General features: G+C 40.8%; 1 protein-coding gene across 1 annotated transcript; it reads left to right on the plus strand.

Moving 5' to 3' along the window:
* Positions 1-22,587: 22,587 nt before the first annotated feature.
* opn5 (opsin 5) lies at positions 22,588-50,216 on the plus strand. Its single transcript, XM_029733541.1, has 7 exons — positions 22,588-23,112; positions 34,025-34,177; positions 39,556-39,675; positions 47,674-47,844; positions 48,021-48,355; positions 48,535-48,779; positions 48,986-50,216. Exons 2-7 carry the CDS (start codon positions 34,045-34,047, stop codon positions 49,050-49,052), a joined length of 1,071 nt encoding a protein of 356 aa, XP_029589401.1. The 5' UTR covers positions 22,588-23,112; positions 34,025-34,044; the 3' UTR covers positions 49,053-50,216.
* Positions 50,217-66,777: the final 16,561 nt, after the last annotated feature.

The raw sequence follows: 66,777 nt of genomic DNA on the forward strand, positions 1-66,777 counted from the left end.
TTTAGATGAACTGTTGTTTTTTGAAGCAGGACATGTCCGATGGTACTGAGAGAGGAGAGTATATCCCTGTGGCATGAATACTTTTCTGCACCATCAGGTGTTGTTTTCTGAAGGAAATTGGTCCTCACAAGTCTATTCATTATTTTGGTTGTACCCTTATTTCATGGTACACCTCTGACAGTGTGTTGCTTGAGCAGTTTGACTTGTTATTATCTAATACACTGTTATTAGATAATACATTATTGTTGTTATTATTATTATTACACTGGGTGCATCTAGTAAAATACAGATGAATCTTCAATTGTGATTTAATTTAACTCTCCATCTGCCTCTCGTGTGTGTGTGTGTGTGTGTGTGTGTGTGTGTGTGCGCGTACGTACGTGTACGCGTTTATGTATGCGCTTGTGCTGTTTTTGAAGGCCAACACTTTGGATATGCTGTTAACACACAGTCAATAAAAATGCAAATGCGGCTGGCACCACATATGTTCGCTTTGTCTCTTTCCTTAGTGTAATTATCATTTCAGAATAGTTTGTATGTTATCTGGCCAAATGCTTTCAACTGTAGCGCTGCCAGGGCTGGACTTAAGGGGATTGTGTTTAGCTACCATGAACATATCAGTCAGCCAGTATTCATACGCCTGAATAAATTGCATGTAACTGAATTCCTCCATGGGTATGCACTGCAGTCAGATCCCCTTGAACACTTTATAATCCTGTCCAGTGTTTTGGCATATAATGTATTTTACAAGGGCCTCCAGGCAGCTCACCTCTAGCTTTGATGTTGAGGAAATGTTGGTCATATGTGAATACCCTTCGCCAATTACAGGGTAGATATGGACAGTTCGGAAGACATTTTGATGGAAACTATGCATCAGCGTGACAGAAAGCTACTCTAGCATTCTAGCATGATGAGAGCAATTGACATTTGAATGTTTCATGTCTGTTTTCATCCCGAATCATTGGTATTCATATTGTTCATGGATGATGATATGTTGAGACGTTGGTGTTCTTTCCTCTCTTTCTCTTTAGCCTTAAATGTTCTCTTTTAATCAAACCCGACATCGCTGGTGAGAGCAAACGGAAATCCAAACTGATGAAATAATACTTTACCTGATAACTACAATTATTCATTGCGTGCACCAGAAGACGAATACTATCATTGCCATATCGACCTTTCATATCCATGCTGAGGAACCTGCTAATGTTCCTCCTGATGGAAGAGAAACCTGCAAAGCACCACCATATGCATGTGATGAATGCATGTCAACCACACACCATACCCTTATCTCTGACACTTTAGCTTTCTCTCTCTCTCTTCCACTGCACACACACACACACACCCACACACACACACACACACCCGCACACGTATGCACCCACACACCTTCAGATTTGATGTCTTTGTTTCTTTTCACCTTAAAGTGACTCTTATGTGGATGATGTTAACAATATTTGTTGGTCTGATGTGATTAATAAGGAGCATCCCGATGCTGTACTTGATGAATTTATGAAATTGCTTCTTCCAATTATTGATAAACATGCACCTGTTAAGAAACTGACTGTTAGAACTGTTAAGGCTCCATGAATTGATGAGGAATTGAAAAACTGTATGGTTGAAAGAGATGGGGCAAAAGGAGTGGGTAAAACGTGTGGCTGTACATCTGACTTGCTGCAAATTGAGAAATTATGTGACTAAAGTCAACAACAAAAAATAAGAAACTGTATTATGAAGCCAAGATCAATGATATAAAGTTGCAGTACTTTAAATGAAATTATGGGCAGAAAGACATTCAACTCCATCTTTCATTGAATCAGATGGCTTACTCATCACAAAACCATTTCATATTGCCAATTATTTGAATGATTACTTCTTTGGCAAATTGGGCAAACTTAGGCAAGAAATGCCAACAACGAAAAGTGAGCCATTGTATTCATGCATATACAAACAAATAATGAAAGGAAAGCATTGCAAGTTTGAATGTTGTAAAGTTAGTGTGGGAGAGGTGGAAAAAGTATTGTTACCGATCAATAATGACAAACCTCCTGGCATTGACAACTTAGATGAAAAGCTACTGAGGATGGTAGCTGACTAGCCACTCCTATCTGTCATATCTTTAATCTGACTCTAGAGGAAAGTCTTTGTCCTCAGGCCTGGAGGGAAGCCAAAGTAATTCTGCTACCCAAGAATGGTAAAGTGGAATTTACTGGTTCTAACTGCGGACCCCTAAGCTTGCCGCCAGCTCTTAGCAAACTGTTTGAAAGAATTGTGTTTGACCAAATGCAATGCTTCTGCACCTGCATTGCTTGCTGTTTGGGGTTTTAGGCTGGGTTTTTGTACAGCACTTTGAGATATCAGCTGATGTAAGAAGGGCTATATGAATACATTTGATTTGATTTGATATTTCTCTGTAAACAAATGAACAACAGACTTTCAGCATGCTTATAGAGAAGGGCACTCAACATGTACTGCACTGACACAAATGACTGATGATTGGTTGAAAGAAATTGATAAGAAGATTGTGGGAGCTGTACTGTTAGATTTCAGTACAGCCTTTGATATTATTGACCAAAACCAGTTGTTGAAAAAACATACACTACCAGTCAAAAGTTTTAGAACACCTACTCATTCAAGGGTTTTTCTTTATTTTTACTATTTTCTACATTGTAGAATAATAGTGAAGACATAAACTATGAAATAACACATATGTAATCATGTAGTCACCAAAACTTGTTTAACATAGACACTCTAATGTACTTGTCCTCTTGCTCAGTTGTGCACCCTCCTCACACTCCTCTTTCTTTTCTGGTTAGAGCCAGTTTGCACTATTTCTGTGAAGGGAGTAGTACACAGCGTTCTATGAGATCTTCAGTTTCTTAGCAATTTCTCGCATGGTATAGCCTTCATCAGAACAAGAGTAGACTGACAAGTTTTAGAAGAAAGGTCTTTGTTTCTGGCCATGTTGAGCCTGTAATCGAACCCACAAATGCTGGTGCTCCAGATACTCAACTAGTCTAAAGAAGGCCAGTTTTAGTGCTTCTTTAATCAGGACAACAGTTTTCAGTTGTGCTAACATAATTGCAAAAGCCTTTTCTAATGAAAAGCCTCAATTAGCCTTTTAAAATGATAAACTTGGATTGGCTAACACAATGTGCCATTGGAACACAGGAGTGATGGTTGCTGATAATGTGCCTCTGTACGCCTATGTAGATATTCCATAAAAAAAATCTGCCATTTCCAGCTACAATAGTCATTTACAACATTAACAATGTCTACACTGAATTTCTGATCAATTTGATGTTCTTTTAATGGACACAAAATGTGCTTTTCTTTCAAAAACAAGGACATTTCTAAGTGACGCTGAACTTTTGAACGGTGATGTATACTTGCATTGCCTAGTGAAAGTCAACATACACATTGCACAGTCTTCACATTTTGCTGCTTTAAAATGAAATATAAAAAGCTTGTCAACTATATTTTTCTCCCGACAGATCTACACAACATACTCCACATTCTTTAAGTGAAAGAAAATTATAGAAAATGTTCTCAATTTATATATATATATATATATATAAAGATGTCTTGATTATGCATTTCTTCACACCCCAGAGTTAATACTTGTTGGAAGCACCTTTGGCAGCAATTACAGCTGTGGATAATTTTGAGTAAGATTATACTATTTTAGTACAAGTCATAAAGCAACATGATTTTATCAAAATTACTCAAGCTCAGTAAATTTGGATGTCTCTGATTTTCAAGCAAATGTAATTCAGTACTGAGACTGGACCACTCAGGAAAACTCAACAACTCTTTTCTTCCCATTTGGAAAAGATATAGAATAATTTAACAAATGTCTTACATGTTTTAACTTGAACTTGTAATACATATGGCAGCAAATACACATGAAAGATTGGTGATTAACATTTAGACATAATATAAATGTTGCCTGTATTGTATAAAAAAGCATACAAGAGACATGTAATGTAAGCTTTCTAAGGTCTCATACATGGGACATACACATTTTAAAGCACTTGGATCTGTCACATTCGTGTGTAGAGAAGGACGCAGCGTGCTCTGAGTTCCACATATTTTATTAAAGTGAAACTTTGCAAAACAACAAAAGAAATCAACAACAAACCGTGACGACAGAGGTGCAACAGGCACTAACTCAAAATAAGATCCCACAAACAACAGGTGGGAAAAGGCTGCCTAAATATGATCCCCAATCAGAGACAATGAGATACAGCTGCCTCTGATTGGGAACCATATCAGGCCAACATAGACATACAACAACTAGAGTACCCACCCTAGTCACACCCTGACCTAACCAAAATAGAGAATAAAAAAGATCTCTAAGGTCAGGGCGTGACAGGATCATAGTAATAACAAGCTGTTGCATGTATCGTACAAAAAACATACTGTACGAGAGACATGTAAGCTAAGCTTTCTAAGGTCTCACATACATGTACATGGGACATGCACATTTCTAAGCCCTTGCATATCACTGTCTGATGTCATTGACGGATGCAATGTGACACTTATTGAAAAAATAAGAAAAGTCTGCCATGAGGAGGAGTAGGAGCAGGAGGAGGTAGGGGGAAAGCAGGAAGAGGAGGAGCGAGAGGAGGAGGAGCATGGGGAGGAGGAGGTGGAAGACTGAAGAAGAGGGGGAGGAGGAGGTAAGGAGAGAAGAGGAGGTAGAGGAGAGGACAGGAGGTGGAGGAGGAGAAGGGTATGAGGAGAGGAGGGGAAATGGAGGAAGAAGAGAAAAGGAGGAGGACAGGAGGAGGAGGAGGAGGCACATTTTCAAGTATTGTGGTGGCAGCATCATGTTACTGTTATGCTTGTCATCAGCAGGGACTGGGGAGTTTGTCATGATCAAAAGAAATATGAAAGTAGCAAAGCCCAGGTAAAAAGTTAGAGGAAAACCCGCCGTAGTCTTCTGAAATCCTAACCCAGAATAGAGTTGTATTTTTCAACGGGATAGTTACACAAATTGAATGGCAAAGACACACCACACCAGAATGGTTTTCCAAGAGGTTGTTAGTGTCCCTGAATGGTCCAGTCTCAGTCCTAACTTAAATCTGTTTGAAAATAATGCTTTCATCAATGATTCCCAACCAAATTTACTGAAGTTGAGCATTTTTTACCAAAACAATTGATAGGCAATTGATGTTGCCATAAGAGTTGTGCAAGGTTGGTATAATCTTTTTCAAAATGATTCACAGCTGTAATGGCTGCCAAATGTGCTTCCACCAATCAAGACATCTTCATATTTTACTTTTTGTTAATTTGAAAAATGTTCTATAATTTTTGTTTCACTTTGAAAATGTGGAGAAGGTTGTGTAGATTGATAGGGAAAAAAAATCTAATAAAATGTTTTGATTTAAATTTAAAGCAGCAAAATGTGAACACTGTGAAAGGGATGTGTAGACTTTCACTAGCTACTGTATACTGGTAAGATACGTAATTCTCTGTCCGTTTTTTTATCGAATTACAGTTGTCTGAATAAACAAATGTCATTATGATAATTCCCCATCTCAACACGGTACAGTTCTGCCTGAATCATTCTGTTTGTTGTGCTGCTAAACCGCCTCAGGAATCTACTGTCACAAGCTACATTTCCATGAACTTGTCCAGTGATTTTTTTGTTGACATTTAGAAAATTTGCATAGAAAATAGATGCAACATTTGCCTGCTATGGTGCGTTTCCATTGAACTGTCTTGTGTCTATTACCATAGCTGGATGAAGGGAAAGAAATGGGGGGCAAAAATCTAGTGTAGAATGAAAATGAAGTGGTTAAAGTGTTTCCATGATCTATTTAGGCAAATTGAGCATTCATAAATTGGCGACAGCCTGTATGCCCTCCCACTAATCTGTTTCATGTCTCAGATACTCTGCAAAGCCAGCATGGATAGAAGAATGCAAGTATTGACTAACATTTGCAATATTTTTATAATTCTCATGTGCCAACATATTGCCACGGTCCGTGCCATGGTTAAACATGCACTCCTGTTGCTCTGTCAATTCATGCATTTTTGAAAGTCCTTGTCCTGCAAAGAAACATTTTTTATAGTTGAAAAATATATTTAGCAAGCAGTGGACATTTAGAGTTAAATGTGGGGTGGAGTTTTATAGTTACGTGATGATATCACCCTGCATACCTTCAAAGTTCTTTGGCAATCATTTATTCGAACAACACAGTTTCCATCGTTATTTGTCTCAATAAAGAAAGTTTTACAAAATAAAAATCCACCCCTACAGCTGTCGTTTCCATTACATATGTCGCCTTTTTTTGTTGTTGCAACATTGCTTTTGTTGAATATACCTTGGTCAATGGAAACCTGCTTGGTGTCAGTCACGGTTAGACGGTTTACTTATCCCTTGGCTGTTATCTGTGAAAAGTATACAGTGAGGCGCTATAGCAACGGCATGTGCTCTTACAGTGCATTATGTGGGCTGTTTTTGTAAGTGTCTCAACCCTCCGATATGACCAAGAATGGAAATAGTCTCTTCAAGCATCTTTTTAAATAGCCTTCCACTAAGGCGAATGCATCATAGGACTTTTCATCCACATAATCCCTCAAGGCTGTCATCAAATCAGACCCCCTTCCCAGCACACTATAATTTCCTGCCATACGCCCCTCATATAGTTGAGCAGAGGCGATTTTAGGATTTCCACACAGGGTTTGAATAAAAAAAACATCCTTTTAAAAATGAATTTCATGCAATTCTATGTAATTTACATGACAGAAGACATTAGCTGAATCTTTTTTAATACCACACAAATGATCGAAATTAGTGGCTACACTGACAAACTGAGAGCAATCTGGTCTTGAATTCAAACAATAGCCCAGGCCAAAGAAGCGACACACAGATTGTACAATATTTGGAGAACAAAAATATATGCAACAATTTCAATGATTTTACTGTTACAGTTCATATAAGGAAACCTGTCAATTGAAATATATTCATTAGGCCCTAGTCTATGGATTTTACATGACTGGGCAGAGGCGCAGCCATGGGTGGACCTGGGAGGGCATAGGCCCACCCACTTGGGAGCCAGGCCCAGCCAATCAGAATTCGTTTTTCCCCATAAAAGGGCTTTATTACAGACAGAAATACTCCTCCGTTTCATCAGCTGTCCGGGTGGCTGGTCTCAGATGATCCCGCAGGGGAAGAAGCCAGATGTGGAGGTCCTGGGCTGGCGTGGTTACACGTGGTCTGCCGTTGTGAGGCTGGTTGGACGTACAGCCAAATGAACATTCAATTTTCTGGCAACAGCGCTGGTGGACATTCCTGCTGTCAGCGTGCCAATTGTGTGACAAAACTGCACATTTTAAAGTTGCCTTTTATTGTCCCCAGCACAAGGTGCACCTGTCATCAAGGCAAAGGGTGAAGAATCTAAAACATCAAATATATTTAGATTTGTTTAACACTTTTTTGGTTATTACATGATTCCATATGTGTTATTTCATAGTTTTGATGTCTTCACTATTATTCTACAATGTAGAAAATGTTTTTGGTTTGTCATTATTGGGTATTGTGTGTAGATTGATTACGGAATAAAACAATTTAATACATTTTCGAATTAGGCTGTAACCTATCAAAACGTGGAAAAAGTCAAGGGATCTGAATACTTTCCGATTCCATTCTATTATATAATATACATAAGCCTGTGACATGACAGACAATCAGGACTCCTCTCTCTGCTTTCTCCTTGGCTCAACTAGGCTGATAATTAAGGGTTCACAGCAAAGCTGTTAAACCTATTGATATTCTTAGATTTATTTCCCTTGACAGCGGCAAGAATGGATTGGTACCTTTTTTCAAATTTGGCACTGGTGATGCTGGTGAGTTATGGTCGCTCTGATATCCAAAAGTTCTTCCTTGCTGTGTGTAATAAGACAAAAAAGTGCCTTCACTGCAAGTATATTGTATGTTTTAAATATTAAATAAAAAAAATAAAAAATAATTATATATTTGATTATTATTATTATTATTTATTTTTTTAACAAAATACTGCAAAGTTGCCTAGGGGCTAGAAGCACGGTGGCCCTATCTTTGGCGCCATTTTCTTCATGGAGACAAAACAAAGATATCTTCATATGCATTTGGAGTCACGTCTTTCCCGGGTATTTTATAATTTGTTTCTAGCATAAAGTATCACAGAACAAAGCACTGTTATGCTTTTTCTATAATTGCATCGGTTTTATTTTCTTCAAAATCTTAAGCAAGCAAAAGGTAGTAAGCCTGTGCTTTTTTTCAATTTAATTTAACAGAAGGTAGACCTATGCCATATGCATAACCTCTCATAACCCTTCAATTTGAGTCCTGGTCTTAAATAATCTACCTCTGTGTCAGTGAAGTTAAAGAGTGGATGGTGGGTGCAGAAATTGACCAACAAATCTATGGAGAGCATCCTAGCCTAATTTCGTCCGCCAAAGAGGTAGTCCTACCTCTTATTTCTAATTTGGGAAGAAATAGGCTTTAACACAAAGCCCTCTTGTTGTTACTAAAGTTGAATTAAAATGAAGACGGTTGAAAATAATTAGGCCTACTCAAATGTGCCTATTTTCAGCACCATGAGGTGTCCATTTATGATTGATTGCTGCCGCTTCAAGTTTCAGCACCACAATGTAAGTTTCTCAAACCACATTTGTGTGATGCGATGACCCACTTGATTATAATAACTAGGTTAGCGGTACCGATTTCAGCATGTAATTCTTGGTGGGATTTTTTTTTTTTTAGATGCATGCCAGCAAAGCCACTACACAAAACAACACTAAATCGGACTATAACGGTGACAAACGGTGCCCACAAACTGTTAGGGCCTACATAAAGCTGTCCCAACAGCAGAGTACCAACAGCGGTCCCAACACCGTATCACTGTTACACCTGACTGTCAGCAGAACATGGGCTGTTCTTACAGTATTCTTCCTTAACACCAAGTCAGAACCGAAGGATAAATAAAAGGGGCATATAAGCAGATAACGAAAGCTCTTACAATATTCGATGAGGGCATTTCTCTAAAACAGGCTATTGGCTACATGTGCAACACCAAGTCAGAACAGTAGATTAAGTTATGAGGGGAAAAGTGACCAAATTATTAGGGTGAGGCACATTGGCTAATAACAGCTTACTACATAACATACACTTAGTATTACTTTCTTAGCTACTGTATACTGTGGCAAACCTCTTCAAAGTTAGGAGCGTTTGTCACAAATTAAGTGGGAAACTGTCACCAAAGTCAGCCCAGAATGAAAGTTCTTTCGAACATGACAGTACCTGTGTGTTTGTTTCGCTGTCCTGGTCCACCCAGGCCGCAGGTAAGGTCAAGGATAGCAGGGTTCGGTACACAAATCTGGTTCTCGGTAGGTCTAAGGTCTAAACGCCAACAGGTAAGTCCAAAACAGTCCAGCTCATACACGGTAAATCCAGCCAATGTAGATTGTCTCTTTCTCTATGGTTCATAGATCCTTCCCGCCCTCTCTCTCGCTTTCTGGTTTTTCTTGACCTTTTATCTGTGGGTTGGCTCCACCTTCTGAGGGTTCCCCTTGCTTCTGGGAATTGTAGTTTTGGCAGTCAGCCATGTTGTGATCTGTAGTTCTGATCGGGGTGGCCATTTTAGTGATCGGGCAGAGCCCGTTTATTAGTTCTGCCCTCACATATCTGCCATTTATCACTCGACCCCCTTCTTTGCCACAATACATACAGTTGCAGTCGGAAGTTTACACACACTTTTTAATTTTATTTTTTATTTATTTATTTCACCTTTATTTAACCAGGTAGGCAAATTGAGAACAAGTTCTCATTTACAATTGCGACCTGGCCAAGATAAAGCAAAGCAGTTCGACAACATACAACAACAGAGTTACACATGGAGTAAAACAAATATACAGTCAATAATACAGTAGAAAAATAAGTCTATGTACAATGTGAGCAAATGAGGTGAGATAAGGGAGGTAAAGGCAAAAAAGTCCATGGTGGCAAAGTAAATACAATATAGCAAGTAAAACACTGGAATGGTAGATTTGTAGTAGAAGAAAGTGCAAAGTAGAAATAGAGATAATGGGGTGCAATGGAGCAAAATAAAATAAATAAAATAAATAAATACAGTAGGGGAAGAGGTAGTTGTTTGGGCTAAATTATAGATGGGCTATGTACAGGTGCAGTGATCTGTGAGCTGCTCTGACAGCTGGTGCTTAAAGCTAGTGAGGGAGATAAGTGTTTCCAGTTTCAGAGATTTTTGTAGTTCGTTCCAGTCATTGGCAGCAGAGAACTGGAAAGAGAGACGGCCAAAGGAGGAATTGGCTTTGGGGGTGACCAGAGAGATATACCTGCTGGAGCGCATGCTACAGGTGGGTGCTGCTATGGTGACCAGTGAGCGGAAATAAGGGGGGACTTTACCTAGCAGGGTCTTGTAGATGACCTGGAGCCAGTGGGTTTGGCGACGATTATGAAGCGAAGGCCAGCCAACGAGAGCATACAGGTCGCAGTGGTGGGTAGTATATGGGGCTTTGGTGACAAAACGGATGGCACTGTGATAGACTGCATCCAGTTTGTTGAGTAGGGTATTGGAGGCTATTTTGTAAATGACATCTTATGTTGAGTCATTAAAACTCGTTTTTCAAACACTCTACAAATGTATTGTTAACAAACTATAGTTTTGGCAAGTCGGTTAGGACATCTACTTTGTGCATGACAAGTAATTTTTCCAACAATTGTTTACAGACAGATTATTTAACTTATAATTCACTGTATCACAATTCCAGTGGGTGAGAAGTTTACATACACTAAGTTGACTGTGCTTAAACAGCTTGGAAAATTCCAGAAAATGATGTCATGGCTTTAGAAGCTTCTGATAGGCTGATTGACATAATTTGTCACAGCTGTCGTAGGAATGAGCGGACCAAAGTGCAGTGTGTGTGTCGATCCACATTTTATTTATACTGTGAAACTATGCAATACATAAATAAACTTGAATGACAAAAAAACAACAAACAGTGACGCAAAGGTGAAACAGACACTACTCAAAACGAATCTCCCACAAACCCAGGTGGCTCTAATTGGAGATCATCCCAAACAAAACCAACATAGAAATACAAAACTAGAACATGAACATAGAAATACAAAACATAGAAAAACACCCCCTGTCACGCCCTGACCTACTCTACCATAGAAAAGAACATCTTACTATGGTCAGGACGTGACAGTACCCCCCCCCAAAGGTGCGGACTCCGACCGCACCTAAACAAAAACACAACAACCCCCCCCCCCAAAAAAACAAAAAAAACAAAAGGGAGGGTAGGGTGGGTAACTACTGTCTATGGCGGCTCTGGTGCAGTACACAACCTTCTTATCCCGTGGATCCTCCAACAGAGGAGGCGGCTCTGGTTCGGGGCGTAATCCCCGCTCCGCCCGCTGATCCCTCTGTTTCTGTGTCACCGGACCGTGGATCATCGCCGGAGGTTCCGGGATGCAGGCCGTCGCCGAAGACTCCGGGCTGCAGGCCGTCTCAGGAGGTTCCGGCCTGCAGGCCATCTCAGGAGGTTCCGGCCTGTAAAACGTCGCCGGAAGCTCCGGACTGGGAACTGTCGCCGGAAGCTCCGGACTGGGAACTGTCGCCGGAAGCTCCGGACTGGGAACTGTCGCCGGAAGATCCGGACTGGGAACTGTCGCCGGAAGCTCTGGACTGGGAATGCGCACTGGAGGCCTGATGCGTGCGGCTGGCACAGGTGGCGTCAGACTGGTAACACGCACCTCAGGGCGAGTGAGGAGAGGAGGCACAGGACGTACTGGACTGAGGAGGCGCACTGGAGGCCTGATGCTTGGGACCGGTACAGGTGGCACCGGGCTGATGACACGCACCTCAGGGCGAGTGCAGAGAGGAGGCACAGGACGTACTGTACTGAGGAGGCGCACTGGAGGCCTGATGCGTGGGACCGGTACAGGTGGAACTGGGTTGATGATGCGCACCTCAGGGCGAGTGCGGGGAGGTAGCACAGGACGCACCGGACTGATGTCACGCTCCTCAGCACACCCGCTCCTCAGCCTCTCCACGCCAGCACCTCTCTCCGGAATCTTGCGTCGAGCTCCTCACTCGACTCCCTGACTGGCTCTGGTTCACCCCTCGGCTCTCCACGGTAAGCACGGGAAGTTGGCTCAGGTCTCCACCCTGACTCTGCCAATCTCCCCATGTGCCCCCCCCCATTTTTTGGGGGGGGCTGCCTCTCGCACTTGCCTCGTGGTTGGTATAGTGCCTCATAATATTGCCGCTCCGCCTTCGCTGCCTCAATCTCCTCCTTAGGACGGCGATAACCCCTAGCCTGACTCCAGGGTCCTTTCCCGTCCAGTATCTCCTCCCAGGTCCATTCCTGTCTCTCCTAGGCACGCTGCTTGGTCCATTGGTGGTGGGAGATTCTGTCACAGCTGTTGTAGGAATGAGCGGACCAAAGTGCAGTGTGTGTGTCGTTCCACATTTTATTTATACTGTGAAACTATGCAATAAATAAATAAACTTGAATGACAAAAAAACAACAAACTGTGACGCAGAGGTGAAACAGACACTACTCAAAACTAATCTCCCACAAACCCAGGTGAAAAAAAACCCTACTTAAGTATGACCTCCAATTAGATACAATGAGGACCAGCTGCCTCTAATTGGAGACCATCCCAAACAAAACCAACATAGAAATACAAAACTAGAACATGAACATAGAAATACAAAACATAGAAAACACCCCCTGTCACGCCCTGACCTACTCTACCATAGAAAATATCATCTTACTATGGTCAGGACGTGACATAATTTTAGTCAATTGGAGGTGTACCTGTGGATGTATTTCAAGGCCTACCTTCAAACTCAGTGCCTCTTTGCTTGACATCATTGGAAAATCAAAAGAAATCAGACAAGACCCCAGAAAAAAATTGGAGACCTCCACAAGTCTGGTTCATTCTTTGGAGAAATTTCCAAATGCCTGAAGGTACCATGTTCATCTGTACAAACAATAGTACGCAAGTATTAACATCATGGGACCACGCAGCCATCATATTGCTCAGGAAGGAGACGCATTCTGTCTTCTAGAGATGAACGTACTTTGGTGCGAAAAGTGCATATCAATCCCAGAACAACAGCAAAGGACCTTGTGAAGATGCTGGAGGAAACAGGTACAAAAGTGTCTATATCCACAGCAAAACGAGTCCTATATCGTCATAACCTGAAAGGCCGCTCAGCAAGGAAGAAGCCACTGTTCCAAAACCGCCATAAAAAAGCCAGACTACAGTTTGCAACTGCACATGGGGACAAAGATCGTACTTTTTGGAGAAATGTCCTCTGGTCTGATGAAACAAAAATAGAACCGTTTGGCCATAATGACATCGTTATGTTTGGAGGAAAAGGGGGAGGCTTGCAAGCCGAAGAACACCTTCCCAACCGTGAATCACGGGGGTGGCAGCATCATGTTGTGGGGGTGCTTTGCTGCAGGAGGGACAGGTGCACTTCACAAAATAGATGGCATCATGAGGGAGGAAAATTATGTGGATATATTGAAGCAACATCTCAAGCTAACAGTCAGGAAGTTAAAGCTTGGTTGCAAATGGGTCTTCCAAATGGACAATGACCCCAAGCATACTTCCAAAGTTGTGGCAAAATGGCTTAAGGACAACAAAGTCAAGGTATTGTAGTGGCCTTCACAAAGCCCTGACCTCAATCCTATAGAAAATTTGTGGGCAGAACTTAAAAAGCTTGTGTGAGCAAGGAGGCCTACAAACCTGACTCAGTTACACCAGCTCTGTCAGGAGGAATGGCCCAAAATTCACCCAACATATTGTGGGAAGCTTGTGGAAGGCTACCCAAAACGTTTGACCCAAGTTAAACAATTTAAAGGCAATGCTACCAAATACTAATTGAGTGTATGTAAACTTCTGACCCACTGGGTATGTGATGAAAGAAATAAAAGCTGAAATAAATCATTCTCTCTACTATTTTTCTGACATGTCACATTCTTAAAATAAAGTGGGGATCCTAACTGACCTAAGACAGGGAATTTTTTACTAGGATTACATGTCAGGAATTGTGAAAAACTGAGTTTAAATGTATTTGGCTAAGGTGTATGTAAACTTCCGACTTCAACTGTATCTCCCTGGCATATTACGTCATTTATGCAGCTGCATACAATATCTTTTTGGACACACCTTGTTGTGCTGTGCTCACATGAACAGGAAGGTGGCACGGCGATCCTTCGTGGGAAAATATTTTCATCAAACTTTTTCATCAAAGTGTGGCATTCTCTGGATTAATGGTGTTTCAAGACAACTGGGATCTCGAGAAAAAACAAGGTCAAATCATGACGTCAGTGTATTTGGTCCCATGTATTCCTAGCATGCTATGACTACATCAAGCTTGTGACTCTACACACTATGATCCTTGTCCCTCTGTAATTTCTCACTTTTTATCATTCACAATTCCTTCATGATTATCCATGGTGCATTCCACTTTAATGTAGACGGGTTCAGAAACATCTTCCATTCTTACTTACTTCCTTTCCTAACTATGTGATCGAACAAGGCCTACTGCTGTTGAAAGATCAACAAGGTCTCCAGAGCCTGGAAACCAAACTTCAGGGGTCTGACTTCAAACTGAAACTAGTGAATTTCATTCCACTTTGTATGCAAAGCTCTATTTGAGAGATTCAGTTTCACAGCATTCCATTCACCCTGTTGCTACTGCATTTTCACATATTTGCTACCATTACTGCTCTTGTTCATTAGCTGCTATCCGGAAGAATCCGAATAAACATCTAAAGTGCACAAGAGCGAAGTGGAGAAGGTCATGAAAAGGTGGTTGCAGCTGGCAGCAGACCGGGAAGGAGAGAGAAGGAGATGAGCCAGGGGTGTGGAGGCACTTGTGCCATGATAGACATGGGGAGAGGGGTTTATTTTGAGGGTGGATAATGGTATGGAGTGATGGATGGTATGTGCTAGCTGTTGGAGGGAGAGATGGGGAGGATGTGTCCATCCATTGCCGAGGAGAGACACATATTTCCTGTCTCCCCTTCTCTTGCGGGGCATCAATATACACTTACAGTAAGTATTTCACTCATGTAGGGAGATGGAGAGGATGTGTTCACCCAACACTGAGGATAGAAACATCTTCCCTGTCTCTCCTTCGCCTGCGGGGCAACAATACCTCACTCACTCAAATCAAATCAAATGTATTTGTCACATACATATGGTTAGCGGGTGTTAATGCAAGTATAGCAAAATTCTTGTGCTTCTAGTTCCGACCATGCAGTAATATCTAACAAGTAATCTACCAATTTCACAACAACTACCTTGTACACACAAGTGTAAAGGAATGAATACGAATATGTACATAAGAATATATCAATGAGTGATGGCCGAACGGCATAGGCAAGATGTAATAGATGGTATGGAGTACAGTATATACATATGAGATGAGTATTGTAGGGTATGAAAACATATAAAGCAGCATTGTTTAAGGTGGCTAGTGATACATTACATCAGAATGGCAAGATGCAGTAGATGGTATAGAGTACAGTATATACATTTGAGATGAATAATGTAGGTTATGAAAACATTATATAAAGTGGCAACACGTGGTTGGAGCATGTGTTGATAACATAGAAAATGATAGAGGCCTCTAGTAGAGGTTGACACGGAAGTGAAAATTAATTCATTCCTGTCCAGTCTTGTCCTGTCAATTATTTTCCTGTACTGTCCTGATTTTCCTGGCCCTTCCCAATAAAAATCACTCCCGTCCTGTGCTCATTTTTGCATGCAGAAATATATACTGTAGGTTATTGTGTTGGTTTAGGAAGTATTGAAAATGAATTCAGTAATGCAATATGCGACTGTGATATGTGGTTGCCTTACCTATAATCTTAGTTATATGTACTGACTTAAGGCCAAGTCCCTCTGGATAAGAGCATATTCTAAATGAACTGAATGTGTACTGAACAAAATAATGAGGAGTATTTCTGTCTGTAATAAAGCCTCTTTGTGGGGAAAAACTTATTCTGATTGGCTGGGCCTGGCTCTCCAATGGGTGGGCCTGGCTCCCAAGTGGGTGGGCCCATGCTTTCCCAGGCCCACCCATGGTTGCGTCCCTGCCCACTCATGTGAAATCCATAGATTAGGGCCTAATGAATTTATTTAAATTGCCTGATTTCCTTCTATGAACTGTAACTCCGTAAAGGTCTGAAATATTTGTTTATATATTCATTCCATGTAGATCGATTAAGCTGAAGGGTGAGGACCGAGACCCCAGCAGATTGGTCTGCTCAGAACAGTACTGGCATAAAACTGTAGCCTACAGCTGAGCATATCTCTGACATTAACATTTAACAACACAACATTTACAACATTAACATAATTATTATTTATTTTTTAAACTGTGCAGCAGTACTGCATAAGTCAATCTATTTTTATTTTACTCTTCAGCTCAGATGGCAGGGGTTTAGTTAAAAACACAAACAATTGGGTTTGACAGTAAACTTGTTTGGAGTAGAGCAGCTATGCCACTTCAGGCCGCTTATCCAGCGCTCCAGTCGGTAGCCTATTTTATTAAACTGCAGCATGGAAAAAAATAGGGGTAGGGTTGTAGAGAATCGAAGGACCATGAATGTAATAAGAAACCTTAGGTGCTGGCTTAAGGCCGGTAGCAACCACTACAGAATATCCGGTCAGAACAAGGATGAGGTGGACGTCCAGGTTAAGGGGAGTTTAATTTGAGACTCTGGTGGTAGGGTGCTCCGCCAGGGTGAGCTCCAGTAGCTCCTCTGGCCCTGAAGAAAGTTGTAGCACCACTGTGATGGACTCAACACCAGGGGTCCGATCCGAGAGACCGGGGATAATGGTGAAGCTAATGTGGAATGGCTCTACGTCTCGAGCATCTTCTGATGTCTGGCGTCAATGAGCTGGTCACGATGGTGCAGCAGAACCTCATTCTGACTCATCTGTTGTAGTATCTGTTGCATGATGATCTCTGAGATGATGCCATCAACTTATTGGGCAGCTTGGTTGCACAGGTCTCTGTTCTCCCCCTCTAAGACGTCTTTCAGTTGCAAGAGTAGAGAACTGTTGAAGGACTGGGTGAGACGGTCAGGCTACAACTGGCAGTGTCCATCAGGTAAGTACTGGTGACGGTGGTCAGGTGGACTGTAGGAACCTTCCATCTTCCAGACTGCTTCAATGAGCTCATCAATCTCGTCACACTGGCTGTGTATACGCAGTGAGACCTCTCCGGTTGTCACTAGCGGTCCACGCTCAGGTCCATGCTGATCTCGGTGATCTCTGGTCGAGGTTCAACACTGATCCTGAGGATTTCTGGTCGAGGTTCGACAGTGATCTTGGCGATCTCTGGTCGAGATTAGCCTGAGGTGGGAACCCGGTGAATTAGCAACCAATGAAAAGGCTGAGGCTCTGTCCTCTATTTTGCTGATCAGCCTGGGTGGTGATGAGTTGTTGACGGGGAAGAAGGCCACTTTAACTGCAGTATATCCCATCTCAAGTGCTCAAAAAATCCCTCTAGCTACTCTCCCTTATAGGAGTGGTATGTGGATATGTGTGGTAGTCTCTGCCTTTACTTCTAGCCATCGCCGTAATTGTCGAGATATTTTGGCAGGTGAGCTGGTCGGTGAGGACGGTCCACATCTTGTGGAGAATCTTTTCTGTTAACTGGCGTGCTTGGGCTGTAGCAGTTACTGGATCTGGCTCGTAAAGACCATGAAAAATAGGAGTCGGGTTGTAGAGAATCGGACCATGAATGTAGTATAAAACCTTAAGCCAGCACGGCTTAAGGTCGGTAGCAACCACTACAGAATGTCCGGTCAGAACAAAGATGAGGTGGGTGTCCAGGTTAAGGGGAGTTTAATAGAAGAATATGTCCACATCACACACACATCTGACCGCTCATGGTTCAGATAACTGAGAATCATGTCCGGTGAGAACTAGCAATAATTATGTTTGTTTAGATGCACGCACAATTAAACATCAGACAAACAGGGGTTCAGTCGACAGAAGGAAAGGTTCAACAGGAGGGAAAACTGTGGAAGTAATCAGGATAGGGAAAGCATCTTTCTGACCACACAGCGTGTTGGGGTCATAGACTAAATTAAACTGAAGTCCCGGGAATCAAGGCCACTGATGTGGTGATAAGTATTTGGTGTGACCTTGACTATTAAGACACTAACAAAAGTGTGGGTCCTCTGAAATGGGAGACTAAGCTGCCTGACTAGAACTAACCAGAAGGGATGGCTAGAATCAGCTGACTGAATCTGGTCGTTTTAACAAGCCGTCTACTTGGTTTCTTTATTGTCAAAGACAACTCCATCTACTTTTGCTAATACATCGCTCTTTCCTTGGCTCTAATATTAATGTTAGTGATGGGTCCTTGGCTGCATCAAGACATTGCAATTCCTCTATTGAAAGCTCCCTCATTAAGCCTACTGACATAGATTGGCATCTGTTGTAACCTATAGTGACTGGCTACAACTGGAGCAAGGCGCTATAACAGCCTCCACTCTTCTGGGAAGGCTTTCCACTAGATGTTGGAACATTGCTGCTGGGACTTGCTTCCAGTTGGCCACAAGAGAATTAGTGAGGTCCGCACTGATGTTGGGCGAATAGGCCTGGCTCACAGTCAGTGTTCCAATTAATCCCAAAGGTGTTCGATGGGGTTTGAGGTCAGGGCTCTGTGCAGGCCAGTCAAGTTCTTCCTCACCGATCGAAACAAACCATTTCTATGGACCTTGCTTTGTGCACGGGAGCATTGTCATGCTGAAACAGGAAAGTACCTTCCCCAAACTGTTTCCACAAAGTTGGAATCACAGAAACGTCTAGAATGCTGTAGCATTAAGATTTCTCTCCACTGTAACTAAGGGGCCTAGCCCGAACCATGAAAAACAGCCCCAGACCATTATTTCTCCTCCACCAAACTTTAGAGTTAGCGCTATGTATTGGGGCAGGTAGTGTTCTCCTGGCATCCGACAAACCCAGATTCGTCCGTCAGACTGCCAGATGGTAAAGCGTGGTTCATCGCTCCAGAAAACATGTTTCCACTGCTCCAGAGTCCAATGGCGGTGAGCCTTAACCTCTCTTGGGGAGGTGGGATGCTACCGTCCCACCCACGGTTCACACTATTCAACAGCCAGTGAAAAATCAGAGCGCCAAATTCAAAACCACAAAATGTCATAATTCAAAGTTCTCAAACATACGACTATTTTACACAATTTTTAAGATACACGTCTCCTTAATTTAACCACATTGTCCGATTTCAAAAAGGCTTTACGGCGAAAGCATAAAGTTAGATTATGTTAGGACAGTTCCAACACAAGAAAAACCACACAGCTATTTTCCTAGCAAGGACAGGTATCACAAAAAACAGAAATCCAGCTAAAATTAAGCACTAACCTTTGACGATCTTCATCAGATCACACTCCTAAGACATCATGTTACAGAATACATGCATTTTTTGTTCGATAAAGTTCATATTTATATCCAAAAACAGCATTTTACATTGGCGCGTGATGTTCAGAAAATATTTTGCCTCCAATCCTCCGGTGAATCAGTACTACAATTTACAAAAATACTCATCATAAACATTGATAAAATATTAAACTGTTATTCAAAGAATTATAGATGAACATCTCCTTTATGCAACCGCTGTGACAAAAAAGCTTCACGGGGAAAGCACACTTTGCAATAATCTGAGTACTGCGCTCAGAAAAAGACATCAAGCAATCCAGATACCCGCCATTTTGGAGTCATCTAAAATCATAAATAGCATTAGAAATATTCACTTACCTTTGATGATCTTCATCAGAAGGCACTTCCAGGAATCCCAGGTCCACAATAAATGTTGTTTTGTTCGATAAAGTCCATAATTTATGTCCAAATACCTCCTTGTTGTTTGCGCGTTCAGTAAGCTACTCCAACTGTAGGAAGCGCTCCGAAAATTTCACGACGGAAAGTCAAAATGTTTTATATTTACGTTCGTTCAAACATGTCAAACGTTGTATAGCATCAATCTTTAGGGCCTTTTTAACTTAGAACTTCAATAATATTCCAACCAGACGATTCCAATGTTTTGAAAATGCGCGCCAATGAACTCATGTGCTTTCCTGAGTCAACAACTTCCAACTTCCTTTGTTTGCTCTCTGTTCCCCATAGAAGCCTCAAACAACTTTCTAACGACTGTTGACATCTAGTGGAAGCCTTAGGAAGTGCAAAATGAACCCTAAGTCATTGTGTGTTAGATAGGCAATGACTTGAAAAGACTACAAGAACCAGATTTCCCACTTCCTGGTTGGATTTTTCTCAGGTTTTTGCCTGCCATATGAGTTCTGTTATACTCACAGACATCATTCAAACAGTTTTAGAAACTTCAGAGTGTTTTCTATCCAAATCTACTAATAATATGCATATTCTAGTTCCTGGGCCCGAGTAGTAGGCCGTTTAATTTGGGTATGTTTTTCATCCGGCCGTGAAAATACTGCCCCCTACCCAAGAGAGGTTAAACCACTCCAGCCGACGCTTGGCATTGCACATGTTCTTAGGCTTGTGTGTGGCTGCTCGGCCATGGAAACCCATTTCATGACACTCCCAAGGCAGTTTGGAACTTGGTAGTGACTGTTGCAACTGAGGACAGCTGATTTTTACGTTTCCACTTCACAATAACAGCACTTACAGTTCACCGGGGATGCTCTAGCAGGGCAGAAATTTGACACATGAAATCGAGTGCTGTTTAATGTGCCAAAGTGGTCTTTGCAATAGTCACATCCACCCACTGAGGAGGACAGGCAGCGTCTCTGGTGCACTGGTGCTACAAACATAATCCTAGAGATCATTGGAGATGTAGTATGTGAAGATTCCACCCTCTGATATCACAGGCTTGGTTCACAAGCAGACAAAAAGGAGGAACATGGAGACATCACTCTTCATTTCCACCATATAACGCTATAAGGAGGGTTGAGTCTGAGTGATACAGCACTGTGAAAATGACTCAGACACATCACAAAAGGTGATTTAAGGAAAGCTCTCTCTCTTTCATCTAAGCTTTATCTGCTAAGCATTCAAATAGATTGTTTTTTCTGCATGCATGATGTTTTTAGATTCCAGAATTGCGCTGAGACTCTTAAAATGTATGCCAAACAAAAACCATTGATTTTAAAGTTTAACAAAACATACAACTCTATGCACAAGACTACTTTTAACAATTTTACAATTAACGTTTTGCAAAAACACATTTACTGGAAAAACTGTGCAGATGCAAACTTTGGTAACAGAATTTTTGAAACATCTCCCTCCGTTTTTAATGTGACCATGTTTTCCCCAAATTCTGTTTAATATCTGCTCAGAATTAAGATGTCTGCAGAAACAACGGGTGTCAGCTCTGACATGACACCTCCATTTTGAAAACATTGATTTTAGTTATTGAACTACAGTAAGTGAAGTGGTGACAGAATTGCGGTAACGGAATTTAATAATGGGTCCCTGATCTGTACTGCACAGAAATGCAGAATTATGGATATGAATGTCATTCTCTTAATGGTGATGTATCTTAAATAGTTACACAAAGTTAGAAATATGCAATATCCTCCTTTGCATATTTGGGAATTCTTCTGTTTTAATGAGCTCCGACATCAAACAGATTTGGTCCGACTGGACCAAGAAGAAAATCATAGATGTCTATGTTTTACATGTTTGGACAATCAAAGTAAAGCACAGTAGAGCTCAGTAGAGTACAGTACAGCATAGTACACTATAGTTCAGTACAGTACATTAGAGGTCAATACAGTACAGTAGAGTACAATAAAGTTAAGTATAGTTCAGTACAGGTCAATACAGTAGAGTACAATAAAGTTAAGTATAGTTCAGAACATTATAGTGTACTAAACTCTAGTGTGCTCCATTGTGTACTGTACTGAACTCTACTCCACTCTATTCTACTCAACTGTACAAAACAGGACTGTACTGTACTTTACAGTACAGTACTCTACTGTGCTCCTCTGTACTGTACTGAACTATAGGTTACTCTACTTTTCATTACTGTGCTGTACTGGGCTGTACTGTGCTGTACTGTGCTGTACTGGGCTGTACTGGGCTGTACTGGGTTGTACTGTGCTGTACTGTGCTGTACTGTGCTGTACTGTGCTGTACTGGGCTGTACTGTACAGTGCCGTCCAAATTTGTGAAACAGACGCCAATTTGGTAACTGAATTTCGAGTTTTAATTACTTAATAATTCATAGTTGACTTCTCAGACCATGATACCTCTTCTGGGAAGTATGAATAAATATGTTTTTGTTTACTTGATGCAATGATGGTTATGCTTTCTGACTCTGCTTCCTTGAGCTTAGTGCAACATCTAAAGTACAACTTGGTTGATATGATGGTTAAGAAAGTGTAAGAAATGGGTCAACTGAGCTCCATGCAGCATTGAGAGAAATGTCATGTGCCTCTTGTTTGTTTCTATGGCCTCCTTGCAATATCCTATATCATATGTGAGCACCTACTGTATGGTACTTCATATAGCCTGCTCTTTGTTTTACATTACATTGGCTGAGTGAGATGGGTGGTGCTCAACCTACGCTAAATGAACAGACTTCAGTGTTCATTCAAGTATGTGGCATAGCTTGGAGCTGCTTGGATAGGCTACTCAACTCATTCAGAGATTAATGAATGAAAAAAATCTTCGATTGCAACCTGATTCACTTTTTGGGATTATATAGAGAATAAGCCTAATGACGCCCTATTCTATCCAGTTATATATATGGATTTCAATGGCATCCAAATAGGAGCAGGCGCGATTTCCTGTTAGTCCAATCTAGATGCGATGTGTTGAAATCCGTAATGAAGTCAGCACATGTCACTATTGTAAATTACGGAACGCAATGATTCTGCTGTGGTCGATTTACTCGCCGCGGTAGTTTGTAGGCGCATCACCAAAGCGCTCTACTGAGGATCCCCGCCACTGACTAGTGCATTTTCTGTCCACCGGCTATATTATCACAAGAACATTTACAAAGTATTTTCGATTATTTTGGTGGAAAGTGAACAAAACTAAAGGGATGACTGAACACTTGTAAGGTAAGTAATTTCCAAAAGACTCACATTGTTATTTTTATTCTATATTATTCGATTGTGGTTGCGTGTCTTTGTGGAAAACTTTGATTTATTTTCAAAATAAGAATTTTGACAAAATATTGACATGAATGGGAAATGTAGTCAAGGGTAGATATTACATTTCTGGTAACAATGTTGAACTGTCACGCTGGTATAAAGGATTTGGAGACAGGCGCCGGAATACACAATAGGGTTTTTTAATACACCCAAAACAAACACGTATACAAAAACACTGGGCTGTACCCAAACGAAAGAGCGAGGGTAACCTCGTTGAACGACACCCGTAAAGCACGCAGCATAACAGCTGCACCAACACATAGGTACTCACACGACCAACGGACATGGGAACAATAATCGACAGGACAATGGTGAACAAAGGGCACACTTATACAATTACTAATCAACTGGGAATAGGGACCAGGTGTGCGTAATGACAGTTCCGGAGGGATCCGTGACATGTACAGTAGGCCTAGGCTGCGCCTAGATCAGACCGACAGGGGTAGCGTTTTGGTACACCAGAAGAACATTAATTTCCAATGGACCACTGCGTTTGCCTTGCAGAATTGCGTTGCAGTGCGTTCTGTGTGATGCATATGCACCAACTTGTATGCATGGACATGATAGAAATAGTAGCAAAAGGTGAATGTTCAACTTTTGTTGCACACATATCCAGTAACAATTTTGAATTACATAATGGAAAAGTTTGACTGCATAATTTATTAAGCAGCGTTGATGCATTTGTTTTGTCAGTCTGATCGAGGAATATCATTGCTCAATGCGTTGTCAAGAAGCAGGGAATGTGTTGCATCGATTTAGGCTACATCATTATCACTTCTGCAACTGTCTCTAGGCTAGCCTAATAAACCATATGAGCGCAAACAAGACATTTTATAGGCTATAAGCTACTATAGTATATCCATTGGAATTTATGTAATCGTGCATAGGACTATCCCACTGGGCACAGACAGCAGTTCAATGTCTAGTTTTGGTTGAGTTGTTAACTAATGAGAATTTAGCAGGAAATCAATGACAAATGTCACCACAACATTGGATTTAAGTTAAAAGTTGGCAAAAATATATGAAATGACCTTACATTGATGACTGATTGTCAAACAAATCACTTCAAAAAGTAAGCTACCTGGTTTATTTGAACAGTGAGAGACAGAATAACAATAAAAAAATCCAGAAAAACGCATTTCAAAAATGTTATAAATTGACTTGCATTTTAATGAGGGAAATAAGTATTTGACCCCTCTGCAAAACATGACTTAGTACTTGGTGGCAAAACCCTTGTTGGCAATCACAGAGGTCAGATGTTTCTTGTAGTTGGCCACCAGGTTTGCACACATCTCAGGAGGGATTTTGTCCCACTCCTCTTTGCAGATCTTCTCCAAGTCATTAAGGTTTCGAGGCTGACATTTGGCAACTCGAACCTTCAGCTCCCTCCACAGATTTTCTATGGGATTAAGGTCTGGAGACTTTGATGCGGTGAAGTTGTCCTGTCCCCTTAGCAGAAAAACACCCCCAAAGCATAATGTTTCCACCTCCATGTTTGACGGTGGGGATGGTGTTCTTGGGGTCATAGGCAGCATTCCTCCTCCTCCAAACACGGCGAGTTGAGTTGATGCCAAAGAGCTCCATTTTGGTCTCATCTGACCACAACACTTTCACCCAGTTGTCCTCTGAATCCTTCAGATGTTCATTGGCAAACTTCAGACGGGCATGTATATGTGCTTTCTTGAGCAGGGGGACCTTGCGGGCGCTGCAGGTTTCAATCCTTCACTGCGTAGTGTGTTACCAATTGTTTTCTTGGTGACTATGGTCCCAGCTGCCTTGAGATCATTGACAAGATCCTCCCATGTAGTTCTGGGCTGATTCCTCACCGTTCTCATGATCATTGCAACTCCACGAGGTGAGATCTTGCATGGAGCCCCAGGCCGAGGGAGATTGACAGTTCTTTTGTGTTTCTTCCATTTGCGAATAATCGCACCAACTGTTGTCACCTTCTCACCAAGCTGCTTGGCGATGGTCTTGTAGCCCATTCCAGCCTTGTGTAGGTCTACAATCTTGTCCCTAACATCCTTGGAGAGCTCTTTGGTCTTGGCCATGGTGGAGAGTTTGGAATCTGATTGATTGATTGCTTCTGTGGACAGGTGTCTTTTATACAGGTAACAAGCTGAGATTAAGAGCACTCCCTTTAAGAGTGTGCTCCTAATCTCAGCTCATTACCTGTATAAAAGACACCTGGGAGCCAGAAATCTTTTTGATTGAGAGGGGGTCAAAAACTTATTTCCCTCATTAAAATGCAAATCAATTTATAACATTTTTGACATGCGTTTTTCTGGATTTTTTTGTTGTTATTCTGTCTCTCACTGTTCAAATAAACCTACCATTACAATTATAGACTGATCATTTCTTTGTCAGTGGGCAAACGTACAAAATCAACAGGGGATCAAATACTTTTTTCCCTCACTGTATCTTTAAATATTGTAAGTTGTATATAAAAGAGTTTAATGTAAAGGGTTTGCATTCCAAATCGTATTCTCCTGCTGAGAACAGAGAAATGTGTCATAGTACACAAGTAGACAAGTATTTGGCTAAGATACATTCGATTTCCAATGCTATATCTTCAGCGAAGGGTTCAGGGAACTTGACTCAAACGACTTTCCTATTTGCGTATCACACACACATTTCTCCCATGTATTTAATTCTGCCCTTGACGTACACACGCAGAAGCATCAAAGGGAAAGTGGAAGTGTAGTCATTGTACTCATGAAAAGCATTGCCTTCAGATTGCTGCATCAGCCACAATCAACATTCAGAATCTTCATGTCAATATACGAAGTCATCCCTCCCTTCCTCAGCAAAATGCAGCCCTATCAATTATGTTTTCCTCTTATTCTTCTTGTAAAAAGACCAAATTGTATGAAAATCAATGATAATCCACCTCACAGAAGACCATTAGACCTGACGTTCGACAGACCACAATACTCTCCAACAGAGTAGTCATTCCCTCCGCAAGGCAATCAAATAAGCAAAATGTCAGTATAGAAACAAAGTCAACGGCTCAGACACGAGATGTATGTGGCAGGGTCTACAGACAGGGTTTGCATCACGGACAATCACGAACTTCCAGACAAACTAAACACCTTATTTGCCTGCTTTGAGGATAATACAGTGCTACCGACGCGGCCCGCTACCAAGGACTGTGGGCTCTCCTTCTCCGTGGCCAACGTGAGTAAGACATTTAAACGTGTTAACCTTCGCAAGGCTGCTGGCCCAAACGGCATCCCTAGCCACATCCTCAGAGCATGCGCAGACCAGCTGGCTGGTGTGTATACGGACATATTCAATCTCCCCCTATCCCAGTCTGCTGTCCCCACATGCTTCAAGATGTCCACCATTGTACCTGTACCCAAGAGTGCAAAGGTAACAGAATTAAATGACTATCGCCCCGCTGCACTCACTTCTGTCATCATGAAGTGCTTTGAGAGACTAGTCAAGGATCATATCACCTCCACCTTACCTGACATCCTAGACCCACTTAAATTTGCTTACCACACCAATAGGTCCACTGACGATGCAATCGTCATCGCACTGCACACTGCACACTGCCCTATCCCATCTGGACAAGAGGAATACCTATGTAAGAATGCTGTTCATTGACTATAGCTCAGCATTCAACACCATAGTAACCCTCCAAGCTCATCATTAAGCTTGAGGCCCTGGGTCTCCACCCCGCCCTGTGCAATTTGGTCCTGGACTGCCTGACAGGCCGCCCCCAGGTGATGAAGGTAGGAAACAACATCTCCACTTCACTGATCCTCAACACTGGGGCCCCACAAGGGTGCATGCTCAGCCCTCTCCTGTACTCCCTGTTCACCCATGACTGCGTGGCCATGCACACCTCCAACTCAATCAACAAGTTTGCAAACGACACAACTCACTCAATGTCAACAAACAAAGGAGATGATCATGGACTTCAGGAAACAGCAAAGGGCCCCCTATCCACATCGATGGGACAGCAGTAGAGAAGGTGGAAAGTTTTAAGTTCCTTGGCGTACATATCACTGACAAACTGAAATGGTCCACCCACACAGACAGTGTGGTGAAGAAGGTGCAACAGCACCTCTTCAACCTCAGGTGGCTGAAGAAATTTGTCTTGTCACCGAAAACACTCACAACGTTTTACAGATGCACAATTGAGAGCATCCTGTTGGGCTGTACACCACCTGGTACAGCAACTGTACCGCCCACAATCGCAGGGCTCTCCAGAGGGTGGTGCGGTCTGCACAACGCATCACTGGGGCAAACTACCTGCCCTCCAGGACACCTACATCACCCGATGTCACAGGAAGGCCAAAAAGATCATCAAGGACAACAACCACCCGAGCCACAGCCTGTTCACCCCGCTACCATCCAGAAGGCAAGGTCAGTACAGGTGCATCATAGCTGGGACCAAGAGACAGAAGCTGCTTTTCAATCTCAAGGCCATCAGACTGTTAAATCCCTCCGAAACATCCTGCATTAAAATAATTGATGTGCCAACTGCCCTCAGTCTGCAGTGTCTAACCCCTAGATTACAGCTCTCATGCTCTCATGCAGTTGGCTAGTTTAGCAGTGAAAGGGAGGTTCATGAAATATTTTTTCAAATATAACCACTGGGAAGAACTAGGGTTTGAATACAACAGTATTTGTTCTAAAAATCAGTTGTCTTCACTTAGGTCACATTGGAAAATATGTCATTGGACTTGTGTCCCTTCTCTTTGTTGAATAGCTCCTTAAAGATACATTATTTTCACAGAGGTTGAATGATTTCTCAGGCCTGCATGACAAACTGTGGATGCGCTATAGATGTTTGTCACCATAAACAAACAACGCACTAAAGTTGATTCAAACACACTCTATGTGTTAATTCAAACACACTCTATTGATCGTGGACTACAGGAAACGTAGGACCGAGCATGCCCCCATCCACATCGACAGGGCTTTAGTGAAGCAGGTTGAGAGCTTCAAGATCCTCGGTGTCCACATCACAAAGGACCTATCATGGTCCAAACACACCAACACAGTTGTGAAGAGGGCACGAACACACCTATCCTTCTCGGGGGATCTGAAAAGATTTGGCATGGGCCCTCAGATCCTCAAAAAGTTCTACATCTACACCATTGAGAGCATCTGGACTGGCTGCATCACCGCTTGGTATGGCAACTTCTCGGCATCTGACTGCAAGGCGCTGCAGAGTGTAATGCGTACGACCCAGTATCACTGGGGTTGAGCTCCCTGCCATCCACAACCTGTACGCTCCTGTACGCTGCTGCTACTCTGTTGTCTATCCGGATTGCCTAGTCACTTTTACCCCTACCTACAGTACATGTACTGTACATATTACCTTAATTACCTAAACTACCTCATATCCATTCACATTGACTCGGTACCGCTACTCCTTGTACTGTATAAAGCCTTGTTATTGTTATATTATTGTGTTCATATTTTTATTTTTTATTTAGCACATAAAAAAATTACAAAAACGTTTTAACTCTTCATTGTTGGGAGAGAGCTTGTAAGTAAGCATTTCACGGTAAAGTCTACACCTGTTGTATTTGGCGCATGTGACAAATAACATTTGATTTTATTTATTTTTCTATTATACACCGCAGTATTTGGATTTGTAATGATGTTTGACCGAATTCTCAAAGCCCATCACAGTCAATACTAAGTCATCTGATTCACTCGATTAACCACATCTGATTAAACATCAACAATACAGTACTTATTATTTTTTGGAATACCAACAATCATCTGTAACTTCAGGTCAAGAAAGGCAAGCAAGCGGAGAAAAGTCCACAAGGCACATTTTACTAACATGGTCTTAACTTGTAAGCTCTGCATTGAATATTATAGCATTATTCATGAATTTAATGTATTAAAGCAAAACAAATGTATTTCAAGTCAGCCACGGTAGCCTACAGGGGGTGAGAGCACCAAATTGACTGTCTTAAGTTATTTAATATATTTACTCAAACTTATATCATTATCATTCCCTTGAAGATGTGCATTTTCTGTCATACTGAATGTGTCTCACTTTTTTTTATGGTGCTAGATTCTGCTACCACCTTTCTTGAGGTCATACAGTTCTTTATCGGGATGTTCTCTTGTTTTAATATGTTCATTGGAATTTCTTCTATAGAAGAAGTCCTGCTGTACAGATTCAGACCCTTCTGCCCTTGCATGGACTGCTCATCACTGATTCAAATAAACATACAGTTTCCCAAGAAGTATTACACATACTATATGTACTATATGGTATCATTATACACGGTTTGAAATGTTTATATCTACCCTGCGTCTCTACCACGTATGGCCATTCATCTCCAAACAGAATTTCAAGTTACATTTTAGTTACACTCAAACAGTTCCAGTAATTATTATTTCAATAGTGGCACACACGTCTTGTAGCCATACAAAAGGATTGTGTGAAACCCAGATATTTCATTATAGTTAATTAACTATTCATTCAACTTTTACATTTTAGTCATTTAGCAGACACTCTTATCCAGAGCGACTTAAAATAGTGATTATATACATTTTTATACTGGTCCACCATGGGAATCAAACCAACAACCATGGTGCCCTGGTATTTCAGGCACCATGCTCTACCAACTGAGCCACACAGGACCATAAAAGTTCATTATATTGTGTGGTTGTTTTGTGGTGTCCCTCGGAGTCGTCAAAAATACTGAAGTTTTAGGACCTGCCAGTGTTTTACACGTGATTGACAGACGTTGAGCATACATTGGGGGGAGTCATAATAATCTGATACTGGAAGTATCACCTAAAGGGGCTTCTGCAATCCTTTTTTTCTGAAATAATTTGTTTTAAAAGCTTAATTTTTTTTAAAGAAACCAAAAATTACAAACGTGACTGTTCACAGATCTCCTCATGTGTTACTGACTCACTTTATGTAGGCCTACACCATGACTTGTCAAATACTAAGAGAATAATAAAGTGAGAGATGATGTCACTGTGCCAACGTCTGTTAGAATGTTCTAGTATTCTTCAGAGAGTGTGGTACTTAGGCTGAATTGCATAAAACAGCACTGCTGGAAACCTGGATCATGGAAAAAATAACATTCTCCTCGCATAGAAAACATCTCAAAACTTTTATTGTGATTTTGTTTCATCTGGTAGACTTTGATGAAGTGTTTTGAAACTGACAAAAACTATTTTGGGGTGTGTAATGTTGTAGCTTCGACACAATGGCGGAATGATTGGCTCGCACCTGGCCTTTAGAGCTATATAAAAAGTTAACCTTTTGTCTGACTTGTTGGGAAAGGTCAGCTGTAAATGGACAATTGCTTTGTGAGATGAAGTAGATTTTTAAGGCAGAAGTGCCCACTCAGGATTGCCTGGCTGGCTGCTGGTTCTCATAGCTGAGACACACCTTCAGAGGTTGGGGGTGTCTGTCATAGGATTCACTGCACTGATACTGGCCACAACAAACAAACTCCCCAGTCCACACGTACAGGGCCTAGTGAAAGTCTACACACCCCTTGCACAGTCTTCACATTTGTCTACCGATGTACATAACCTACTCCACATTTCTAAATTGAATGAAAAACTATAGAACCTTTTCCAAATGAATGAGAGAAAAAAAATATTGATAGTGTATTTCTTCACACCCCAGAGTTAATACTTGGTGGAAGCACCTTTGGCAGCAATTACAGTTGTGAATCATTTAAAAAAAGATTCTACGAACTTTGCACAACTGCTAAGGCAACATTGCTAAAAACATTGTCAAAATTGCTCATGCTCAGTAAATTTGGTTGGGAGTCATTGATGGACAGCAATATTCAAACCTTGTCTCTGATTGTCGAGCAGATTTAAGTCAGGACTGAGACTGGACCATTCAGGAACACTCAACACCTATTGGAAGGCCATTCTGGTGTGTGTTTTGCATTAAAAGGTGTGTAATTGTCCCTCTGAAAAATACAACTCTATCGCAGGGTTAGGTATTTAGAAGACTAAGGCAGGGTTTTTATCTGGGCTTTGCTCTTTTCGTATTTATTTTCATCATGACAAACTCCCCAGTCCCTGCTGATGACAAGCATACCCATAAAATGATGCTGCCACCACAATACTTGACTTAGGCTATACGCTTAAGGCTACAGATTAAAAAAGTTATGAACTTCACAGGGTGGTGAAAGTGCATGGTATGAGTTAAATGCTCCTTTCCAATAAAATGTCAAGGGTCTTATTCTGGTGACATGATGATCAATGCTTGGCTGCCATTTGACAAATGAAAATTAATCGAGCTCTTTTGTCCAAAATAATATCATCATGTAGGCTATACCTGCATATATATCTGCGAGCTGGCTGTTGGCTAGAGTGCACGTGCCAAGACCAGAGTGGGCACATTCGCTATATAATGTAACATTTTTTTGTGACAAAACATCAGTAGAGTTGAAAATGAGAAGGAAACCCATTTAACTTGTAATTTTTATTCGGTGTATGGGAATTTACTGTAAAAGCTATTTTTATGTGCACTACCTCACCACACACAGCCTTTCATCCACAATATGTCAATTTGATGAAAACACATCTCTGGTGGGAAAATGTGCATATTGTTTTTGTGTGGATTTTAGAATATTCAAATGAAAATATGTAACCAATTGGATGGGAACTTAGCTTAATGACTCCCAAGCAAATTTACTGAGCTTGAGCAATTTTAACAAAAACAATGGATAAATGTTTCCCTAACAGTTGGGAAAAGTTGTTAGAATCATATTCAGAATGATTCACAGCTGTAATGGCTGCTGAAGGTGCTTCCACCTAGCATTGTCTCTGGGGTGTGAAGACATGCAATCATACATTTCATTTTCTGGGGGGTAGGAAAATGTTAGACATTTTTTTACTTATAAAATGTGGAGTAGGTTGTGTAGATCGGTAGGTGAAAAATCCAATCAATTCCCTTTTGAGATTTAATTTGAAGGCAGAGCAATGTGAAGGCTGTGCAAGGCGTGTGTAGACTTTCAATTAGCTAGGCTAACTGTTTATGTTGGATGTGGTGCAGTGGTTCTGCAGCAAGGCTCTGGATCTATAGCTAGTTTATGGGGTCTGTTAAGATGCTGGTGAGCTTGGATGTTTATGTAGGTGGCACAGATGAATGATGATTATGGTGATGAAGATAGAGAAAGAGTTGTTGTTGATGATGATGATGATGAAGATAATGATTGATTTGATGTAACAAATGTGAAGAAAAAACATGTTGTTGACAGGTCAGGTTCAAGCCATCAGTCTTGTGCCAGGGGTAATTGTTTGCCAACTATTCTTCTCTTTTGAACATTAGCCTGGAGTAAGAATACTTTTCATGCTCCAAAATCTGTCATTACTGTCCAATTGTATGTCCATGTCAAAGAAGTTTCATATAGAATGGCCATAGCAAAACATAATTATGTATTGTTGCAACAATTAAGGTTGTGTCCAATGGTTTGCTGATATGTTTTTATGGACTGCTCCTGACAGTTCCTTACTCCACTTTACAACAACAATAACTGCTGAACACCTCTACAATGGAAAGCAATAACTAAATGACTATGTAACAACATGTTATTGATACCAGAGTAACTACAGGTTTATTACAGACTAACTTATTCTGTAGTCTGTTGGCGAGGTTAACTTGCACATCAACAGCAACAGAATGTTATCTGTCTCCTGCTGTGTCTCTCAGTTTAGAATGTCAGTGTGAACTCTTTGGAATCAACGGTGATGTCAGAGCTGGAACAGAGCTGGCCCCTACAGGCCACAGTGTGCCTGCATGCTGAAGAACCTACTATTCAGCGGAAAGACATTTCGCAAAATAATTATAGTGTTTGATTGTGTGTGTGTGTGTGCGTGCTTGTTTGTGTGTGTGTGTGATTAAACGATAACTCTTGTGGACTCATGAATCCCATGCAGCAGTCCCTGTATGACCACCAGAAAATGGAGGTTATCAGTTTTCACAAATTACTGTGTTTGTGTGCGTGCATGTGTGTGTGATTTGGTGTCTGGTTTGTGAGTGTTTGTGTGTCCAGTTTCTGCATTTTAACTCAAAACAGTGTAACTGAAACACTAAAGAACATTTTTATAATCAGATTTAGATGTTAATTTAGTCTCTGGCTAAAGTTATGTGCTTCTTAGTTTAGATTGAATTTCCAAGAAAGGGTCAGTCAGTCTAACCCTTGCTGCTGTTGTGTCGCTTGATTGCACTTTCTAGAAAACAGGTGACAGAAACAAAACTACCTGTCCAGTCTCTCCAGGATTCTGCAATTCTGAGTTCACAATTTTTTTGTTATAAAATCAACAATTTCCTGCATATCAGAGGAGACTGGTGGGATGAGTTATAGGAGGACGGGCTCAATGTAATGTCTGGAATGGAATTAATGTAATGGAGTCAAACATGTGGTTTCCATGTGTTTGATACCTTCCATTTATTCCATTCCAGCTATTACAATGAACCGGTCCTCCTTTATCTCCTCCAACCAGCTTCCACTACGGCATATTCTGCGAGGGATTGCAAATTTGACCAATCACTGCGCTATTTCCGCATAAAACAGTCAAACCCATCACCGCAGTATAAAATACGGCTCACAATTTCAACTTGTCCCCGCACATTTACCACATAATATGGTTCAGTCAAGCCACACGTCAACTAACTTTTTCCCTTGTCAGTGCATTTTTGCAACAAATTGCCATGCAAAATGTCAGAATTGCTGCAGAAATATATCACCTAAAATCTGGAGACCTGAAAGTATGTGTCACCAATACAAAAGTATTTCTGACTGTTTCAGTGTGGACACATTGTATTGAACATGTTCATTTTGTTTTGGCTGCCCAGGAAGCGGTTGACACCTAAGCATGGCTCTTACGGGGAATGAGACCTCAGCTTTCCCCGATTATGTCCCCCATTACCACCTGGCGGGTGATCCATTTGCCTCCAAGCTGTCCAAGGAGGCTGACATCGTGGCTGCCTTCTACATCTGCATCATAGGTAAGTGTCAATAAAGTACAGAGAGGTACACTGCATAGGGAAGTAGATTCATCAATACACTCCCTCATATCCTCTGCTCCATCATCTCTCTTGAGGCATAGCCTAACCATTCTTCACAATAAGGTGCAATTCTGATTCGATTACGTTTGCATTCAATTCTGATTCATCAAGGTTGTCCATTGATGTAAGAAGATTCAAAATGTATTTGAAAAGGGTTTTGAATAGAAGGTCAATAACTCATCCCATACTGTAAAATATGGTGGTGGATCTTTGATGTTATGAGGCTATTTTGCTTCCACTGGTCCTGGGGCCCTTGTTAAGATCAGTTGCATAATCATTAACTTTACCAAGTACCAGGACATTTCAGCCAAAAGGTGATTGCCTCTGCCAGGATGCTGAAACTTGGCCGCAAGTGAATCTTCCATCATGACAATAACCCCAAGCATTCATCAAAATCCACAAAGAAATTATTAATTGACCACAAAATCAACACTTTGCAATGGTCATCTCAGTCTCCGGACTTGAACCCCATTGAAAACCTGTGGTTTGAATTGAAGAGGCCAGTCTATAAACGCAGATGAAGGACATCAAGGATCTGGAGGAATGGTCTAAGATCCCTCCCAATATGTTCTCCAATCTCATAAAACATTTATGAGCCCCTAAATACGATCTGCTGCAACCAATGACCTGACATAATTAGTTAAATAAAGTCCACCTGTGTGCAATCTAAGTGTCACATGATCTGTCACGTGATCTCAGTGTATATATACACCTGTTCTGAAAGGCCCCAGAGTCTGCAACACCACTAAGCAAGGGGCACCACCAAGCAAGTGGCACCATGAAGACCAAGGAGCTCTCCAAACAGGTCAGGGACAAAGTTGTGGACAAGTACTGATCAGGGTTGGGTTATAAAAAAATATCAGAAACATTGAACATCCCACAGAGCTCCATTAAATGTATTATTTAAAAAATGGAAAGAAAATGGCACCACAACAAACCTGCCAAGAGAGGGCCGCCCACCAAAACTCATGGACCAGGCAAGGAGGGCATTAATCAGAGAGGAAACAAAGAGACCAAAAATAACCCGTAAGGAGCTGCAAAGCTCCACAGCGGAGATTGGAGTATCTGTCCATAGGACCACTTTAAGCCGTACACTCCACAGAGCTGGGCTTTACGGAAGAGTGGCCAGAAAAAAATAAGCAAACACGTTTGGTGTTCACCAAAAGGCATGTGGGAGACTCCCCAAACATATGGAAGAAGGTGCTCTGGTCAGATGAGACTAAAATTTAGCTTTTTGGCCATCAAGAAAACGCTATGTCTGGCGCAAACCCAACACCTCTCATCACCTCGAGAACACCATGTTTTTCATCGGCAGGGACTAGGAAACTGGTCAGAATTGAAGGAATGATGGATGGCACTAAATACATGGAAATTCTTGAGGGATACCTGTTTCAGTCTTCCAGAGATTTGAGACTGGGATGGAGGTTCACCTTCCAGCAGAACAATGACCCTAAGCATACTGTTAAAGCAACACTCAAGTGGTTTAAGGGGAAACATTTAAATGTCTTGGAATGGCCTAGTCAAAGCCCAGACCTCAATCCAATTGAGAATCTGTGGTATGACTTAAAGATTGCTGTACACCAGCGGAACCCATCCAACTTGAAGGAGCAGGAGCAGTTTTGCCTTGAAGAATGTGCAAAAATCCCAGTGGCTAGATGTGCCAAGCTTATAGAGACATACCCCAAGAGACTTGCAGCTGTAATTGCTTCAAAATGTGTCTCCCAAAACGGGGATGAGTAGTTATCCACGCTCAAGTTTTCTGTTTTTTTTGTTTCATTTCTTATTTGTTTCACAATAAAAAAAATGGTAGGCCTGTGGTGTAAATCAAATGAGGCCTGTGGTGCAAATCAACCCCCCCCCAAATCCATTTTAATTCCAGGTTGTAAGGCAACAAAATTATGAAAAAATGCCAAGGGGCTGAATACTTTTGCAAGCCGCTGTACATGCCGATGTGTATCCATGACTGAACTGTGTATTTACAGTGACTCAAATCAAGTGAGTGGATAAACACAAGAATAGATTGATTTATAGAAAGATACAGTTATGCCATCTCTGTCCCTGTGCTATGCTCACCTTCATATACTGTACAACATTGGGGCACCTCAGGATTTCTTTTCCGGTCTGTCAGATTATCTATTTCTCTACTTAAGGCTGTGTACCTGTCACTAATATTTCTCTGTTATTTCATCTCACCACAACTGTGTGTGTTCAGATGTTTTTCATAGCAACTCAGTATTTGTATTTTACACTGTGCTGAGCCATTTGCAAACCATGTAATGCCCTGTTTAGTCTAACTAATGTCCTGAATCAACAAACCAACGGCGGTGAAGATGTCTCATGCGTGGGTCTCATGCATTTTGATGCGGCTATTCAATGAGATATATGGATACTGTGGTGTCTGTCTATTAATTGATTAATGTCCTCTCCGAGAGGTAGGTAGGTTACCAAATTAATTTAGGATTAACTCGATCCATTCACTGTGTGTTTGGTGTGTTTTCAGAATGTATAAACATGCTTTCACGTGCTTGGTTTAGCTAAAATCTGTTGTTTGAGCGACTTCAAACTCTGCTTGAATTCCTCCATTGAGATCCTAACTTTGTGTCTAAGGTATGCTGGTAATTTAAGAAAGTGACTGGAAGTTTTGGTAATTTGGGTAATTAACAGAAAATCTATGGCAATCTTTGTCAATTTTGGTAATTTATACTTGAATAAGTGTAAAAAATATATGAATACATAGTATTAATGTATTATATCTGTGTCCATATTGTCCATGAGTTTCCAGTAGATAGACCATATGGTTCAAGAGAAAATAGCATAATTAATGAAAAAAACATCTATACAACAATGGCAATGTCACGTCCTGACCATAGAAAGCTGTTACTTTCTATGGTAGAGTAGGTCAGGGCGTGACGGGGGTTTTCTAGTTTAGTTTTTCTATGTTGTTATGTTCCAGTATTGTATTTCTATGTTGGGTTTTGTTTGGGGTGATATCCAATTAGAGGCAGCTGGTCCTCGTTGTCTCTAATTGGAGATCATACTTAAGTAGCGGTTTTTCCCACCTTGGTTTGTGGGAGATTGTCTTTGAGTTAGTGTATGTTTCACCTCTGCATCACGGTTTGTTGTTTTGTTATTCAGTTTATTTATATGTATTGCATAGTTTCACAGTGAAAATAAAATGTGGAACGACGCACACGCTGCACTTTGGTCCGCTCATTCCTACGACAACCGTGACAGGCAATTAACTCTGCAAATCTTCCAACTATTCACTTTTTCACAACTGCAACCAGTTTGATGCCAAAACATTGAAAACAAATACATATTAACATTGTAAAATAAATACAACTTTGTAAAAAATATATATAGAGGATATTTGATGCTGAGACAAATGGTATTCACTAAGATGATGGTTTATATTTTGGCTAATGTTTTACATCTTTGTCATTCTATTTTTTTCTTCATCTTATTCAATTATTGTATATATTTGACATGTGATAAGGCTACACATAAGGCCAGAGATACTCAAAGTACTCAAAAGTGGCACTAAATATTTAGTAATATATTACATAAAGTTTCCAGTAATATATTGTACCCTCCCTTTGCAACCCTAGCTGAGCTTCAGGTTTGTGGCGATGGGAAAAGAGAGAGGCAGGCAGCAGTGAACGGGGACATCCAAGTGTCTTCTACAGAGAGAAAGGAAATGTTTTGACACCAAAGGGATGAGGTTTACAAGGACGTTCAGGGCGTACAGTAAATGACATACAAGATCAGGTCTGCTTGGAATTTCCTGCTGACCTCCCAATCCCACGAAACAAGTTCAGGACATTAAAATGAACATGAGCCAAATACAACATGAGCCAAATACAATTTCACCTTACCGTGAAATGTTTACATACAAGCCCTTAACCAACAATGCAGTTTTAAGAAAATATTTACTGAATTAAAAAAATGTATACTAAAAAAAGTAACACAAGTTTCTTCATGCTCCATGAAGAATATACAAATATATATTTAACTAGGCAAGTCAGTTAAGAAAAAATTCTTATTTACACTGTTTACTTACCAAGGAACAGTGGGTTAACTGCCTTGTTCAGGGGCAGAACAACAGATTTTTATGTTGTCACCTCGGGGATTTGATCCAGCAACCTTTTGGTTACTAGCCCAACACTCTAACCACTAGGCTACCTACCGCCATAAAATATATGTATACATCTACATATCCTGTAGATGTATACATATACACATATGAATTATAAATCTATTCAAAATCGAATAAGAACTGGATTTTACTCCAAATGTTCAGTCCAGATCCTATGCCCACCTTCATCACTGAAAAAACGAACAAACTGGAACCTTATTTGATATTTTTTTCTAATCTGTTTATCATATGATAGAAGTCAAATGAAAGAGATATTTCATTTATCTTTTCTTAGAATTTCTCTCAATACATTGCTTTGTGTGTGTGAAACAGGGTCATTCAGCTGATACAGTCCAGAGTGAATGGGAGAATGAGACACATTCACAAGAGAATGAGCACTAGAGATTCTGCCCTTCATACCGTATGCACTCATATCACATAGAATAGAGCAGAGGATAATGCCTGTCTACCACTGATTCCAGTCCAGTAAGGGGACAGGGAGCATGGAGGAAGTTTAAGCTGTTAGCAGCACACTGACGTTGTTATTGACAAATAAATACAAGTTTGTGAAGGACAGTGAACTGTTGATAAGCAACAACAAAGAGCATCAATAGGAATCCAAATAAGTTGTCATGTGTAATTGGAGTCCATTCAATGTGTTGTCACATGTAATTACCGCAACTTCTGTCACACACATAGTGGTAGTGATGACATGAGTCAAAGCAGAGGTCAGAGAGATGACAAATGATTTATTCCTTTCTTTTGTGCATGGAAATCAATTACTTAAAAGCATATTGACAATTTTAGACTCAGGGTGGATGTCAAAAACCTTTGTTTTCTTGTGAAAGTGTATGTCAAGTCTTATGAATATTGTAGACAGTAGTCAAAAAGTGTTTGATCAACCCAAACATTCATATATACTGTCTTTGCATTTACCCACAACCCATCTGTCTTTTTTAACTTCACAGTAGGGCATGCATCATTATCATGTATCAAGGCTCTAGAGATAAACACACACAGGGAAAAATCTCACGTATTAATAGGGATAGTGTTACAACATTATAATTAAACCAATTATGCCATAGGCCCAAGTATGTAAATGAACTAAATTGTAGGTACACCCTGTCATGTTGCATTTTTACAACTTGTCATGTATTCCTCTTGTCCTCTGTTTTCTCTGCAGGGATCCTGTCTGCCACAGGAAATGGCTATGTTATATACATTACCATCAAACGCAAGACAAAGCTAAGGCCGCCTGAGCTCATGACAGTAAACTTAGCCATCTTTGACTTTGGCATATCAGGTAAACCGTTCCGCAGTCTTTTCATTAAGTATGTCCATTTACAGTGTGTCTCTGCACAGAACATTGTAAGGTGGATTAGTCCCGTGTATTCTGTGTATTTAAATTCAGAACAGCATGTATATGAACAATGTTAGCGCGGCATTAACATTCTCGGCTGTACATCCTGACAACCATGGGAATGGTTGTCATGGTTGGAAGAAGATGAAGTGGTGGAATATAATGACAACAAAGAAAGAGAAATAGAGAGAGAACCACAGAGTTGTTTTAAAATCATAGACATCATACAACTGACATCATTGTTTGAAGTCTCATCATCTGATCCCGAGTCAGACATCATACAACTGACATCATTGTTTGAAGTCTCATCATCTGATCCCGAGTCAGACATCATACAACTGACATCATTGTTTGAAGTCTCATCATCTGATCCCAGGTCTGTCCACACCTAATATCCCTAATATCCATATTACATTGATATTCCATTGTAGTGTGTGGAGTGCCTAATTAAACTCCTGTCTCTCTTTCAGAACAATTGATGCATGTTCCATCAATTCCTTGTAAATTAATATTAATGTAACAGGCCATTATTTCTCTCAATCATTTACCTTTTTAGGCATGTTTGATAACTCAATACTCAAGAATGCTAAATTGTGGCTAAACCTGAAATTGGTCCTTTATCGCCACCCTATGGATATTAGAGGAACAGCATCACGTTAACGCCAACGTTACTCTACATGGCCTGTTGATCACAATACATCGATAGACTAGGCCTTTGATGTACAAGAGATTTAGTTCCATTGCAAACAGTCATCTTAGTTAAGAAATGTAATTACATAAATAACATTTCTTGTGAATATTTTAGCACCTCAATAAGTCCTAGCTGTGACCCAGCCAGAAGCAGAATTCACAACAGTGTGTCGCTCTGTCTCAGAACAAATTCTGGCCAGCTCTCTCTGTGCCTCATACAACCACAGGATTCTCACTTGTTTATCTGTGTCTGGGCCAACTACGTCCCTCTGTATGAGACGATTGTATTGCTCTCTAGGATTAGAACCATTGCCCACAGAAGACAACAGGCATGATCTATTTGTTTCTGCCAGATTTTCATCTTGGGAATATCAGAGCTCCAGAATGTTCCAGAATTACCTAGAATGGCCCAGAAGGTCCAGAATGGTTGAAAGTCCATTTTGTTTGGAAGCCGTTTTACCCTGATACTGTAGAAGTCATGAACTGAGACAAAGAGTCTATTGTTAACTGTGAGAGTTGGTGGAGAGTACAGCTTTACTTGCTGGACCTCTGTGGCGTCAGACTGGTGCAGTGAGGATGTCTCTTCACACAATGATGGGAACGATATAGGGCACTGGGAAACACGATTTATGATCAGCTCTTCTGTCACATGCTTTGCCTCAGGATTGTTAATATACTGCATCTGTTTCAAGCAGACCACCATAGTCCCTGTGCCCAAGAACACTAAGGCAACCTGGATAAAGGACTACAGACCCATTGCACTTATGTTCGTAGCCATGAAGTGCTTTGAAAGGCTGGTAATGGCTCACATTAACGCCATTATCCCAGAAACCCAAGACCCACTCCAATTTGCATACAGCCCAAACAGATCCACTAATGATGCAATCTATATTGCACTCCACACTGCCCTTTCCCACCTGGACAAAAGGAACACATACATGAGCATGCTATTAATTGACTACAGCTCAGGGTTCAACACCATAGTACCCTCAAAGCTCATCACTAAGCTAAGGATCCTGGGACTAAACTCCTCCCTCCTGGACTTCCTGACGGGCCGCACACAGGTGGTGAGGATAGGTAGCAACACTTCCGTTACGCTGATCCTCAACACTGGAGCCCCTCAGGGGTGTGTGCTCAGTTCCCTCCTGTACTCCCTGTTCACTCATGACTGCGTGGCCAGGCACGACTCCAACAACACCAATAAGTTTGCTGATGGCACAACAGTGGTAGGCCTGATCACCGACAACGACGAGACAGCCTATAGGGAAGAGGTCAGAGACCTGGCCGGGTGGTGCCAGAATAACAACCTATCCCTCAACGTAATCAAGACAATGGAGATGGTTGTGGACTACAGGAAAAGGAGGACCGAACACGCCCCCATTCTCATCGACGGGGCTGTAGTGGAGCAGGTTGAGAGCTTCAAGTTCCTTGGTGTCCACATCACCAACAAACTAGAATGGTCCAAACACACCAAGACAGTCGTGAAGAGGGCACGACAAAGCCTATTCCCCCTCAGGATACTAAAAAGATTTGTCATGGTCCTCAGATCCTCAAAAGGTTCTACAGCTGCAACATCGAGAGCATTCTGATTGGTTGCATCATTGCCTGGTACGGCAACTGCTCGGCCTCCGACTGCAAGGCACTACAGAGGGTAGTGCGTACAGCCCAGTACATCACTGGGGCTAAGCTGTCTGCCATCCAGAACCTCTACACCAGGCGGTGTCAGAGGAAGGCCCTAAAAATGTCCAAAGACCCCAGCCACCCGTCATAGACTGTTCTCTCTACTACCGCATGACAAGCGGTACTGGACCAAAAGGCTTCTCAGCAGCTTTTACCCCTAAGCCATAATACTCCTGAACAGGTAATCAAATGGCTACCCGGACAATTGGCATCGTCCCACCTCCCAACCCCTCTTTTACGTTGCTGCTTCTCTCTGTTTATCATATATGAATAGTCACTTTAACTATACATTCATGTACACACTACCTCAATTAGCCCGGCTAATCGGTGCCCCCGCACATTGGTTACCCGGACTATCTGCATTGTGTCCCGCCACCCGCCACCCACCACCCGCTAACCCCTCTTTTACACTACTGCCATTCTCTGTTTATCATATATGCATAGTCACTTTAACCATACCTACATGTACATACAGTTGAAGTCGGTAGTTTACATACACTTAGGTTGGAGTCAATAAAACTTGTTTTTCAATCACTCCACAAATGTCTTGTTAACAAACCTTAGCTTTGGCAAGTCGGTTAGGACATCTACTTTGTGCATGACACAAGTAATTTTAACAACAATTGTTTACAGACAGATTATTTCACTTATAATTCACTGTATCACAATTCCAGTGGGTCAGCAGTTTACATACACTTAGTTGACTGTGCTTTTAAAGAGCTTGGAAAATTCCAGAAAAGGATGTCATGGCTTTAGAAGCTTCTGATAGGCTAATTTATATAATTTGAGACAATTAGAGGCGTACCTGTGGATGTATTTCAAGGCCTACCTTCAAACTCAGTGCCTCTTTGCTTGACATCATGGGAAAATCAAAAGAAATCAGCCAAGACCTCAGAAAAAATTGGTAGACCTCCACAAGTCTGGTTCATCCTTGGAAACAATTTCCAAATGCCCGAAGGTACCACGTTGATCTTTACAAACAATAGTATGCAAGTATAAACACCATGGGACCACGCAGCCGCCATACCGCTCAGAATGGAGACGCGTTCTGTCTCCTAGAGATGCATGTACCTTTGTGCGAAAAGTGCAAATCAATCCCAGAACAACAGCAAAGGGCCTTGTGAAGATGCTGGAGGAAACAGGTACAAAAGTCTCTATATCCACAGTAAAACGAGTCCTATATCGACATAACCTGAAAGGCTGCTCAGCAAGGAAGAAGCCACTGCTCCAAAACCGCCATAAAAAAGCCAGACTACGATTTGCAACTGAACATAGGGACAAAGATCGCACCTTTTGGAGAAATGTCGTCTGGTCTGATGAAACAAAAATAGAACTGTTTGGACATAATGACCATCGTTATGTTTGGAGGAAAAAGGGGGAGGCTTGCAAGCCGAAGAACACCATCACAACCATGAATCACGGGGGTGGCAACATCATGTTGTGGGGGTGCTTTGCTCCAGGAGGGACTGGTGCACTTCACAAAATAGATGGCATCATGCGGATGCAAAATTATGTGGATATATTGAAGCAACATCTCAAGACATCAGTCAGGAAGTTAAAGCTTGGTCGTAAATGGGTCTTCCAAATTGACAATGACCCCATGCATACTTCCAAAGTTGTGGCAAAATGGCTTAAGGACAACAAAGTCAAGGTATTGGGGTGGCCATCACAAAGCCCTGACCTCAATCCCATCGAAAATTTGTGGGCAGAACTGAAAAAGTGTGTGCGAGCAAGGCCTACCAACCTGATTCAGTTACACCAGCTCTGTCAGGAGAAATGGGCCAAAATTCACCCAATTTATTGTGGGAAGCTTGTGGAAGGCTACCCGCAACATTTGACCCAAGTTAAGCCATTTAACGGCAATGCTACCAAATTCTAATTGAGTGTATGTAAACTTCTGACCCACTGGGAATGTGATGAAAGAAATAAAGCTGAAATAAATCATTCTCTCTACTATTATTCTGACAATTCACATTCTTAAAATAAAGTGGTGATCCTAACTGCCCTAAGACAGGGAATGTTTACTATGATTAAATGTCTGGAATTGTGAAAAACTGAGTTTAAATGTATTTGGCTAAGGTGTATGTAAACTTCTGACTTCAACTGTATTACTTCAATTAGCCCAACTAACCGGTGCCTGTATATAGCCTTGCTACTTTTCTATCCTCGCTACTGTATATAGCTTCGCTGCTATTATTTTTCACTGTCTTTTTACTGTTGTTTTTATTTCTTTACTTATCTATTGTTCACCTAATACCTCTTTTTTACTTAAAAGTTGCACTGTTGGTTAGTAAGTAAGCATTTCACTGTAAGGTCTACACCTGTTGTATTCGGTGCACGTGACAAATAACCTTTGATTTGATTTGATCATTGAGGGATCTGAAAAAACAGCACTTGTTTCCTGTGAAGTGGATGAAGGCGATGGTTTTCATTGTAATTCTCATACATTCTTATGACTACTACATAACTGTACATGCATACTATACAGTACCAGTCAAAAGTTTGGACACACCTGCTCATTCAAGGGTATTTCTTTATTCTGTTTTCTGCATTGTAGAATAATACTGAAGACATTAAAACTTTGAAATAACACATATGGAATCATGTAGTAACCCAAAAAGTGTTAAGTGTTTTAAATTTGATATTCTTCAAAGTAGCCACCCTTTGCCTTGATGACAGCTTTGCACACTCTTGGCATTTTCTCAACCAGCTTCATCAGGTAGTCACTTGGAATGCATTTCAATTAACAGGTGTGCCTTGTTAAATGTTAATTTGTGGAATTTCTTTCCTTCTTCATGCTTTTGAGCCAATCAGTTGTGTTGTGACAAGGTAGGGGTGGTATACAGAAGATAGCTCTATTTGGTAGAATACCAAGTCCTTATTATGGCAAGAACAGCTCAAATAAGCAAAAGAAAATGACAGTCCATCATTACTTTACAACATGAAGGTCAGTCAATCCCGAAAATGTCAAGAACTTTGAAAGTTTCTTCAAGTGCAGTCGTAAAAACCATCAAGTGCTATGATGAAACTGGCTCTCATGAGGACCACCACAGGAAAGGAAGACCCAGAGTTGCAGAAGATAAGTTAATTGGAGTTACCAGCCTCAGAAATTGCAGCCCAAATAAATGCATCACAGAGTTCAAGTAACAGACACATCTCAACATCAACCTGTTCAGAGGATACTGCGTAAATCAGGCCTTCATGGTTGAATTGCTGTAAAGAAACGACCACTAAAGGACACCAATAAGAAGAAGAGATTTGCTTGGGCCAAGAAACACGAGCAATTGACATTAGACTGGTGGAAATCTGTCCTTTTGGTCTGATGAATCCAAATTTGAGATTTTGGGTTCCAACCGCCGTGTCTTTGTGAGACGCAGAGTAGTTGAACGGATGATCTCTGCATGTGTGGTTCACACCGTGAAGCATCAAGGAGGGGGTGTGATGGCGTGGGGGTGCTTTGCTGGTGACACTGTCTGTGATTTATTTAGAGTTCAAGGCACACTTCACCAGCATGGCTACCACAGCAACCTGCAGCCATCCCATCTGGTTTGCACTTAGTGGGACTATCATTTGTTTTTCAACAGGACAAGGACCCAACATGCCTCCAGGCTGTGTAAGGGCTATTTGACCAAGAAGGAGAGTGATGGAGTGCTGCATCAGATGACCTGGCCTCCACAATCACCCGACCTCAACCCATTTGAGATGGTTTGGGATGATTTGGACCACAGATTGAATGAAAAGCAGCCAACAAGTGCTCAGCATATGTAGAAACCCCCTCAAGACTGTTGGAAAAGCATTCCAGGTGAAGCTGGTTGAGAGAATGCCAAGAGTGTGCAAAGCTGTCATCAAGGCAAAGGGTGGCTACTTTGAAGAATCTAAAACATAAAATATATTTTGATTTGTTTAACCTCTATGGGACCGGCGGGACGAATTCGTCCCACCTACGTAACAGCCAGTTGAATCCTGTGGCGCGATTTTTAAAACGTTTGAAATGCTATTACTTCAATTTCTCAAACATATGACTATTTTACAGCTATTTAAAGACAAGACTCTCGTTAATCTAACCACACTGTCCGATTTCAAAAAGGCTTTACAACGAAAGCAAAACATTAGATTATGTCAGCAGAGTACCCAGCCAGAAATAATCAGACACCCATTTTTCAAGCTAGCATATAATGTCACAAAAACCCAAACCACAGCTAAATGCAGCACTAACCTTTGATGATCTTCATCAGATGACACACCTAGGACATTATGTTATACAATACATGCATGTCTGTTCAATCAAGTTCATATTTATATCAAAAACCAGCTTTTTACATTAGCATGTGACGTTCAGAAAAAGCAAACTTCCGGGGAATTTACTAACAATTTACTAAATTACTCACGATAAACGTTCACAAAAAGCATAACAATTATTTTAAGAATTATAGATACATTACTCCTCTATGCACTCGATATGTCCGATTTTAAAATAGCTTTTCGGATGAAGCACATTTTGCAATATTCTAAGTACATAGCCCAGCCATCACGGGCTAGCTATTTAGACACCCACCCAGTTTAGCCTTCACCAAAATCACATTTCCTATAAGAAAAATGGTCTTACCTTTCCTGTTCTTCGTCAGAATGCACTCCCAGGTCTTCTACTTCAATAACAAATGTAGGTTTGGTCCCAAATAATCCATCGTTATGTTCCATCAGCGACGTTTTGTTTGTGCGTTCTAGACACTATCAGAATGGTAAATCACGGTCGTGCTCATGGCGCAGAACGTGACAAAAAAATTCTAAATATTCCATTACCGTACTTCGAAGCATGTCAACCGCTGTTTAAAATACATTTTTATGCCATTATTCTCGTAAAAAAAGCGATAATATTCCGACCGGGAATCTGCAATTAGCTAAACAGCCGAAGGAAAATACTGCACGGGGTCGAATCGGGCACGCGCCTAATTCCATTGTCTTCTGATGGGCCACTTGGAAAAGGGGATTCTGTGTTTCAGCCTGAGGCTGCCTCGTCATCGTTCAGGTTTTTCCCGGGTTCTGAGAGCCTATTGGAGCCCTAGGAATTGTCACGTTACAGCTAAGATCCTGACTCTTCAATAAACAGAAGCAAGAACAACAACACCTTGTCAGACAGGGTACTTCCTGCATGAAACCTTCTCAGGTTTTTGCCTGCCATAGGAGTTCTGTTATACTCACAGACACCATTCAAACAGTTTTAGAAACTTTAGGGTGTTTTCTATCCAAACCTGAACAATAATATGCATATTCTAGCTTCTGAGTTGGTGTAGGAGGCAGTTAAAAATGGGCACATATTTTTTCCAAAATTCTCAATACTGCCCCCTAGCCCGTAGAGGTTAACACTTTTTTGGTTACTACATAATTCCATGTGTTATTTCATCATTTTGATGTCTTCACTGTTATTTTACAATGTAGAAAATAGTAAAAATAAAGAAAAACCCTTAAATGAATAGGTGTGTCCAAACTTTTGACTGGTACTGTACATTCTCATGTCTTTACAGCACACAGCGATCATCTGAGGTGGTAACGTCTCTGTGTTTGCTCTTGAAGTTACAGGGAAACCGTTCTTTGTGGCATCCAGTTTCTCCCACCGCTGGCTGTTTGGCTGGGAGGGCTGTCGTTTCTATGGCTGGGCTGGCTTCTTCTTCGGTGTTGGCAGCCTCATCACCATGACCGTAGTTAGCCTAGACCGATACCTCAAGATCTGTCATCTCAGATATGGTACAGTGGGCTATGCTCTCAGTTTGTGTTAGATTTACAGTAACACAAGACCTTTATTAGAATGAATTATTAGCACTTTTGAGTGATCTGTGATATCTGAACGGTTTGAATGAACACTTTATTGTAATAATGAACCAATAAATGATCAATCCCTCTGCCCATAATTCTGCCCACAGGTACGTGGCTGATGAGGCACCATGCCTTCCTGTGTCTGGTGTTTGTCTGGCTCTATGCAGGCTTCTGGGCCACCATGCCCCTGGTGGGCTGGGGCAGCTACGCTCCAGAGCCGTTTGGCACCTCCTGTACCCTGGACTGGTGGTTGGCCCAGACCTCCGTGGCGGGCCAGAGCTTCGTCATGGCCATCCTCTTCTTCTGCCTTATCTTCCCTACCGGCATCATCGTCTTCTCCTATGTTATGATAATCTTCAAGGTCAACTCCTCAGCTAAAGAGATCTCCCACTTTGACACCAGGAACAAGAACAGCCATAGCCTGGAGATGAAACTGACCAAGGTGTGTGTGTGTGTGTGTGTGTGTGCGTGTGTGTGTGTGTGTGTGTGTGTGTGTGTGTGTGTGTGTGTGTGTGTGTGTGTGTGTGTGTGTGTGGTATGTTTGTACACGGAACCTCACCTCAGAGATGCTTTTACTATTGTGAAACAGACCTGTGATGTGGTTCTACTTGTGTCCTCCAGGTGGCGATGTTGATCTGTGCTGGTTTCTTAATAGCGTGGATCCCGTATGCAGTGGTTTCAGTGGTGTCTGCGTTTGGCGAGCCCGACTCAGTGCCTATCTCTGTCTCTGTGATCCCCACTCTGCTGGCTAAGTCCTCTGCCATGTACAACCCCATCATCTACCAAGTTATTAACCTGAAACGCTCCTGTGCAAAATCCTCCTGTTTCCAAGGCCTGAAGAAGTGTAGACATTTTAAAAAGTCAAGGTATTATTACTTTCTCTTCTACTTTCTATTCCTCTGAACAGATTGTAGAACAACAGTTAAAACGGTATAGTTTACATCTATTTTGTTTCACTGGTTACCAGTTTGAGGTTAAACTGCATAGTTGAACATTTATCTTGTTTAACAGGTTACTAGATCAAGAGTTAAAACTGCATAGTTGAACTTTTCTCTCGTCGTATCTCCCATAGGTTTTACACCATTTCTGGCTCACTTAAAGACAGACCATCCGTAAAAGAGTCTCACAGTGAAATGTGAGAAAAAGACAGTGATTCTCTCCTGTGAAATGGCTCTTGGTCTTTCCACTCACCAATCCAATCACAACCCTGCTATCAACTGCTAAGACATTGACCACCGCTCACCACCCAGATCTACGCAACCCAGCCTTGCTGTATCTATGTTCCTGCTGCAGCAGCTCTCTGTACTCTCCTAACTCATGTCTCTCTCTGTGTTTACAGCTCAAGGCTGGCGCCAAGATGTTTTTTTACACTTTGTACAGATTATTTTGTATCGTGTACTCTTGCACCGGTGGCTTGCGTAGTTTGAAGACATTTCAACCTTTATGTGCAGCTGTAAGATCTAAAGCGCTGTTCAGAAAGAGGTATGATATACTCTAAAGAGAGCTGGAGGGACTGTGGTGTTGGCGTTTAGCGTTGTCCCCTGCTTCAGGCAGGTCTGACTGTAGCAGCACTTTTCATCAATGATCAAAGTCATCGTATGATTCTTACTGTCCCTCTGTGCATGTTCACAGATGTCGTTGACATCACGAAACAAAATACAATTTTAGCTCATACACAAACTGCACGGTCCACTGCTACATAACAGCCAGTGGATGAAGTGGTTGGACCAAATAATCAAGGCAAACAGCACAACAAAGTCTGTTAAAGTAGTTATGACTTATGTCTTACATCACTGTTTCTGTCATTGTTAACCATTCTGTATGCACTGATGTCAGTCTTTACATCTTAGTTGAGAGCAATGTTGGTAGTAAAGGTTTAACCTATTCAAAGAGAAGTATATTCACACACAAGTAGTCAGAAATCCTTCACGAACAACAGTTACCAAAAACGTACATACAGCACCTTAGCTGGAATCCTTAATGGTGAAATTGCCACGTCCGTTTGCGATATTAAAACAAAGAAGTTACTGCAAACCACAAACACCGTTTTTAATTCTCTCGGACATCATTGCACATGCAATAGAACGGCAAACTATGTACTGCAATTTGTTTTACCACGTTGGCCGACGCTCCTAACCCCCACTTTGTCAACAAAACAAAAACAAATATACCTAAGAGCAGCAATGAACAGGGTTCACAAGATGACAGAAAGGACACAAGATCAGTTGGATAGCAACTCAATGAAATTACGTTGAACCAACATGGAATAGATATTGAATTGACGTCTGTAACCAGTAGAAAAACAAGCACTCTAGCATGTTGGAACTATTTCACATTGTCTAATGCAAATTAATGCAGACGAACCAGACGAACCAAGTTATTGCTCTAGTATCCTATGGTGCTACTGGTGCCAATGACATCTATAGTCCCACCAACTGGCCTGGTGCAGCCATTTAAAGTTGCAGTGACTTTATATAGAGCCCCACAGTGGAGGTGTCATAATACCCATAAAACCTACAGGGAAATGGTTTCAATCGTTTTCCCACCATTCACTACACAAAACACAGCCCTTGTTTGAAGTGTTTCTAAAATCCCCTATGGGAAAAATGAATGGTGGGAAAATTATTGGAACCATTTCCCTGTTTGACCGCTAGGTTTTATGGGTATTATGACTTATACTGTGGTACTCTATTCACACAGCTTCTAAGGGCACATACATAATGTTTACATACCAAATTGTATGGCCCCATGTTCATCGGTTCAGTTCTTATAGCCTCTAGTGGTGTAGCATGGCTGACTTTGAATGCAGAAAGTAATCATTCTCAAATTCATTACAGGTTAATTAATTGAGTGTATATACCAAATCTGGAGTCAATCTGATTCATGAGCATAAGATTTGTAAAACATCTGAAGCATTAGCATCTGTACTAACATGCATCTATATGTACCGTGCGTCCATATTTGAATGCAGCAACATTTCAAAACCATTAACATTAAAGACTGATGTAATGAGTCTAAATACAAAATCTGGAGTAATTGTGAGATATAGTTCACAAGGAGAAGACAATTGCAGATCATTTTGAGCATTAGTGTTACATATGCAAAGAATGAGTTGTTAATCGTTTCCTTGTATTTGGAGATAGCAATTCCAAATTCTGTTTAGTTCATCTTAGGAGTGTCTTAGGGGAGATGACAAATTTGAAGTTTATAGGCCACTGTGGAGTGGATTTACAATGGTTTAAATGGACACATGAAATCAGATTTTTACCATATGTGCTAAAATGCCATATGTGCTAAAATGCATCTACTGGTATAGTGGGGCCATCTTTGAAAGAGTTCAAATACCAAATTTGGAGTAAATCTGACTTTTAGTCCATGAGAAGGAGATTTTTTTATGATTATTTTAAGCATTAGCTTTACGAAGTCAAAAAAAGTGAATTGTTCATAGTTTTGTTATTGTTTAAGATATCAATGCCAAATTTAACATGGTTCATCATGGTAATGTCTTTGATGAGTATAAAAGACAGGCCATTGTGAAGGGGATTTACAAAGGATTTAAATGGACACGTAAAATCTGATTTCCTGATTATCAATAACTCAGCCATCTCTTAACCAATCCCTTAGCCTTCCTCAAACTAAGTTAAGCGATATACCATGGGCCTACATACCGAAGGTGGTGTTATTTGGTTCATGAGAATATGTTTTTCAAAGGTTTTCCAAAATGTCTAAGATTGCAGAAAATCTATGGTCGTCATGGGTCCTTGAGGCAAATTTGTTCAGCATGAGAAAAGACACCTCATTCCAAGGTTTCTCTCGGTCAAACAAGGTGGAGGATGTGAGGGTTTAAGTGAGACTGCTTATAACAGCGACATCTATAGGCCATCAGAACCCTTCTTTTTGACCAAGTTACTCAAGGCATTTAGTTTCTGTGCACCAAATTAGAAAGAAAGTTACCAATCCATGTTTGAGTTATTTGGCCATCTAAAAAAAGATCTAAGAATAACGATAGCTTTCACAGCTTCGCTGTGAGCCCCTAATAACAATGGCTTTGGGGCGGACAGTGCCGCTGTTTCCCCTACTGTGTATTCCATATTTAACTCACATTGAGACAGGCCACAGGGCAACTTCTGAGAGTGTTCTCTTAGTCTACTCAAGAGCTGGAACTCTGATTAAAGTGTTTACATGTTCTAATAAATTTAAAGATTGCTCAAAGTCCAAGTGTTTTAATCAGTATATGCTTTCTTCAATTATGACCTTACGCCAATTAAGATAAGCAGAGTAAGGTGTTTACACGATAATGCCTTACTCTGCCTACTGCTGTAATCAGTTTAATATCACATTTATTAGTGTGCATATAAACATCCTAATTTAATCATTCACAATAATGTTTATCAAAAGTATTTTGCATGATACTGTGTGCACTTGTGTATGTGGTCCAGGCATTGAGATATATGCAAGAAAACAATCTTTAGAAAAACATCTAAATATTCAGTGGAAATAATTATCTTATTGGTTATTATAAAATGTCATACTGTCAATTTTTGTATTTTGAACCCTTCATCTCTACTCTAACTGAGATCTAACTCAGCATTCACCACACTGTAAAAACAAAAGCATGGCTGTGTTGGGATGTCCTGTCAAGGCCTGAAACATCCACAGACAGTGGGTGAAAGCGGTTGATGTGTTGAGAGGACCAGGTCTCACTGACCTCTTCAGAACAATGGAAAGGCAGAAGGATCAACACACCTGCACTCAGCCCAAGGGGCCTAACATTAGCAAGAGGCGTCAACAATAGAGTTGTGTTTTTGTTGTTTGTTTTCTTTTCAGTTTGTACTCTTTCACTGTTTTGCTGATAATCTGATTTGATTTGTTTATTATTTTATTATGTTACATTTTGAATGATAGTATTAGGAAAGTTGAGTGATGTCACATGTTCTATAATGTTAAGTCATTTTCTTAAATGTTTGAGATGTTAATCTGTAAAAAATACATGTCAACCAAGAGGTTCATATTGATGTCAAAGAGGTAATACGTGTATTTGCACATTTCCCATAGAGTCAACTGTAATGCTTACCTGTTATCACATCTTGTTAACGCACAAAAATGATGAATGAGGAAGGAGATAGCTAAGATGTCGTTATTTGATCTCAGGTATAGGTCAATTTCTTTCCTTAGTGGGCTCTCTGTCCGTCTCCACTTCACAGTATTAGTCTTGTCTCTTTATCTGCATCTATTTTAATGAGGATGGTTTAATGAGGATGGTTTAATGAGGATGGTTTAATGAGGATGGTTTAATGAGGATGGTTTAATGAGGATGCCCTACTGTACTTCAACAGGGTTTGATTGTGTCTCAGGAAAGAAGGCTCTAATTCATTGTATTTTCCAAACAAAATATTTGAAACAGTTTTATTTTAATGTTTTATCATGAAGAACATGGTCTGAAGCAGCAAGGATAGTGGTCCTGGAGGAATATGTATCATTGCTTATTGTCATACTCTTTGTGTTTCCTATGAGTATGTGTAATATTACTACTTTCATACTACCTGTAGTTTGCTTTCAAGTACCATATGTCGCACCTTATACTTCATTCCACATTCTTTATTGAGGAATGAGTTTTTGTTCCTTTATTTGTAAAGAAAAGTACAGCATTCAATAGCAAATCTGTTGTGTTGAATAAAGATATGTGCAAATAAAGGTGCAGTTATGCACATATATTTAGTTGATATATATATTTTATTCATTTTTGAAAAGGCAGCCTCATGAGGCAACCTACACCCTCATTAGGAGTGAGTAGAATGGTGCACAAATAATAAATAATCTGGCTCCTATGTAACTGAGTCCCATGACACTTCTACTGGAAAATCTGATTCAATCATCATGAATTACAATACACATTACCCGACAACAAATTGAACCTAAAATGTATAATGTCTATATAATATTAATGTAAAGCATATATATTTTGCAGCATTTTAACGGAACATTTATAAGGGCACAAGGTGAGACAAAATGCAGACACAGGAGACAGATGGTTGAGCTCCGATATTTATTATAACAAAAGGGTAGGCAAAAGGCAGGTCGGGGACAAGCGTGAGTTCATAAACCAGGTCAGAGTCCAAACAGTACCAGGCGATAGGCAGGTTTGAGGTCAGGACAGGCAGGGGTTCAGTGATAAGGTCCGAGTCCAAACAGTACAAGGGCATAGGCATGCTCGAGGTCAGAACAGGCAGAGTGGTCAGGCAGGTGGATTCGGCGTCAGGACAGGCAAGGGTCAAAACCAGGAGGGCTAGGAAAAAACAGAGACTGGGAAAAAGGAGCTAGGAAAAACTGGTTGACTTTGGAAAACAAGACAAACTGGCACAGAGAGACAGGAAACACAGGGATAAATACACCAGGGATAATAAGTGACACCTGGAGGGGGTGGAGACAAGCACAAGGACAGGTGAAAAAGATCAGAGCGTGACAACCTTTCTATGCTTTTGAGCGAGCATGGACCAAACATTTTATTGTCGTATTTAGTGGCTGACAATAGCACTTAACAGTATTTTATTTAATTTGGTAAACTCTCAAGATCTTGCTGTAGAAATGGATATGCAGTACAAGATTGCAGATTTTCCTCAATTTTAATTTCATGCTTTGGTCTACCATAATCAGATAGTCAACACAATCCATAGAGTTCCTTCTTGTTCAGGAGGAGATTAAATCTTTTAATTTCATCATTAGTTAGGAATCATAGCTTTTTTGCATCATACCCTTTAAATGCCATGCTTAAATGATCTCTGATGATCTGAGGAGATTGTGACATTAAAAGATTGGGTCTCCCCAAATTAAAACTCTTCTAAAGTAATTGTGACCTACTGTTATACTTGGCCTGCAGCGGATGGAGACCGCGTCACTATGGGTGAATATGCACAGAATATGTGATTTTGTGTAGACATTGTACGAATATGAATACAAGGCAGTAGCCAAACTCTGAATATGGCTGTAATGTTGGTCCTTGAGATCCTATTGTTTTGTAAAGCCTATTCCCTGTGGCTCACTGGTGATTTTATCAAGAATTGTACCAATTTAAGATTTTTATCCCAGATTGAGTTTGTGAACGTTGATGTGATAATATTAAGACAATCCCCATATTGCAAAAAAGTACACACATTTATTAAAAACCTTTATGTTATCAATTCTACTGTGTCTTAGCATCCTGACTCATCATCATCAATCATCAAATACATTTTATTCTTATAGCACTTAATGCAAAGTAATTAGTCATAAATCAACTTAAAAGCCCAAACAAAACCCAAGATAGCAAAAACTGACAATGAAAAACTCCCTTAGTAAGGAATAATCTCTCAGGCCCTATAGAGGGAGCCATCCTTCCAGGCTTTGAAGTAACTGAACACAAGCACTGCTTTTCACTCTGACTTGATGAGATGCATTGCTATTCCAATTATTCCAAACTTTTAGATTTCATCATTCAATTCCGCATGGTGGTGTGGAAAAAACATGTGGTGTTAAATAAAGAAATATATAGTGTTTTGTAGAAACAGCCAAGTGACATTTACCTCCAAATCTCCAGTGCACTGCTACTAGGAATAGCTGGCTCCCCCTCAGCATCAGACGCCTGCATAAGGACATCACTGGCGGTCGGTGCCGTTTAAGATGAGGGTGGAATTGTTTTTTTTCATTAACATTTTTTATGAGCATGGCCTTATTTCTATTACAGCATATTGGATGACTGTCATTGATATTCCATTCACCCAGCTCAATGTAACATTGATAGGTTTAGGCTACTACATGATACTGTAATTTTCCCTATATCCCATCATGAGGCTGCTACAACCTAGCCTTCGAATGAAAGAATACAATGTAGGTGCACAGGTCGAGAGAAAAATTGGAGTAAACAAGGTGACAGACAGTGAGTGACACATTCAATACCTACTTGCACACTCTTGCCTGTATCTACCTGATCTAAGGCGTGATCATTAGTCCAACAGCTGCAAACGAGAGTTTCTATTGGACAAACTCAGGTATGTTTATCCCAATTTATGTTCCGTTTGCTTTCGTTTAAGAAATGTTTTAAACAGAATTGGCGGAATCACCTGCACTTTTATAGCAGCCACATACAAACAGCATGATCACTTCGCTTGTTGAAGAATTCCTTCTTGCATCTACGTGCTCTCCTCCTCTCACCTTTTCCCTTCACTAGTGGACTTCATTGCACAACACAACAGCTGTCTGTGAACAAGCCAAACCTTCATACCATAAGTGCTAACAACAACACACAACCTACATCGTTGTCACCATATTAGCTAACGTCATAGTCAACGTAGTTACTAGAACTAACACGTTAGTAAACCGGCTACAAACATGCAGTACAGTGTACAGCAAGCAGTTTAGCGGTTCCACCAGCGGGCCCCGGTGGCAGTAAATTAATTAAACCAAAAGCTTACCTTGACTTGGAAGAAATACAGTGTTGAATAGCCATAGTCAGCTAGCTAACATAGCATCCCTCTCTGTTTGAACCAGTTGACTAAACTAGCCAGCTGCATTCGCTAGCTAAGTAAGTAAAAGCTTCTCCTTAATTTTTTAAGGAATGTATTTGTTCAAAACTGTTCAACTATTGTCTTTCTCTCTCTTTGAGTGAACAACTCATCACATTTCATGCACTGCATTGCTAGCTAGCTGTAGCTTATGCTTTCAGTACTAGGTTTATTTTGTTATCCTTTGATTGGGTGGACAACATGTCAGTTCATGCGATAAGAGTTCTGAAGCTCTGATAGGTTTGAGGACATCCTCCTGAAGTTGTCATAATTACTGCGTTATAGTCTATGGAAATGGGTGAGAACCATGAGCCTCCTAGGTTTTTTATTGAAGTCAGTGTACCCAGATGAGGATGGAAGCTGTCCTCCGGCTACACCAAGCTGTCCTCCGGCTACACCATGGTGCTACCCTACAGAGTCCTGTTGAGGTTACTGTAGATCTTCATTGCAAAACATTGTGTTTTACTAAATTATTTTGTGATGTGAATATATTTAGTATAATTGTATCTAAAAAGGATCACTTTTTTAATGCTTTCCTATTTTTATTTTTATGATATTCACTGAGGAGGATGGTCCTCCCATTTCTCCTTTGAGGAGCCTCCACTGCTGGGCATGCATTCATTCATTAGCTGTTTCCCTGAGACACTTTTGCATTTATTCTGGTCGAGGGATGGAGGGAGGATAAAGGTTGCCATTGCCAGGGCCCTGTGTGAACTCAGAGGGGCACGGTTGTATCAAATCCTGGGATTAATTCAGTTCACTTGAATGTTTGCTACGTTGCGGAAGGGTTTGTACTGAACTAGGTTTTCCCAAAACGTTCTTGTATGTTCTTGAACAGACTTTGCTCCGTTCAGTCGGGGTGCTGCTTGAAGCAATGAGTGACATATTTAAAGGGCAGCAGTGCATTTTGAACGCCGTTTTTCAACTGGTCGTTCAGTTCAGCACCGCTTCCGTTCAATTGAACGTTCTACGTACTGAACGTAGCCCAGGTCTTCCATGAATTTTTCATTTCTTGAGAGACGGTGGAGTGGAGTGGGTGAGGAGTAGAGCTGAAAGAGAGAGAGAGAGAGAGAGAGAGAGAGAGAGAGAGAAAGAGAGAGAACAGCAAAGCTGATGAGAGATACTAAATGTCCAGGCCACAGAGCTCCCTGCCTCTTTTTGCCTCCCCTCTCTTTCGCTGAGCAAAATGCACTGTTTTTAATATCTGATGGGGTTTTATAATTAGCACAGATGTAGCATAATACATTTTGAAATTGTCATTATTCTCTGTGTAACCGGTGTGAAATGACTAGCTAGTTAGCGGTGGGCGCTAGTAGCGTTTCAATCGGGGATGTCATTTACTCTAAGACCTTGAAGTAGCTGTTTCCCTTGCTCTGGGAGAACTGTGGCTTTAGTGGAGTGATAGGTAACGATGCTTCAAGAGTGACTGTGGTCAATGTGTTCAGAGGGTCCCTGGTTTGAGCCCAGGTTGGGGCTAGGAGAGAGACAGAAGCAATATTGTTATTGTGAAATGGCTAGGGTAGTTAGCGATGTGTGCTAGTAGGGTTTTAATTGGTGACGTCACTCGCTTTTGTGGAGCAATAGGTAATGATGTTTCGAGGGTGATTGTTGTCGATGAGTTCAGAGGGTGCCTGGTTGGGGCAAGGAGAGGGACGTAAGCAATACTGTTACATCTGTATGGCTAGATGTGCCAGGGAGATTATTTGCTGTCAGTCTTATTGGTGTAGCAGGGATCTGGTGGCCGATCTGGTTCATTGGAATGCATAAGGGAGAACCTGGGCACTAGTGTTTGTGTGGAGTAGCTCAAATATCGGGTCCTGTCAGTTGATTAATAAAAAAATTCTAGCCGTGATCCCCATGTTAATTAAATATAGAGAGGAATAACATGCTTCAGCATGGAAAATGATTGATAAATGGATTGATAATAAACCCTTAATTTCCTCTGCACTTCCACTGGCTTAATGGTAAGCGAGGGGGAATGATTTTGTAAACAAAGATATTGGATAATGAATCTGGCAGGTTTGATTGAATCCCACCTTCACAATTCCATTTGAAATATTATTTCAACGATAGTGCCATTAAATATGAATTCATCCAAGCCCTCATTGTAGCTACACACACAGTGAATGGGAGGAAAACTGAACTGTAGGAGTGCTATGCATTGGGAATTGATTGAAGTTATAAATATTCCCTGCCTTAGGCAATGCTAGTTCACATACATCAGAGGTGTGGGCCAACCGCAGCCTGTCATCACATCCACAGGACGGACAGACTGACAGATTGACGTGTTGGTTTGGACCACACGATGAACAAATAAGGACACAGAGACTCCGGGGTTTGTTTGAGTGTATGTGTGTGGGGGTGTCTGTGTGTGGGTCCTCGAGGCAATGGGTCCATTTGTGTGTACATGCAGCACACGTTTATCCCCAGTCTAAGGCCTTTAACCGTATGCGTACGTGCATGTGTGCGTGTCTGCGTGTGTGAATTCAGTCAGTCCCCTCCATACTCTGCGATGCTGTTAACTTAAGGATCGGACCCTTTTTTTTACATTTTCACCTAAAATCACATACCCAAATCTAACTGTCTGTAGCTCAGGACCTGAAGCAAGGATATGCACATACTTGATACCATTTGAAAGGAAACACTTTGAAGTTTGTTGAAATTAAAGTAGGAGAATATAACACATTAGATCTGGTAAAAGATAATACAAACATAAACACATGCATTTTCTATATTTTGGGGGGTTCCATCATCTTTGAAATGCAAGACAATGGCCATGATCTCATATAAGAGTTTAGGCGCAATTTAGATTTTGGCCTCCAGATGGCAGCAGTGTGTGTGTGCAAAGTTTCAGACTGATCTAGTGAAGCTTTGCAATACTGCACAATATTTTCTATCAAGTCTGCCCAAATGTGACGAATTGATCAGTTGATACATTTAAGTACATAACTATAAAGAACATACAAAAATGATATGGTAATACAAAATGTAAGTTTACACACTCCCAGGAATGTCATAGATGATATATAATTAGCTTCCCTACAGAAAAAACACTAACCTTCACACATCTATATGGCCTGGGTGTGGGGCCAGAGACAGCAGGGGTTCAAACTGTAGAACCCAGTTCCTACATTTGAATATAAAAATGGATTTTATCAAAACAAAACTATGCTACATTTTATCTCTGGGACCCTCAGGATGACAAATCAGAGCAAGATTACTGAATGTAAGTACATTATTTACCATCAGAGGGGAATGTATCAAACCAGCTGCCGTGATAAAAGTTTTTTTTTGCTGTTGTGCACTCTCCTCAAACAATTGCATGGTATTCTTTCACTGTAATAGCTACTGTAAATTGGACAGTGCAGTTAGATTAACAAGAATTGAAGCTTACTGCCCATATAAGACATGTCTATGTCCTGGAAAGTTTGCTGTTACTTACAACGTCATTCTAGTCACATTAGTGCACGTTAGCAACAACCGTCCCGGTATAGGGATACCAATCCTACGGGATCCTTATGAGGTTTTTAATACACGCACATAGTTCAGAAGAGCAGAGTTACTGTCTGGGTTACTGGTACAGCTCCAGTCTGGAACAGAGACTGATGTGGAAATGTTCTGGAAATGGTTTTGTTGTCCTGTAACGTTATAAAAAATGATATAAAGACAAAAGGGTGAGTCAGGCAGTACGTGTGCAGAGAATACGGGCTAATTACTCAGAGCAGAAACTGGTCTATCAAATGAGAACTAAATGATTTGTGTGAGGGACCTTGTTGTCTGCTGTGTAATAGGAGAAGATTGTTGACAAATACTAAAGATGAATAATTTTCACTTGTAGTTTAGGAGAAATAAAGTTAGGTTGAGAGTAAAGAATCACAGTAAGTAGAAAAAGACCAAGGTCTTAAATAGACAGTGTTTCATAGACAAATGTTTTAATAAAAATTGTATTTTTCTGTTGTATAAAAATGTCACATATGCATACTATTTATAGCTTCAACATAGCAGGCAGTAGAAAATAGCTTACATTGAAAATATTCATAGCATTGAAAAGCATACTTCTAATAAATTCAGACTGAAACATTCCTTTACATAATCAATTCACTATGTTTCTATTTTTGGCTGGTCAGGTTATTATACTGTTCCTCACAACAATTTAAATGTAAAGATGGTCCTGGAGTTTGATCCCTTCAATTCAGCCAGACGCCTGCATACTGTATCTAAACGTTTTTACGTCACAGTACGTCAGGTGAGATGAATGTATGCTGTCCTAGATGTATTTTCTGCCATTTATTACGCTGATTTATGGATTTATGGAAGACTGTTGTTCATTTGGTGCTATAACCATTTGTAGTATTTTGCTGAAGCAGATATATCGTTGAAGAGTAATGCCATATGTTTTCAAAAACATCAAATATCACCTATACTCTTAAAGTAGTTATTCAACCACCACAGTACAGAATGTGACCTTGAATATCAGGTGAACGAACACAAACACACACACTCACTGCACAAGCTGATGTCATAGACAAAAACGTTTGTTAACTCATGATTAGTTTAAATGCAACTCACTCTAACTACTGTCATCATCCAGCCATAGTACCAACACAGTATAGTGAAACATAAATCAGAACATTGTCTGACCACAACAAGGCTCACTCATACTATATTCTCTATACACTCCTAAACGGTCCATTCTCTGCCCAGAAACACAGTGTTCGGCTGTATTGACACCCAGTGGTGGACTTACCATTAGGCAGAAGAGGCAACTGCTTCAGGCCTCACCTCATCAAGGGGCCTCATGAGCTGGTCATAATTAAAACAAATAATACTAGTAATAATTTTAAAAATATGTATAATTTCTCCCCTTGAGGCCCCCCTATGCTCCGCTCCCCCGACAAATGACCCACTGTCGTGGGCTGCTCAGCTCATCGCTCTCATTCTGTCCTGCTTCAGCATGTTGGTTCAGCAACAGCAAAATCTGAGGGAAGCTTCAAAGTTACAAAAGAAATGGGGAGGGAAGGGGGTTTTGCCTGGCTACTGTGCCCAGGTTAATGAGGCCACATTGTTCGTAATAGATCAATTATTTATTTCCATAAATACAGTGAGCTCCAAAAGTATTGGGACTGTGACACATTTTTTGTTATTTTGAAGTACAATGACTATGAGGTTAAAGTGGAGACTGTCAGCTTTAATTTGAAGGTATTTTCATCCATAATCGGGTGAACCGTTTAGAAATATCATCACTTTTAGTACATAGTCCCTCCATTTTAGGGGACCAAAAGTATTGGGACAAATTCACTTATACAGTATGTGTATTAAAGTAATCAAAAGTTAAGTATTTGGTCCCATATTCATAGCATGCAATAATTACGTCAAGCTTGTGACTCTACACATTTGTTGAATGCATTCGCTGTTTGTTTTGGTTGTGTTTCAGATGATTTTGTACCCAATAGAAATGAATGGTAAATCATGTATTGCGTCAGTTTGGAGTCACTTATATTGTAAATAAGAATAGAATATGTTTCTAAACAGTTTTACATTAATGTGGATGCTACCACGATTACGGATAATCCTGAATTAATTGTGAATAATGATGAGTGAGAAAGTTACAAAGAAATAAATATCAGTAGAAGCATTTAGAAACATATTATATTCTTATTTACAATAAAATAAACTCCAAAATGACGCAATACAATATTTACCATTCATTCAACACAACCGAAACAAACAGCAAATGCATCCAACAAGTTTGTAGAGTCGCAAGCTTGATGTAATCATTGTGTGCTAGGAATATGGGACCAAATACTAAATAAACTTTGGACTACTTTAATACACAAGGGAATTTGTCCCAATAGTTTTGGTCTCTTAAAATGGGGGGACTATGTACAAAAGTACTAGAATTTCTAAACAGTTCACCTGATATTGATGAAGATATCCTCAAATGAAAGCTGACAGCACTTTAACCTCATAGTCATTGTATAGTCATTGTATCATTTCAAATCCAAAGTGCTGGATTACAGCGCCAAAACAACAACACAATTGTCACTGTCCCAATACTTTTGGACTTTACAGTGCCTTTGTAAAGTATTCAGATGCCTTGACTTTTTCCACATTTTGTTAGGTTACAGCCTTATTCTAAAATAGATATTTTTTAAAATTCCCCTCATCAGTCTACACACAATATCTCATACTGACAAAGCAAAAACAAGTTTAGAATTTTTTGCTAATTAAAAAAAAACAAAACTGAAATATCACATTTACTTAAGTATTCAGACCCTTTACTCTACTTTGTTGAAGCGCCTTTGGCAGTGATTACAGCCTTGAGTCTTCTTAGGTATGACGCTACAAGCTTGGCACACCTGTATTTCAGTTTCTTCTCTGCAGATACTCTCAAGCTCTGTCAGGTTCAATGGGGAGAGTTGCTGACCAGCTATTTTCAGGTCTCTCCAGAGATGTTCGATTGGGTTTAAGTCTGGGCTCTGGCTGGGCCACTCAAGGACATTCAGAGACTTGTCCCAAAGCCACTCCTGCATTGTCTTGGCTGTGTGCTTAGGGTCATTGTCCTGTTGGAAGGTGAACCTTCGCCTCAGCCTGAGGTCCTAAGCGCTCTGGAGCAGGTTTTCATCAAGGATCTCTCTGTACTTTGCTCCATTCATCTTTGCCTCGATCCTGACTAGTCTCCCAGTCCCTGCCGCTGAAAAACATCCCCACAGCATGATGCTGCCACCACCATAGGTATGGTGCCAGGTTTCCTCCAGACGTGACACTTAGCATTCAGGCCAAAGAGTTCAATCTTGTTTTCATCAGACCAGAGAATCTTGTTTATCATGGTCTGAGAGTCTTCAGGTGCCTTTTGGCAAACTCCAAGCAGGCTGTCATGTGTCTTTTACTGAGGAGTGGCTTCCGTCTGGTCACTCTACCATAAAGGCCTGATTGGTGGAGTGCTGCAGAGATGGTTGTCCTTGTGGAAGGTTCTCCCATCTCCACAGAGGAACTCAGAGTGACCATCGGGTTCTAGGTCACCTCCCTAACCAAGGCCCTTCTCCCCGATTGCTCAGTTTGGCCAGGCGACCAGCTCTAGGAAGAGTCTTGATGGTTCTAAACTTCTTCCATTTAAGAATGATGGAGGCCACTGTGTTCTTGGGGACCTTCAATGCTGCAAAAAAATGTTGGTACCCATCCCTAAATCTGTGCCTCGACACAATCCTGTCTCGGAGCTCTATGGACAATTATTTTGATCTCGTGGCTTGGGTTTACCTTTGACATGCACTGTCAACTGTGGGACCTTATATAGACAGGTGTGTGCCTTTCCAAATCCTGTCCAATCAATTGAATTTACCACAGGTGGACACCAATCAAGTTGTAGAAACATCTCAAGGATGATCACTGGAAACAGGATGCATCTGAGCTCAATTTCGAGTCTCATAGTAAAAGGTCTGAATACATCAATTTTATTTTTAATACATTTGCAAACATTTCTAAAAACCTGTTTTCACTGTCATTATAGGGTATTGTGTGTAGATTGCTGAGGATTTTTTTTATTTGATCCATTTTAGAATACGGACGTATTTTAGATTACGGCTGTAGCGTAGGCTTTCCCTGTAGCTCAGTTGGTAGAGCATGGTGTTTGCAATGCATGGTGTTTGCAACGCCAGGGTTGTGGGTTCGATTCCCACGGGGGGCCAGTACGGGGGAAAAAAATCATAATTATGAAATGTAAGTCGCTCTGGATAAGAGCGTCTGCTAAATGACTAAAATGTAAAATGTAAACGTAACAAAATGTGGAAAAAGTCAAGGCTCTGAAAACTATATATTTCTTATCAATATTATTCACATTTTTCTCATAATAGTAGAAACAAGTGTCATTAATCATAATAATGGGCTATTCCACAATGACAGAGTTCCCATGCATTGTTTCATGCAAAATGATTGCAAACATTACTTTCATTGAAATTAGGCGCTTTCAGAGCGAGGCAGAGAAAAGAAAAAGATAGAAAGAAGATTTAATTTTAACCAAAAAATGTCCTAAGTCATTTCTTTAGTAAAAAGACAGGTGCTGCTGCTAATACTGCCATCGTCATTGAGGCGGAGGACATGTACTGTATGTGTACCCCATGTATCTGATGCTGTTTGGCCAAAAAGAGTATGGCATGTCATACACTTTTTGGCCAGACAGCATCAGATACATGGGCTACATATAGTAAGACAGAGAGGCGCTGTTTCGCTCGCTCTAATGCTTTCTCCGGTGAGATAGTTTCATCGACTTGCGATTGAAGTGAAGTTGGCGGGTGCACAGTGTACTGTTTATTTAGGAATTAATTATTTTGGCTGTACCCTATCTTTTTGAAGTGATTTGTTTGAGAATCAGATGAAAACATAATGACTGGTTGTGTTCATGGCACATTAAAAGGTAATACATTTTTACAATTAAATTACATCTTTACTATAAAAACCTTAGACGAGCCTCTGTCCTGGGGCCCCCAAATCACTAAGTCCACCCCTGTTGACACCCTTTGAAGAAAGGGTGGAAGTGAGTGGGAAGAAATCACTGCAGATAGCTTATATAACTTGGTAGAAGCACTTCACCACCATCAGTGTGGGATCGGAGCAGTTCATTGAATCAGCAACCTACAAGCTGTAGTAGCCAGACCGGGCCCATGCAGACAGATAGACAGACAGGCCAGTGATGAGGGAAAGAGAGCCAGAGACACAGCACAAATAAGCCCCAGCAGAATCAAGACAGGATTATGACATGGCAGAGGAGCCAAGAATATCCCTCTCTGAACAGTAAACAGACAAACCAAACACATAATACAAACCACCTTTCATTCTGCCAACTTCTCCCTTCAGATAAAGTCTAGGGTGAAAAAACAAGAGTGTGTGGAAACTCTGGGTGTTTGGATACAACTCTACAACATTAGGAGTAAATATGTTGCGGGTTGAGAGTCATTCTGCAGCTGCAGTAATCAGACAGCTTGCAGTCATCTTCTGTAATGACTATCACAGTTTCTTGCCTGCTCTGGCTACTAAAATCTTTTGAGATTCAAATGAGGGCTTACCTCTCCAGTTATCTGAATATTTTAAATATTATCATGCTGCCACAGGATAAGGAAAGAGGGAAAGAGAGAGAGAGGATTGCTGCCAGCCCTAACAGCTATAGCTACCACAGCACTGGAGCCTAGGAAAGCCCATTCAGACAGAAATGATGGTTCTACACTAATGGCCTGGTCTGAAGGCTCCCTTGCCTATGCTACTTATTAGGAAGGAACATTGTGGTCATCACAGTGTCATTAGCCAGTGTTCCTACAGAATCGTTCACTTCACACCCCTGTTTCTCCCTGCATCCTTCCCTCTGCGTTGGTCTGAGGCGCAGGTTGATGTTGATTGTCATGAATCTTGCCCTGAAGGCAGAACTAAGTGATTTCCGCTAGATGGGCCAAATGCAAAGACATATTAGTTGTATCTTAAAATTTAATGAAAACAAACGTTTCTTTTTTGGTCTTAATTTATGGTTATGGTTAGGTATTAAGGTTAACAGTGCTGTTAAGGTTGGGGTTAGGTTTAAACTATGACTTTGTGGCTGTGCCAGCTAGTGACCAGTCTGAAGAGCTCCCTCCAGGGCAAGACAAGACAATAAATGCCAAATTGCGTCCGAGGCAGGGAGTAAAGTTTCTCCAAACCATAAGAAGACCTAATGGGTGACAGGCCATTTTTGTACTACAGTACATTGATTACATTTGGGTTGATTATACATTGAGAAATCCCCTTAGTCCCTTTATACCATGATTTAAACAAAAATAATAGGATAAGTGAATTAGCTAAAACGTGCACTTAAAAAAAAAGTTACAAATAAATAAATAAAGTGTAATTTTATGGATTAGGGTGTGTTAACTACACAAACAAGAGTTGTTGTCATAACCACATCCTTACACTAGCTGCTTGATTAATTCAGGACCTAAATTCTATGTATCCTATCTATATATATCCAACATAATATTTAACCTTGACGGTCACAATCACAATCACAATCAAACAATATGTATTCATTGGTATACAGTCAGCACAACCCACCACCAGTCCTCAACTCTGTCTGACGGTTGGATGACAACAGCATCGACAGCACATTCAACACAATCCGAACAGTTTCTTTGTGTAAAAGACACATAAAGCATTGAAAAGTAAGGCAATGCAGCCAAGCCATTTTGTCAAATCAAGAGTAATTCCATTGTAGATGAATGGTGTGCATCTATCCTGGACCCCACAGCCTTATGAATTTATAATGCACACATAGCCATGTTATTTAGAGATTATGACACATACAGATGTA

The sequence above is a fragment of the Salmo trutta genome, chromosome 35 (assembly GCF_901001165.1).
Source record: "Salmo trutta chromosome 35, fSalTru1.1, whole genome shotgun sequence".
Lineage (NCBI taxonomy): Eukaryota > Metazoa > Chordata > Actinopteri > Salmoniformes > Salmonidae > Salmo > Salmo trutta.

Coding starts and splice junctions, on each gene's coding strand:
- opn5 (XM_029733541.1), top strand. CDS start 34,045: ATGGCTCTTACGGGGAATGAGACCTCAGCTTTCCCCGATTATGTCCCC. Junction 47,845..48,020: donor GATCTGTCATCTCAGATATG/GTACAGTGGGCT, acceptor TTCTGCCCACAG/GTACGTGGCTGATGAGGCAC. Junction 48,780..48,985: donor AGACATTTTAAAAAGTCAAG/GTATTATTACTT, acceptor TATCTCCCATAG/GTTTTACACCATTTCTGGCT.